This window comes from Gymnodraco acuticeps, unplaced genomic scaffold (genome assembly GCF_902827175.1).
Source record: "Gymnodraco acuticeps unplaced genomic scaffold, fGymAcu1.1, whole genome shotgun sequence".
In the NCBI taxonomy this organism is placed as follows: Eukaryota; Metazoa; Chordata; class Actinopteri; order Perciformes; family Bathydraconidae; genus Gymnodraco; species Gymnodraco acuticeps.
The window spans coordinates 147,951-220,039 of NW_022990405.1; the positions used below are offsets into that span (position 1 = coordinate 147,951).

The following is a 72,089-nucleotide window of genomic DNA, read 5'->3' on the forward strand; positions in this document are numbered from 1 at the left end:
GTTTGTTGAATCACCCACTGTGTACGCCGCAGCTGTTAAAAGAGACCTGGACACTTTGGTCCTTACAGGGGGTAGCACCCTCCTTCAGTACGCTGATGACCTGTTGATAGCATCCCCTAACAAAGACGCCTGTCGCATCGACTCCATTTTGCTCATGAAAAGACTTTCTGAATGCGGACACAGAGCATCCCTGGCCAAGTTGCAATACTGCCAGACTGAGGTCACGTATTTGGGTCACATTCTGAGAGATGGACACCGCCTCCTCTCACCTGCGAGAGTCTGCCTTTTGAACAAAGTGCCACCACCGCGCACAAAGAAGGAGATGCTTTCCTTCTTGGGCATGGCAAACTACTGCAGACATTGGATATACGAGTACGCTGCTATGGACTCCGTCCTGCGTGCTGCCACTCTGCAGGCCGCCCCGAACATTGTTCACTGGTCTGAGGACATGCACACAGCTTTTCAGGACTTAAAGCAGGCCCTCACATCGGCTCCGGCCCTGGGTCTCCCTGATTACCATCAACCTTTTCATCTACACGTCCATGAAAGGGGGGGCTTTGCAACGGGCATCTTGGTACAGAAGCATGGCTCTAATTTTCGGCCTGTGGCGTATTATTCGTCTCGACTTTCCCCTGTGGTACTTGGTATGCCTTCATGCCTGCGAGCAGTGGCCGCAGTTGCAATGGTTATCAAGCAATCCTCTCCCATTGTACTGGCCAGTGACTGTGTAGTACATGTCCCACATGCAGTTTTGCATATTCTGAACACCTCTGCTACTCAGCATATGACAGCAGCAAGGCGCTCTGGTTATGAGGCGGTCATTCTTTCAAGCCCGCACATCACTCTCAGGCGCTCCCCTCCTCTGAACCCAGCCACACTGGTCCCAATACCAGACTTTGATCTAACACATGACTGCATCACAACCATTGATCTGTCTTCTTCGCCCAGAACTGATATGTTGCAAACTCCAATCCCAAATTCAGATATGATTCTGTACACAGACGGGTCTGCCTGCAGACCGTCTGACACATTACGCTTAGCTGGCTATGCTGTTGTGAACGACTGGGAAGTCTTAGAAAGCCGAGCGTTGCCCAATGGCACGTCGGCTCAGGCGGCAGAGTTGTATGCTCTACTTAGAGCGTGCATTTTGGCTAAAGATAAAGTTGCGACCATTTTCACAGACTCCAGGTATGCTTTCGGGGTATGCCACGATTTTGGAGTCCTGTGGAAAATGCGCGGTTTCTTAACATCGGCTGGTAAGCCTATTCAACATCATGCGTTAGTGGCTCAACTGTTAGACGCTATCTTGCTCCCTGCACAGCTAGCAGTAGTTAAATGTGCTGCTCACACAAATTCTGATGATCCTATTGCACGCGGAAATGCGTTAGCCGACACCGCGGCTAAACAAGCGGCCATTTCCTCTTCCTCCATGGTGCTCCAATGTCCCTCCACACAACCTGCAGAACCCATTTGTTTGCCTTCCTTTAATGATGTCGCGGACATGCAAGCCCGCGCTGATGCTAGGGAGAAAGACTTATGGCTGCGCAGAAGTTGTACACTTGACGCAGAGTCCCGCTTGTGGCTCCACCCAGATGGCAGAATGGTCTGCCCCCGCTCGTTCCTCCATGTTTTGGCACATGTTGCTCATGGCTCTACACATGTAGGAAAAGGAGGGATGAATGGGATTATACAATCACAATGGTTTGCCCCAGGCATCACACTAGCGACACAGGCCCTAGTAGATAGATGCATGACATGCCAGCAGACAAGAAAGAAAAGTGGCCCAGTCCAACACGAACACTTGGTACCCCCGTCGGGGCCCTTTGTAAATATGCAAATCGACTTCTCACACATGCCACCATGCCAAGGTTGCAAGTATCTCTTGGTAATAGTGTGCCAGTTCTCCAAATGGGTAGAGGCTTACCCAACCAGAAAAGAAGACGCTAGAACAGTTGTAAAGTGTCTTCTCAAAGATGTTATCCCTAGATTTGGTGTTCCAGCAGGGATTAACAGTGACAGAGGTCCAGCATTCGTCTCTAAGATAACCCAGAGTCTAGCTACAGTGTTAGGGTTCAGATGGCAGTTGCACGTTCCCTATCACCCACAGAGCTCAGGCCAGGTTGAGAGAATGAACTTGACCATAAAGGAGAAACTCACCAAGACAATGTTGACCACAGGATTGAAATGGGTAGATGCACTACCACTAGTCCTGTGTTCCATCAGAAACACACCGAATGCTACGACAGGGCTTAGCCCCCACGAAGTATTGATGGGAAGGGTAATGTCCACAGGGTCCAGTCCCCCAGTGACACCCCATAAGCTTACTCTGTTATGGACAGATGATTACATGACTAACTATGTAAAATATTTGACTGACATGTTGAGAAAGTTTCACAGACAGGTGGCTGACAGGCTCCCTCAACCTGGAGAGGAGCCAACCCACCCTTTTGAGATTGGTGATAATGTGCTAATCAAGTCTCTTGAAAAAGATGCTCTGTCTCCCAGGTGGAAAGGTCCTTTCCAGGTGTTAATAGTGACCAGAACAGCCCTAAAGGTTCAAGGCAGGACAGAGTGGATCCACGCTTCTCGATGCCGCCTGTCTCCTCCGCCGATCAGAGGGGAGGGTCAGGGTGCTGGCGTGTGATGAATGTCCTCATACTCCTTGGTCTGGGTCTACTATACCTGGCCAAGGAATCCCCGCCAGATGAGGCGGAACCAATCCCGATGACAGGTGGCGAGGGCTCTCGCCCCTCAGAAGGTGAATATAAGGTGCTCTTATCCAAGGGCGCAGGCAGTTTGGCTATCCAGGGCCCAGACCCTGAAGGCCAAACCACATCAACGGGCACACCATTGCCTAGCAACAAAATCAGGTTGTTTCCCACCATCACACAAACATTTAGAAAAAGAGGGAGAAAAAAGAGGAAAGTGGGCCCCGAGATAAGGCTACTCCCTCTCCCTGCTCTTGACATTCCCAAAACAGGATTACAGAATATTTCCTTTGAATGTCCGACTACACACTGTAACTCACATGACTGTGTTGTTGTGTTTCCTGTGTTTTCAAGCAAAGGCTTATGGGCGTGGAACGTCTATCCAGAGACGGGGTACCAGCGGTTCCAGGTCTCGCAGCGGATGGTAAGAATAACACTCAACACCATTGCAAATGTACCCCCAGAAATGTGGTGTTTCACTAAAGAACAGTTAAAGAATGATCCTATGTGTACCACATGGACACCCAATTACAGAGATCCCAGTACAGGGGTCACTAGATGCTCAAATATGGAACCAGGTCCAGCTGTAATTAAGTCACCAGGAAGTGATGTAGATTCTTTAAAGAGTGCCCATATCACTCCACCTAAACAAACTAAAACCCATTCTAATTCTGCAATAAATCTAATGATAGATTATGCACATGAACGCAATGTTAGCAACTGTTGGCTGTGCCAAAATATGCCAGAGTCCATGCACTCTCCCATGTTCAGCCCAATTCCTTTCACAAAACCTGACTACAGTTTAGTTAGCTGGAATGATATAGCATCCCGAATTAGCGATGAGACCGATGATTGTTACATCCCTTCTTACCCCATAGACTCCAAGCAACCTTTAAGGTACAAGGGCTTAATCTCGCTCATTGTTGACACAATAAATAAGGATTACCTACCAGACGGTTTCAAGCGAGTAATGGTCCTAAAATTTATATATGTGAAGAAGTACTTAAACCTAGTTTTTGAATACAGATTCCAATTAGCTCTAGTCCAGACTAATTGTTCAATTAACTATACGGGACCAACATGTTCACCTCAACCACACACACCATCTTTGTTGGTTGAAGCCTTAGTAACAGTGGTACCCTGGTTTGGGTCCCGAACAGTGGACTCGATTAAAGTTAAAATACATGACTGCTCGCTGCCATTACCCCTAGGTAAGTCCCCTACACGTGACTGTTCAGTTTATATTCCCCCAGTTGTGGTGCATGAGTGGAAGAATGTGTCTATCTGCTTTCAGAACGGAGGAGGGTTTCTACCCTCTCACGATGTGGGCCACAGCGACTGTAACACCGTAATAAAGGTCAAACTAACCAGTACTCCCCTCCCAGAGAGAGTTTACTTGGTCTGTGGAGACAGAGCCTACAGTTGCATGCCTTATGACACTTTTGATGGCACCTGTTATCTAGCCTATCTAATCCCTTTGATCCGTAAAGTAGAGATTGATGAGATTGCAGCAATACTCCCCTCCCTACACAGAAATCGTAGGACCATCACAACAGGTCAGCAGCTGGCTAGCGCTGTCCTGCCCTGGTACGGCATTTATGTTTCCCAGCAGGAAATCATAGCTCTCTCCAAAATAGTGGAAAACCACCTCAATGTATCCAACAGAGCCATGTTGGCTGAACACAAAGAACTGCAGGAAGTTAGAACAGTGGCATTACAGAATCGCATGGCACTGGATCTTCTGCTAGCAGCACAGGGGGGCACGTGCAAGGTGATTGGCTCTGAGTGTTGTTCTTTCATCTCTGATGCTACACCTGAGGTCATGGATATGGCTCATGATACTGCTAGGGGAATAAAAGAATTGCACGAAACTCATGGGTTTGCATTTGGGGATTTATCTGGAATATTTGGGTCATGGGGAGCGGGATTGGGTAAACTTGCCATTACCATTTCACTGTTTATCTTAGCTGTACTAATCCTGATAATGTGCCTAGTCACTGTTGTTAAACTAGTCATGCAAAAGGTTGTCAAAACCGCCCTCCAGGCCCCACAGACACTGGTGGGGTACGACACCATTGATGACACCGTGATGATGTACGACGTCGAGCTTCCCGACCCGTGGGTCTCTACCGTGGCACCCGAACCATGGGTTCCCCCTTACAACGAATGGCCAATTAATTAAAACTGATTAAAGTTGATTTTTTCCTTTTCAGGTTGTTACACTACACAATACATGTCTGACTTTTCCTTTTCAGATTTTGAATGTATTGATATTACTAAAATTAAGTGCCTGACTCTTAAGATAATCCTAAAATTGAGGACACTGCACTTTTGCAGATCACAGATTGATCAAATCACCATTGTGAATTCTATACTCTAACTGTGAATTTTTAGCTGGATCTCTTACGATCCTGAGTTTTAAAATGCTTTTGACTAGTGATTGCCTTCAAGTAAATCTTTAAAGCGGCAAGCTGGTTTTGATTTTATAGTTTGATGAATGAAATTAACTAATGGTAAATGATAAAAGATATTAGTTTAAAACAAATATTTAGCCATTGTGCACCTGTGTTTTATGTGTGTTCATTATTATGCTTTTGACAAAAGATGATCAAACACTGATGAGAGATGATTTTTCCTATTATGATTGGCTGTATCAATCATTGTGATTGAATGTTTCAATCTTATTCCACTTTGTGATATAATTGAATGTAAGGTGAGACCACACTCGAACCTGGAGACGCCTATTGAGTTAATTATTGACCAAATTATTATTAGACTAATGTTTTTAGGTTATCATAAATGATAAAAAGAGAGGACTGTTGTGGAAATAATTATCATAAGACGCCAATTAGTAACATACAGGACAAACCTCGATGTCTGTTTACCTTCTTTAAGGACACAGGCGGCTTAGCCAATAATGTTATTGTTCCCATTCTGTGACCGGTCAATACTGGGATACAGATGGTCTGTGTTGTGGGTACACTGGGACACTTCCTTCTCTGTATTTGTGGACTCCAAGGTAAAATCTTCGAGGTCATAAGTGTCCGAGGCAAGTAGCTCTGTGTTCCCACACTGTTTAGGCTATCTCCTCAAATATGTTGTTTACTCTCTGCGAAACCAGTTAGATGGGCTGGCAAGAGAGAGGCTCTCCAGAATTGACGTGGCAACTCTACCGTGGAGTCAGAACCTCTGACTCTTGGATTTGTGATGTGAATACTCTGGTACCAACTCCAAATAAATCACAGTGGTTTGACATCAAAGCTCCGACTCTTCCCGTGTCTCCTTCCTGAGTCGGTGACTCCACTGCATGCTACACAGAAGTTTCCTCTACAATGTATTATTAGATCTCAGTGCTGCGTTTGACACTGTTGACCACAACATATTACTAGACCCGACTGGAAAACTGGGTGGGGACTTTCGGAAACAGTTCTAAATTGGTTTGAATCCTATTTAAAGGACAGATACAACTTTGTTTCTATAGGTAAATACACATCTGAGTTGACAAATATGACATGTGGGGTTCCTCAAGGCTCCATCTTGGGGCCTCTTCTCTTTAACATCTACATGCTACCACTGGCTCAGATAATGAAAAACAACAAAATAAGTTACCATAGCTATGCAGATGACACACAAATGTACGTAACAATTTCACCAGGAGACTATGTTCCAATTCAAACACTGAGTAAGTGCATTGAACAAATCAATGACTGGATGTGTCAGAACTTTCTCCAATTAAACAAAGATAAAACTGAGGTAATGGTTTTTGGAGCCAAGGCAGAACGTATAAAAAGTTAGCGCTGAGCTTCAGTCTGCAATGTTCAAAACAACAGATAAAGCCAGAAATCTAGGTGTAGTCATGGACTCTGACCTGAGTTTCAACAGTCACATTAAAACAGTTACTAAATCAGCCTACGATCACCTAAAGAACATATCTAGGATTAAAAGACTAATGTCACAGCAGGATTTGGAAAAAACTTGTCCATGCTTTTATCTTCAGTAGACTCGACTACTGCAATGGTGTCTTCACAGGTCTCACTAAAAAATCTATTAGGAAGCTGCAGCTGATTCAGAACGCTGCTGCTCGAGTCCTCACTGACACTAAGAAAGTGGATCACATCACTCCAGTTCTGAAGTCTTTACACTGGCTTCCTGTGTGTCAAAGAATAGATTTCTAATACTGTGATGCTGGTTTTATAAAGCACTGAATGGTTTAGGCCCAAAATACATTTCTGACCTCCTGCTAAATTATGAACCATCCAGATCTCTCAGGTCTTCAGGGACTGGTCAGCTTTCTGTCCCCAGAGTCAGAACTAAACCTGGAGAAGCAGCGTTCAGTTATTATGCTCCAAATCTCTGGAACAAACTCCCAGAAACCTGCAGGTCCGCTGCAACTCTGACTACTACTAAATGCAGGCTGAAGACTTTTCTTTTTGTCGCTGCTTTTAATTGAACAATTAATATCTTAAACTGCACTGTAACTTTTATCCATGTATTTTTTCTTTTAATGTTTATTTTATTAGCTTTTCTTTTTAATGACTGATGTTAAATGGCATTTTCTTAATGTCTTTCTTTTTTTTTGCCTTGCCTTGCCTTGCCTCGCCTCGCCTCGCCTTGCAAAAGTCAAATAAATAAATGTTACATCATGCAGTTCAACTGTCATCCACATATTAGAGATTCAAAACAGCAATGTTTGAGATAAGGCTAGTAATTGACTATTTCAACAGAATGTGAAGAGGTTACAGTCTTGAGGCCATGTCCAATATGTCTACGTTTTGTTTGATTAAATCGACTGAAATCAGCATTCAATGACTCAATTATTCTGAATTACTGTCATTATATCATGGGTTTTCATTGCAATATTAGAACGCATTAAAATCCAACTTTATTTCTTCCAAGTTGCGGGTGTTCATTGTTTAGAAGTCCGCTGTGTTTCATCCAAGCTTCCACTGCGTGCTCCGATAAGGCTGAAAGTATCTGTTGTATGCTTTACCTGCTCCAGTAACACAAGTGTAATTGATTGGACAGAGATAAGAGATAGTGGATGGATCCAGAGGAGAACCAGAAGATAGTCCGCATAGAGCCTTCAGGTTCTGAAAATGATCAGGGATAGAGCTAGAAAAAAACTAGATGTTCTGCACTCTTATTGTGATGTATTTAATATAAAGTCAAATACCCATAAAGTTAGAAAAGAAAAGAGTCTCACTTAAGGAAAAAGGTTCTGAACCAGAGAGAGTTGTTCATTTGCACACAACATGGTCAAATATTTAAAGTTGTGACCAGATGGTGTCGCCCTAATCCGTGTATCTACGGTCCATTTGTTTTTCTTTATTACACAAGTTAGCGGAAGAGCGTCTGAGAGGCCTTTTTGTTTTTGTTGTTTTACCTTAATAAATGGTCTAATGGTCATTGGAGCGAGGGGCGGGGCGAAACTCGCGGAAGTGATTTCAAAACAAAAGCCCTCGTTTGCTTGGAACGGTGGTAATATTATAAACAAGGTGAATTTAGCGATAACAACGAAAACGGCCAAGACACATATTTAGCCCAGAAAAATGAACGTTATTAAGGGCTGTAAATATAATAGGCCTTTGTCTAAAATGGACAACATTGTTAGGAGATTTAAACTATAGGCTACAGCGATTCTGCACTGCTGTCACTCAGCCGTCTCTCCACTTTCTCTTTTCAAATCAGCTGCTCTTCACGTGACGGAGAGCACCAGAACGCGGCTCCGGCACTTCAGATAAGGAGCCTACACATGCCGCAGTTTGTGCGTGGCTGTGCCTTTAGTTGAAAGCCCAGTGGCGATCTGTTCATCTGTCACACTGATCATACAGTCAATCACTGTGCTGTTATTAGCATCTGTTAGCTAGCTATGCTAACGAATATAAGAAGCTTTTTCTCCAACCAGTGAGGTAAAAGGCACATCTTATATGATCATTAGTTGTAAAAAATAAGAGAATAAAGTTACAGGTATACAATTTATATAGGGACAGTGAAAAAAGTGTTATTAATAAACAAGAATACAGTTTAAAATAAGTTATTTGTAAAATATCCATAAATACAATAAAATCTGTTTTGCAGTTTTGTTTCCTATGGGTGTTGAGAGATGTATCCATAGATCTCCTCATGTTGCTCTCAAAGTGCACCCAGATTGATGCTTTAACTTCAACATTTAAAAAAACAAATCTTCCCCCCCCCTAGAGGAGGTTAGGTCCCCCCCCCCCCACTTAAATCATGTCCACATGGATAGGAAACTAAATACATTTGCACACATCTTGTGTCCATATCTTTCTGTTGTGGTGGTCATGCCACACCGTGCACGTGCATGCATGTGCGAGTCATGGTGAGATATCTGGATTGAGAGGTTTCTTTTTCTTTGCACAGCATGAAAGAAAGGCCAAATGAATGGGCTGTGATTTTAGTTCTTTTAAGCAGAGGTCAATCATTTGTACGGCCCTCGGAGGATGTTGAAAAAATTGAAATGGCCCTCGAGATGAAAAAGGTTCCCCACCCCTGATCTAATGGAAAGAACACTTCCAAAAAATACATATAAATGGTGTTCGTTTTATTACCATGTCTGAATGTATCTATAGATTTAAAGCTAATCTGCATTTAAACATTTCAGGGGAAAATACTGACTTGACGTAAGTAACTATCTGGGGAAGTTGTGAGGTGATATGATTTTTTGTTTTATCCTTTTAACCTGCAATGCCTTGGTAACTGCATGCAAATTAGCCCATTTTAATTAAGTTAGATAATAATTAGATAGTACTTTATAGTGTACTAGTTAACGCCTAATTTGCATAGCAATATGGTAATTGTGATGACGTTATTAGATACACATTTTACTGTATTCACCTTTAGTGTCTACCCTTAAGTAAAGTACATTAGCCTGTATGCCCATGATAAATTGCCTTAGCTAAACCTTGAGCTAACTTATCAATTAGCTAGTAGCCTATCTTAGTTAACTAGGCTATGTTTGTTTTTGTCTTTCGGCTAATTAGCTGTAAACTCGAGGCCCTGGCCGCTTAGTCATTTGTTCATCACCACTCAGCTTCAAACAAGCCAAGAAAACATGGGACAGTAAGGTGGGAGGTGCTGCTACCTGTCTGTCTGAAGGGACAGCAAGGTGGGAGGTGCTGCTACCTGTCTATCTGAAGGGACAGTAAGGTGGGAGGTGCTGCTACCTGTCTGTCTGAAGGGACAGTAAAGTGGGAGGTGCTGCTACCTGTCTGTCTGAAGGGACAGTAAAGTGGGAGGTGCTGCTACCTGTCTGTCTGAAGGGACAGTAAAGTGAGAGGTGCTGCTACCTGTCTGTCTGAAGGGACAGTAAAGTGGGAGGTGCTGCTACCTGCCTGTCTGAAGGGACAGTAAAGTGGGAGGTGCTGCTACCTGTCTATCTGAAGGGACAGTAAAGTGGGAGGTGCTGCTACCTGTCTGTCTGAAGGGACAGTAAGTGGGGAGGTGCTGCTACCTGTCTATCTGAAGGGACAGTAAAGTGGGAGGTGCTGCTACCTGTCTATCTGAAGGGACAGTAAGGTGGGAGGTGCTGCTACCTGTCTGTCTGAAGGGACAGTAAAGTGGGAGGTGCTGCTACCTGTCTATCTGAAGGGACAGTAAGGTTGGAGGTGCTGCTACCTGTCTGTCTGAAGGGACTGTAAGGTGGGAGGTGCTGCTACCTGTCTGTCTGAAGGGACTGTAAGGTGGGAGGTGCTGCTACCTGTCTGTCTGAAGTGACTGTAAAGTGGGAGGTGCTGCTACCTGTCTGTCAGAAGTGAAGTGACTGGCAAGGTGGGAGCTGCTGCTACCTGTCTGTCTGAAGGGACTGTAAGGTGGGAGGTGCTGCTACCACATGTCTGTCTGAAGGACTGTAAAGTGGGGAGGTGCTGCTACCTGTCTGTCTGAAGGGACTGTAAGGTGGGAGGTGCTGCTACCTGTCTGTCTGAAGTGACTGTAAAGTGGGAGGTGCTGCTACCTGTCTGTCAGAAGTGAAGTGACTGCAAGGTGGGAGCTGCTGCTACCTGTCTGTCTGAAGTGACTGTAAGGTGGGAGCTGCTGCTACCTGTCTGTCTGAAGGGACTGTAAGGTGGGAGGTGCTGCTACCTGTCTGTCTGAAGGGACTGCAAGGTGGGAGGTGCTTCTACCTGTCTATCAGAAGTGACTGCAAGGTGGGAGCTGCTGCTACCTGTCTGTCTGAAGGGACAGTAAAGTGGGATGTGCTGCTACCTGTCTGTCTGAAGGGGACAGTAAGGTGGGAGGTGCTGCTACCTGTCTGTCTGAAGGGACAGTAAAGTGGGATGTGCTGCTACCTGTCTGTCTGAAGTGACAGTAAAGTGGGAGGTGCTGCTACCGCTCTATCTGAAGGGACAGTAAAGTGGGAGGTGCTGCTACCTGTCTATCTGAAGGGACAGTAAGGTGGGAGGTGCTGCTACCTGTCTGTCTGAAGGGACAGTAAAGTGGGAGGTGCTGCTACCTGTCTATCTGAAGGGACAGTAAGGTGAGAGGTGCTGCTACCTGTCTGTCTGAAGGGGACTGTAAGGTGGGAGGTGCTGCTACCTGTCTGTCTGAAGTGACTGTAAAGTGGGAGGTGCTGCTACCTGTCTGTCAGAAGTGAAGTGACTGCAAGGTGGGAGCTGCTGCTACCTGTCTGTCTGAAGTGACAGTCAAGTGGGAGGTGCTGCTACCTGTCTGTCTGAAGGGACAGTAAAGTGGGAGGTGCTGCTACCTGTCTGTCTGAAGGGACAGTCAAGTGGGAGGTGCTGCTACCTGTCTGTCTGAAGGGACTGTAAGGTGGGAGGTGCTTCTTACCTGTCTGTCTGAAGGGACAGTCAAGTGGGAGGTGCTGCTACCTGTCTATCTGAAGGGACAGTAAAGTGGGAGGTGCTGCTGCCTGTCTGTCTGAAGGGACTGTAAGTGGGAGGTGCTGCTACCTGTCTGTCTGAAGGGACAGTAAAAGTGGGAGGTGCTGCTACATTGTCTGTCTGAAGGGACAGTCAAGTGGGAGGTGCTGCTACCTGTCTGTCTGAAGGGAGAGAAAGGTGGGAGGTGCTGCTACCTGTCTGTCTGAAGGGACAGTCAAGTGGGAGGTGCTGCTACCTGTCTGTCTGATGGGACAGTAAGGTGGGAGGTGCATGCTACCTGTCTGTCTGAAGGGACAGTAAAGTGGGAGGTGCTGCTACCTGTCTGTCTGAGGGACAGTAAAGTGGGAGGTGCTGCTACCTGTCTGTCTGAAGGGACAGTCAAGTGGGAGGTGCTGCTACCGTGTCTGTCTGAAGGGACAGTAAGGTGGGAGGTGCTGCTACACCTGGTCTGTCTGAAGGACCAGTCAAGTGGGAGGTGCTGCTACCTGTCTGTCTGATGGGACAGTAAGGTGGGAGGTGCTGCTACTGTCTGTCTGAAGGGACAGTCAAGTGGGAGGTGCTGCTACCTGTCTGTCTGATGGGACAGTACACTGGGAGGTGCTGCTACCTGTCTGTCTGAAGGGACTGCAAGGTGGGAGGTGCTGCTACCTGTCTGTCTGAAGGGACAGTAAAGTGGGAGGTGCTGCTACCCTGTCTGTCTGAAGGGACAGTAAAGTGGGAGGTGCTGCTACCTGTCTGTCTGAAGGGACAGTCAAGTGGGAGGTGCTGCTACCTGTCTGTCTGAAGGGACAGTAAGGTGGGAGGTGCTGCTACCTGTCTGTCTGAAGGGACAGTAAGGTGGGAGGTGCTGCTACCTGTCCTGTCTGATGGGACTGTAAGGTGGGAGGTGCTGCTACCTGTCTGTCTGAAGTGACTGTAAGGTGGGAGGTGCTGCTACCTGTCTGTCTGAAGGGACAGTAAAGTGGGAGGTGCTGCTACCTGTCTGTCTGAAGGGACAGTCAAGTGGGAGGTGCTGCTACCTGTCTGTCTGAAGGGACAGTAAGGTGGGAGGTGCTGCTACCTGTCTGTCTGATGGGACAGTAAGGTGGGAGGTGCTGCTACCTGTCTGTCTGAAGGGACAGTAAAGTGGGAGGTGCTGCTACCTGTCTGTCTGATGGGACAGTAAAGTGGGAGGTGCTGCTACCTGTCTGTCTGAAGGGACTGCAAGGTGGGAGGTGCTGCTACCTGTCTGTCTGAAGGGACAGTAAAGTGGGAGGTGCTGCTACCTGTCTGTCTGAAGGGACAGTAAAGTGGGAGGTGCTGCTACCTGTCTGTCTGATGGGACAGTAAAGTGGGAGGTGCTGCTACCTGTCTGTCTGAAGGGACTGCAAGGTGGGAGGTGCTGCTACCTGTCTGTCTGAAGTGACTGTAAAGTGGGAGGTGCTGCTACCTGTCTGTCAGAAGTGAAGTGACTGCAAGGTGGGAGCTGCTGCTACCTGTCTGTCTGAAGGGACTGTAAGGTGGGAGGTGCTGCTACCTGTCTGTCTGAAGTGACTGTAAAGTGGGAGGTGCTGCTACATGTCTGTCTGAAGGGACTGTAAGGTGGGAGGTGCTGCTACCTGTCTGTCTGAAGTGACTGTAAAGTGGGAGGTGCTGCTACCTGTCTGTCAGAAGTGAAGTGACTGCAAGGTGGGAGCTGCTGCTACCTGTCTGTCTGAAGTGACTGTAAGGTGGGAGCTGCTGCTACCTGTCTGTCTGAAGGGACTGTAAGGTGGGAGGTGCTGCTACCTGTCTGTCTGAAGGGACTGCAAGGTGGGAGGTGCTTCTACCTGTCTATCAGAAGTGACTGCAAGGTGGGAGCTGCTGCTACCTGTCTGTCTGAAGGGACAGTAAAGTGGGATGTGCTGCTACCTGTCTGTCTGAAGGGACAGTAAGGTGGGAGGTGCTGCTACCTGTCTGTCTGAAGGGACAGTAAAGTGGGATGTGCTGCTACCTGTCTGTCTGAAGTGACAGTAAAGTGGGAGGTGCTGCTACCGCCTCTATCTGAAGGGACAGTAAAGTGGGAGGTGCTGCTACCTGTCTATCTGAAGGGACAGTAAGGTGGGAGGTGCTGCTACCTGTCTGTCTGCAGGGACAGTAAAGTGGGAGGTGCTGCTACCTGTCTATCTGAAGGGACAGTAAGGTGAGAGGTGCTGCTACCTGTCTGTCTGAAGGGACTGTAAGGTGGGAGGTGCTGCTACCTGTCTGTCTGAAGTGACTGTAAAGTGGGAGGTGCTGCTACCTGTCTGTCAGAAGTGAAGTGACTGCAAGGTGGGAGCTGCTGCTACCTGTCTGTCTGAAGTGACAGTCAAGTGGGAGGTGCTGCTACCTGTCTGTCTGAAGGGACAGTAAAGTGGGAGGTGCTGCTACCTGTCTGTCTGAAGGGACAGTCAAGTGGGAGGTGCTGCTACCTGTCTGTCTGAAGGGACTGTAAGGTGGGAGGTGCTTCTACCTGTCTGTCTGAAGGGACAGTCAAGTGGGAGGTGCTGCTACCTGTCTATCTGAAGGGACAGTAAAGTGGGAGGTGCTGCTGCCTGTCTGTCTGAAGGGACTGTAAAGTGGGAGGTGCTGCTACCTGTCTGTCTGAAGGGACAGTAAAGTGGGAGGTGCTGCTACATGTCTGTCTGAAGGGACAGTCAAGTGGGAGGTGCTGCTACCTGTCTGTCTGATGGGACAGTAAGGTGGGAGGTGCTGCTACCTGTCTGTCTGAAGGGACAGTAAGTGGGAGGTGCTGCTACCTGTCTGTCTGAAGGGACAGTAAAGTGGGAGGTGCTGCTACCTGTCTGTCTGAAGGGACAGTCAAGTGGGAGGTGCTGCTACCTGTCTGTCTGAAGGGACAGTAAGGTGGGAGGTGCTGCTACCTGTCTGTCTGAAGGGACAGTCAAGTGGGAGGTGCTGCTACCTGTCTGTCTGATGGGACAGTAAGGTGGGAGGTGCTGCTACCTGTCTGTCTGAAGGGACAGTCAAGTGGGAGGTGCTGCTACCTGTCTGTCTGATGGGACAGTACACTGGGAGGTGCTGCTACCTGTCTGTCTGAAGGGACTGCAAGGTGGGAGGTGCTGCTACCTGTCTGTCTGAAGGGACAGTAAAGTGGGAGGTGCTGCTACCTGTCTGTCTGAAGGGACAGTAAAGTGGGAGGTGCTGCTACCTGTCTGTCTGAAGGGACAGTCAAGTGGGAGGTGCTGCTACCTGTCTGTCTGAAGGGACAGTAAGGTGGGAGGTGCTGCTACCTGTCTGTCTGAAGGGACAGTAAGGTGGGAGGTGCTGCTACCTGTCTGTCTGATGGGACTGTAAGGTGGGAGGTGCTGCTACCTGTCTGTCTGAAGTGACTGTAAGGTGGGAGGTGCTGCTACCTGTCTGTCTGAAGGGACAGTAAAGTGGGAGGTGCTGCTACCTGTCTGTCTGAAGGGACAGTCAAGTGGGAGGTGCTGCTACCTGTCTGTCTGAAGGGACAGTAAGGTGGGAGGTGCTGCTACCTGTCTGTCTGATGGGACAGTAAGGTGGGAGGTGCTGCTACCTGTCTGTCTGAAGGGACAGTAAAGTGGGAGGTGCTGCTACCTGTCTGTCTGATGGGACAGTAAAGTGGGAGGTGCTGCTACCTGTCTGTCTGAAGGGACTGCAAGGTGGGAGGTGCTGCTACCTGTCTGTCTGAAGGGACAGTAAAGTGGGAGGTGCTGCTACCTGTCTGTCTGAAGGGACAGTAAAGTGGGAGGTGCTGCTACCTGTCTGTCTGATGGGACAGTAAAGTGGGAGGTGCTGCTACCTGTCTGTCTGAAGGGACTGCAAGGTGGGAGGTGCTGCTACCTGTCTGTCTGAAGGGACTGTAAGGTGGGAGGTGCTGCTACCTGTCTGTCTGAAGGGACAGTAGATGGGAGGTGCTGCTATCTGTCTGTCTGAAGGGACAGTAAGGTGGGAGGTGCTGCTGCACGTGCCTGGTGGGGACATTGTTTTTGTTATCATGTTTCATTTCCAGTTTGTTTTTTCCAGCTGTTATTAAAAGATCTTTGTGCTCATTATTGTCTCTGTGTGTTTGTGTCCCCGGCTTTCTCTCGTTTTAATCTGCACAAACAAACTGGTTCCTCCCCGGAGGGAAGATTTGTTTTACAATGTTGAAGTTAAAAGCATCAATCTGTGCACTTTGAGCAACATGAAGAGATCTATGGATAAATCTCTCAACACGATATGAAACAAAACTGCAAACAGATTTTATTTTTCTTTATGGATATTTTACAAATAACTCCCCTTTTAAACTGTATTCTTGTTTATTAATAAAAACAATTGTTACTGTCATATATAATGTTATACCTGTTAACTTTATTCACTTATTTTTTTTACAGCTAATGATCATATAAAAATGTGCCTTTACCTCACTGGTTGGAGAAAAAGCTTCTTATATTCATTAGCATAGCTAGCTAACCAGATGCTAATAACAGCAAAGTGATTGACTGTATGATCAGTATGACAGATGAACAGATCGCCACTGAGCTTACAACTAAAGACACAGCCAGGCACAAACTGCGGCATGTGTACGGCTCCTTATCTGAAGTGCCGGAGACATGTTCTGGTGCTCTCAGTCATGTGAAGAGCAGCTGATTTGAAAGGCTGAGTGACAGCAGTGCAGAATCGCTGTATAGTTTAAATCTCCTAACAATGTTGTCCATTTTAGACACAGGCCTATTATATTTACAGCCCTTAATAACATTCATTTTCTGGGCTCAATATGTGTCTTGGCCGTTTTCGTTGTGATCGCTAAATTCACCTTGTTTATAATAATATCACCGTTCCAAGCAAACGAGGGCTTTTGTTTTGAAATCACTTCCGTGAGTTTCGCCCCGCCCCTCGCTCCAATGACCATTAGACCATTTAGTAAGGTAAAACAACAAAAACAAAAAGGCCTCTCAGACGCTCTTCCGCTAACTTTTGTAATAAAGAAAAATAAATGGACCGTAGATACACGGATTAGGGCGACACCATCTGGTCACAACTTTAAATATTTGACAATGTGTATGTGCAAATGAAGAACTCTCATTGGTTCAGAACCTTTTTCCTTAAGTGAGACTATTTTCTTTTCTGACTTTATGGGTATTTCACTTTATATTAAATACATAACAATAAGAGTTCAGAAAATATAATACACTTCACTATGAATCTAGAACAATACAACAGCAGGAGTTTGGATACAGCGAGATGTTTGCATTAATTTTGAGCCGATTTGGGCAGAATCCAGCAGAGTCTAAAGATTTAAGATAAAGCTGTGAAACAATCTCAATAATTGGCACCAACAATGTAAGGTTTTTTTAATGCATAAAAGGATACATGTTGAGACAAGAAGTTCTAATATCATAAGAGAAGAGCTTGAATATTAAAAAATACAAACTCTTTTGGCTCCTTCCTGTCTGGGTCTTTCTTGGCTTTGCTATCTTCTAGCTCTATCAGGTTTTTGGAGTTTTTTTCTAGCTCTATCCCTGATCATTTTCAGAACCTGAAGGCTCTATGCGGACTATATTCTGGTTCTCCTCTGGATCCATCCACTATCTCTTGTCTCTGTCCAGTGAATTACACTTGTGTTACTGGAGCAGGTAAAGCATACAATAGATACTTTCAGCATTATCGGAGCACGAAGTGGAAGCTTGGATGAAACACAGCTGACTTCTAAACAATGAACACCCGCAACTTGGAAGAAATATAGTTTTATGCGTTCTAATATTGCAATGCAAACCCATGATGTAATGACAGTAATTAAGAATAATTGAGTCATTGAATGCTCATTTCAGTAAATTTAATCAAACAAAACATAGACATATTGGACATGGCCTCAAGACTGTAACCTCTTCACATTCTGTTGAAATAGTCAATTGCTATCCTTATCTCACACATTGCTGTTTTGAATCTCTAATATGTGGATGACAGTTGAACTGCATGATGTAACATTTATGCCATCTGCTGGAAAGAAGACGTATCGCTCTGTTGGCGTTGTTTAGACAACAAAAACAGAGTGAAGCTCTCATTCCATTAACAATCTTTGAATACAGACACCGTCCTGCAGAGAGCACACAACCCAACAGCACGTTGTTGGTCTAGCATCACTTTACAAAACGTTAGCATTAAGACACTCAGACTAGCTGGTCCCTTGTAAAGGTGAGTCCACCTTAAATGAGCAGTGGGTGATCAGCAGGTGAAAGGCAGGACACGGGAACTTGGTCCTGAGGAGATGTAACGATTATTAAACAAGAAATAGTCAAATCAAGGGGTCGAAGAAATGAACATTTGTGATTATTAGCGAATCGGTTGCAGGTGGGTGAAAACAGAATTAGGGAGTAACGTATTACATGTAGGGATGCACGATAATTATCGGTCCGATATTAGGAATTATGACGTCATCCCGATAAACCCGATACCAGTATTAATAGCCCCGATAATATACAATATATTTTTTGGGTAAAAAAAAAATACTGCAGTGTGGGTGGATTGGGATGAGGGGCGCTTGTTTTTCACTCGGCTTCTCCCGTTTAGCCAGTACTGTGGTATTAGTGGTTTAGGAAGAGTGGAGTTCTTCACAAATCCAGCGCTCCCTAACTCATGCCAGGCTGTGACGTAAATGGTGTGCGGCCGTGAAGCCAGGACAGTAAACAAACATGTCGTTGGTGATATGGGAGTTGGAGCTATGTGCAACTCAAGGCATATGCTCGAACCGGAGCTGCCTGGACGCTGCAATCATGTTGCGCACTGTAAAGGAATATTTTGGTCTTGTTAAAGTATATAGAGTTTAGTGATTTGTCCTCGGGAATCTGTTTAATGGTTAAAGTGTATTCCTGCCTGTAATGTGATCCATAGCTTCTCAGGAAGACACAGGTCAAGAGGTCATCTGATGTCTTGTGGGGGAGAAGCTTGGCCCATGTGGGTTTACAATGCAACAAGTCTTTGTCTCGACATCTGGCATGCATTAAAGGAAAACTCGCGTGTTTTAGGGCCCTCCTCTTCTTGTCTGTATAGTTGGGTGCTTGGCGCTTTTAGAGTTCAGAGTTTGCTGGGATCTTACAGGAGAACTGTGATATGCTGTGAACTCTCCGGCCGTTCAGGCTCTCAATAAATATCAGTGTATTGACAGGCGAATCCAGTTTCACTCATTTCATGATTGGCTCAACATTGCTGCAAAGAAGTTTTTACTTCACACGCACTATCCGTGCTGAGTGTGCTGACTTTTCGTACAATGTCCCACTGTCTAGCTTCCTGCATAAAGTCAAGTGATCGGCGCAGTTGTGGCGAAATGTCGCTCCTCTGTTTTCATTTAAACAGCTCCTTATATCCGTTAGCGCAGCTAGCTAGCACCAGATGCTAACAACAACAATGCACGTAAGGTCTCTCTCTCGCTCGCTCGGGCCACACATACACACACCCTCCAGGTCCTCCAGATGGCCAGTCGGTGCCTGCCGGTGAGCGTGGAAGTGTGGTCTGCCACAAGCGGGCGGCAGGAGCGGGGCTGTCAGCATCAGCTTGTAGATGGTATTTTAAACTCGTTGCGCTCTGAAACTACGGGGCGGCCAAGGAAAAAAAAATACACATGCGTTAATCGCCTTAAAATAATTAGTGGCGTAAACATTTTTGTATTATCTGTTATCGGTATCGGTCTTGAGAAGCAGGAAGTTATCGGTATCGGTTTAAAAAAAAAAACAATATCGTGCATCCCTAATTACATGTAACAGCATCAGGATACAAAATAGATAAATGTATTCCCTTACCAACACACTTGGTCTTTTTAAACGATTACGCCATTTAAATCTTTTGTCACAAACTTTGCAGATCTATTTTTCCTCTCCTGGGTGGATTCTCATGTGTCTCTTTAAATGTTCACTCCGTGAAAAAGCTTTCTTACAGACTGTACAGCTGAATGGTTTCTCTCCTGTGTGGACTATCATGTGTCTCTTTAAATGTCCACTCTGTGAAAAAGCTTTCTTACAGACTGAGCAGCTGTGTGGTTTCTCTCCTGTGTGGACTATCATGTGTTCGTTTAAACTTCCACTATGTGAAAAAGCTTTCTTACAGACTGTACAGCTGAATGGTTTCTCTCCTGTGTGGACTCTCATGTGTATCTTTAAATATCCACTCTGTGGAAAAGCTTTCTTACAGACTGAGCAGCTGAATGGTTTCTCTCCTGTGTGGATTCTCATGTGTCTCTTTAAATTTCCATCATGTGAAAAAGTTTTCTTACAGACTGTACATATGAATGGTTTCTCTCCTGTGTGGATTATCATGTGTTTCTTTAAATTTCCATCATGTGAAAAAGCTTTCTTACAGACTGAGCAGCTGAATGGTTTCTCTCCTGTGTGGACTCTCATGTGTCTCTTTAAATGTCCACTCTGTGGAAAAGCTTTCTTACAGACTGAGCAGCTGAATGGTTTCTTTTCAGCACTACGTTGTGGATCACTGACAGATTCATGTCTATTTTTCAGTGAGTTTGAGCCTGAGGCAGGTTCTCTGGTCTCTTTCCAATCAGCACTGTCTTCAGTGTCAGGTTCAGAAGAGTCTTCAGTGTCAGGTTCAGAAGAGTCTCCAGTGTCAGGTCCAGAAGAGTCTCCAGTGTCAGGTTCAGAAGAGTCTCCAGTGTCAGGTTCAGAAGAGTCTTCAGTGTCAGGTTCAGAAGAGTCTTCAGTGTCAGGTTCAGAAGAGTCTTCAGTGTGGTCCTCAGTCTTTGGTTGTAAACTGCTCTCTGGATCTGAGTTTCTGGCTGGTCCTGGTCCTCGACAGTCATCTCCATCAGCTTCTGTTTCCATGTGTTCAGCTTGTCTTTGATGAGGCTGAGAGGACTGAGGTTTCTCCTCATCATCTTCACTCTTCACAGGGTCAGGAGTGAAAGTGGACTTGGTGATATCAGCCTCCTCCAGCTCATGAAGCTGCTCTCCATCCTGTTCCTGCTTAATGTGTGGGGGGGGCTCTGGGTCCTCCTGGTCCAGATTGGTGCTCCACTCCTGCTGGTCAGGGAGAAGCTCTTCTTTAACCATCACCAGCTGCTGGACGTCTGCAGGAAACAGGAAACACACAGTCAGAACAAACTGTTAAGTGTTAGCATTTAAAAATCTCATCACAATGGGGGACATTCTGCAGCCCTAATTAATGTCTTTGTTTTTATATTTTCACATTATCTTTCTTAGTCCCACCTATTGTGTATTTTTGTTGGCTCAAGTCTAGGGCTGCAACAAACGACTAATTTGAGAGTCGATTAATGAAACGATTAATCGACTATTCGGACTATTACTGTATGCCTTGCACAATTTCTCAAACGCTCTTATTTAGCCATCAACTTTTAGATTTAGCTTGAGGTTGTTTTAGGCATGTGGAAACTAACAACGAAGACAATAAAGATGAATACTTGATTCAAAAATGCATATATTATTAAATTAACCAAACCCATTTTGAACAAAATTAACATTGCTTTTTATTTAAAGTAAATAAATAATATTTCACATCAAAAGAAACGGTGTTTTAACAAATCGTATTAAATAATCTGATGACAGAACTGTAAACAGAATAGCTGAAACTTTAACAAAATAAATAACTCAGTTACCTCTAATCATTAACCCATAATTGTATAATGTAGTTAACTCCGTGTGTTGCTGCTAGCATACATAACACCTGACGTGGAAACGTTACTCGTGGATGGGCTACAGAGCTACTAGAAAGACAGTCGAACCCGGTGCATTTCTCCGTCTGGATGTGGAGCACTTTTGCTAAATGTTTAGACAAATTGCTCGTGCGCCCTTACATGCTAAACTCTTATTGCACTTTTGGCAACGAGCATTCTCCACATCGAGACGGGTAAAGTTTAACCACACCTCGGAGCGCGTTCTCTCCGCCATCTCCGCAGTGTGTTGCTGCATGTAGCAGCTTAGCAGCTGCGTGTGTGTAAACTGCCCCGCCCCCTCGCACACAGACGGGGGAGAGAGATCTCGTCTGATCGAAATTACATCATAGACGCATTTGTTTGTCTTTTTGCATATTAGAAACGAGTTGGCGACACTAAGACTGCGATATAATGTTTTTTTAGCAATAATACATGACATATATTTTTTAAATGTCTCCAGTAGGCTACCGATAAAAAGACCAATAACGTTGGAGCTTAACGGCGCGTAAAACACATGTGATGAGGTCACCAACGAATCGACGACTGAATTAGTTGTCAACTAATTTGGTAATCGATGTTAATCGATAATAAGAACTGGATACAGCGTAGGAGGCGGGGCCTCATTCATTCCTATGAGAGTTGCTCTTTAGCGCATGATGACAAAATGGCCCAACTTTTGAGAGAGCGAAACGTCACAGATTACCCGGCATGCCTGAGAAGTACCCGTATGTGCGCTCATAGCGCATGCGCAACTTTAACCACGCCGCCCAAAAGGCTCGTTCACATTAAGAAGGTGAATTTGCGTACACGTAACAGCACCGCGCGTTCATGACAGCATGGTACTGGATTTATATTAACGAGGCGGCAGTTAGCAGCTAGCTAGTAAATGATGCTAACTTACACATCAATCATTATGTACGTTTATATTACGCTGACAGGATCTAGTGATATCCAAGCAACAGAGCTTCATTTAGCATGATACCTGTGTGGGTTGTACATGAAACCACTTGGTAATATATACAAATGTATATGTTGAAGCCTGTTATGATCAATTGTGAGTTAAAACTTTATCTAAAAAGTAAAGCTGATGATGGATCACTGTGGTGGAGTTAAAATAACAATATCCTATTTCTTTTTTAAATGTGATGGAGTAAAAGGATAGTAACTGTGATTATTCATGTTAAGTAGCCCACAAGTAACTAAAACGTATAATACTTGAAAGAAAGGTGTAAAATGTTCCCATAAATACCAATATCACAGTACAACACCCCTTGTTGTTAAATACCAACCATGTGTATATATATATATATATATATATATATATATATAAATATTCTGCTAAAACTGTGTAATATACCAGGCTGCTAAATCCTCCAAACTGTTGTTGCTGGATGTGTATTTTGTGAAATGTGTATTTTTTTTAAAAATTATAATTTCTTGTTTTTAATCTTTAATACTTTTGTATGCATACTTTAAGTAACATTAGGCTGTCTTTGGCTCTTCTCTGCTGTAACAATGTAAATGTATTCTGATCTAATTGATGTTTTTGTCAGTTTGTTTCCCTATATTGCGACACTTATTTGGTTTAAGATTATTTCTCCTTGTTTTACAGACATCCCGAACCATAGTGGAATGCTGTTTGGATTGCATTGATCCGTGCATCAATACCTTCACCCAGCTTTGAGGCCTCCAATGAATGAAATCATCTTGTGGCTGGGAAAAATGTGAACAAATACATCTCACAAAGAGTGACTTTCTGGTGTAATCATTATAATATCAAAGACAAGCACTTTAGGTAACAATATATAAAATCATTCAGCAGCAGAGGATGGGGTGGAAACAGCATTTCTAACTAAGATGATTACAATATTACAAGTTAAACATCAAGATGAACATACTATTATTAATTTAAAAAGTACATGGGAGACTAAATATCCTGCAATATACCATTAGCAGAATTGGAACAAATGTGCCAAAACCATTTCTAAAATAAACATAAACATAAACTGAGGGCTTTCTTCCTGAGCCGCAGTTTTCACCACCCTTTGGAAAGCCTTACGATTGAGGGCGGTGCAGCTGCCGTAACAGGCCGTGATTTAGCCGTGTCCGTGATGGACACTGAGGAACCTGAAGCTGCTGACTCTCTCTCTACCGTAGTCCCATTGATGGCGATGGGGGGCGTGTCCCTCTCTTTACTGCTTCCTGCAATCCACAATCAGCTCCTTGGTTTTGCTGACGTTGAGATGGAGGTTGTTATCCTGGCACCAAGATGTCAGGTTTTCGACCTCCTCTCTGTACGCCGTCTCGTCGTCTGGGTGAGGCTGGTGAGGCTGGGGAAGATGAGTGAGGGAAAGAGAGAAACAAAACAGGGGGACTAAAATGAGTGAGGGAAAGAGAGAAAAAGACAATGGGACTAAGATGAGTGAGGGAAAGAGAGAAAAAGACAAGGTGACTAAGATGAGAGGGAAAGAGAGAAAAAGACAAGGGGACTAAGATGAGTGAGGGAAAGAGAGAAAAAGACAAGGGGACTAAGATGAGTGAGGGAAAGAGAGAAAAAGACAAGGGGACTAAGATGAGTGAGGGAAAGAGAGAAAAAGACAAGGGGACTAAAGTTTAAGAGAGAGGAACAACACAGAATGTGAGTGAACAACACAGAATGTGAGTGAACAATTTAATTAAATTACACATTTAAAAAAAATAGTGTGAGTAAGTGAAGACATCCTTACAAGGAGGACTGCCCTGTCAAATTTAAAAGTTATTCTTGTTAAATATACATATCCTGTTGAGGCTAGAATCCAAAATGCAGAACCACTTTAGATTGTAGCCTCAAGGGACTGTTTAAGGTTACTTAAAAACATATAATTTCCCAAATTGGTGAAATTAACTCCAGCTCTTAGAAATATGTCAGGGCAGTCAAACTTAATGCAAGGATGCCTTACACCCAAACCACTAACACATTTACCCATCTCTCTGTTCACCCACATTCTGGCCTTGTTCAGCTTTCCCGGATTGGCTTTCCTCCAGTGACATCTCTCATTGATAGAAGATAGAATTATCTTCATCTCTGAGAAGTTGTCACTGAGGGAAAGCAGGTCCTGCTTCATCGCTGTGACAAGCTCCACACCTTTGATGTTGCCAAGGTCGTTGCCGCCACAGTGGATGAGCAGGGCATCCGGGACTGTTCTTCCTCTCAAGGACTGATAGAAAAAGGGAAGAAGGTTCCTCCACCTCAGACCACCCTTGCCAAACCACCACACACGGCAATTGAGACCCAGGTTGCTTCCCATGGTGTGTCTGGCTCTTTCTTCCCCACGTCTAACGTAGCTGCCCCCTATTATCCACACATTGGGACCTAGATAGAATAAAAATATATTGAAAAAGGAAGAAGTGGTTACTGGTGATCATCTTTTAGAAAAAGGCGGTACATGTAGCCTGAGTTGTCATCTAATTTTCATCATATTTTTAAGACTACACAAGTTTAATTTGTATATTATATTACATATAACTCTATACTTGTATATAGAATCATGATGAAACTTTATAAGGATTAAGATTATATATTAATATTACATTAAATAATGCATGACGATTTCATACATTATTACGAAGCAGGATGTATCAAGTCACTGACTTTTTGTGATAAGGTCACAATCAACTGATTTCACACATCAGATGTAAAAATAAGGTACAATATATTTGTTTTTGCCATATGAAAGTAAAGGGTATGCAATCAAAAAATTACTGAAACAAAATGAATAAAAATTCTTACAGCAAAACTATACAGCACCTTGTCCAAGTATGGCGGGAGGCCCACTTTCCTTCAGGATTTCCTCTCTGGATGTCGATCCGGCTATTTCTGCCATCTATAAATAAAGTACAAATGATTAGCTCTTCACGCCTCTTTAAAATAATATGTGTTCTTGAAGATTCTGTATGCATCGTCGTTTACAATGGTAGGGACATTGCATTGGAAATTAGTTGTGAAAAAGATATGTCATTTTTAGTTTTTTCATCTCACATTTATAGATTTTAAATAGAAATATATATATATATATATAAAACGAATTATAAATTCAAAGGCTGGTTTCTAGAAAGTTAGCTAATGCATACAGAGTTAACATTGCAGAACTGCTGACATGCATACATTTCTAGCATTTTGGTTAACTATGAAAAGTATGGAAAATTACTGTGCAAACACCCAACATTAGCTTAGCCACAGTAGCGGTTGCTGATGAGTGGTTTGGCTTATTTTACTCTTTTATATGAGAACATGTTACATTACATACAGACATTAAGGAGGCAGGTTAGAAAATAAATATGTTTTCGTATCTTACCTTTTGGAGCAAACTGTGTATATATAAAGCGTTGTCTCTTTAGCCTCAGTGACGTGACAGTGAACACTGAACGTGACCGCGTATGAAGGGGGAGGTGCTGAACACGTCACATCACATGAACGTGCCGGGCAGCGCGGTCCCGTGGATTAGATGCACGTTCATAATGCAGAGGGAAATAACTCTCAGAATAACGTTATTAGCACATTTTTACAACTTGAGGAACGAATGTTTTTAATAAGGGCTATACAAGTCTTCATACTGGGTTGTTTATTTAGTTTAAAAAAAATTATCCAACGAGTTACACGACCACTCTTTCCCCATGTAAGTCAATGGGGATAAGTGTTTCCGGGCACAGCAACCAAACGGAAGTGTAGTACCGCCGTTTGGCCACTACGAATATTCTCATCAGACTCCGGCACACTTCCTGGGGGCTTGGTCTACACGCGCATTTCTGGCACTTTGGGGCGGAGCCACTGGACTTTGATTGACAGCCGCCAGGAAACCCGGAGTTGCCAGGTTTGATAAATGCCTGAACTACCAAGAGCCGAGGAGTGACAGCTGCAAGATCAGTTGGACGAGATTTAATGGTAATGTTGTCCATAAAAAACTATTATATTCGTAAAGTGTACAGCTTATATATATTGTTACGTTCCCTTGTAGAGCTAGGGGTACCAAGGGAAGTAGCGACACACAAGATAGCCGGACGAGAGAAAAAGGAGAGGAAACTGAATGCTGAAGGAGTTTAAGTGAGGTTTTAATTAGTTAATAAGTAAGGCGGCTCACCAGCCCAATTACAAAACAAACTTAAAGTAAACAACACACAACTATGCTGGGTCTCCCACAGAGACATGCTGCACACATGCAGCCAGATGAGAAGGAGAGAGAGAAAAACACCCACACGACCACACAAACACTACGGCACGTAACATATATATATATATTTTTTTTTTTGAGTGGGCTGTATCTGCTAAAGACTTGGTCAAAAGTTGCCAATACATGGATTCTAAAAAGGGCTTTTTGGAAGCCAAAAGACTGCTCCAAGAGAACTATGGACATCAAGTCTTAATCGCAGCAGCTTGTTTGGACACAATGTTGAACTGGAATGCCATCAAGAGTGAAGATAGAAAAGCACTGCATTCTTATGCTATCTTTCTTCGGGGATGTTGCAACACAATGGAAGATGTTGAGTTTTTGGATGAAATGAATAGCACATCAAACATGAGAAATGTGATTATGAAACTCCCATTTAAACTTAGGGAAAAGTGGAGAACAACTGCATATGCATATTATGAACACAATAAGACAAGAGCAAAGTTTCCAATATTGGTCGACTTCATTGAAAGGCATGCACGCATTGTTTCAGACCCCATGTTTAGAGACATACAGGATGTCATGCCAAAAAGGGATATTAAAGTGTACAAGTCACCCAGCAATAAGCCTGCTCATGGTTATAAGGGAAGTAGTTTTGTTACTGTGACAAGCCCAGGAGTCAATGAAGAGCAACAACCTTTCCAAAACATCAAATCAGACCATAAAGGCATTACTGTTCAGAGTCGCTGTGTATTTTGTTCAGGAGAACACACCTCTGAAACATGTAAGATGAACAAAACATCTCACGATGAAAAGATTGACTGCTTAAAAGCACAAGGAATTTGCTTTGGCTGTCTAACGAAAGGACATATAAGCAAAGACTGTCAGAAAATAATGAAATGTGGAGTTTGTTCAATGAAACATCCAACAATATTGCACATCTACAAGAAAAGGATTGAACAAAAAGACAGCTCTGATAAATACACCCAAGCAGCTTCTGTAAGCAGCGCATTAGTCTCGTTAAATGGCAGAAACCACACTGGGGCCGGTGGTCAACAAACCCTACCAATTATCCCAGTTCAAATAAAGTTGTCAAACTCGAACCAGACTGTGCAGACTTACGCATTTATGGATCAGGGAAGCACTGCAAGTTTCTGTACTGAAGCCCTTCAACAAAATGTGCATGCCAAAGCCAAGAGAACAACAATCCTCTTAAAAACAATGGGTCAGGAGAAAGTGATTGACACTTCCTTTGTCAAAGGTCTTGAAGTGAGTTGCATCGAAGGCAATGATTTTTATCAGCTGCCTAAAGTCTACACACAAGAGGAAATTCCTGATGGAAAAGAGCACATTCCCACTCAAGAGACCATAAATAAATGGAAATATCTGAGAGATTAAGTTGCCTGAATTGGATCGTGAAATCGGGTCGCTTATAGGAACAAATGCACCAAAGCTAATGGAGCCGTGGAAAATAATAAACAGTCAAAATGGAGGACCCTTTGCTGTTAAGATAGTCCTAGGTTGTGTTGTGAATGGACTGAATCAGGAAACCACTGAATCTGAGAATACTTCATGTGCTGTTGTTAATGGTATATCAGTGACAGATTTAGGTGAGCTGCTGGAGCAGCAATACAATCATGACTTTCCAGAGAAAGGTTGTGATGAGAAGAAAGAGATGTCAGTTGAAGACAAACCATTTTTAAAGATTATGTCAGATTCAGCTCAAATCAAAGTTGGACATTATCAGCTTGAACTTCCATTCAAACAGAAGAATATCATGATGCCAAACAATCGCAAACTTGCAGAGCAGAGAATCATTAAAAAGGAACAAAGTTTTCCATGATGAATATAAAACATTCTTGGAGGCTGTGATAGTAAAAGGTCACGCTCAGCCACTGCCCCAAGAGCAGCTCAAACCTGAGAGTGGAAAGGTATGGTACATACCACATCATGGGGTTCATCACCCAAAGAAGGGCAATATTTGTGTAGTGTTTCGATTGTTCTGCATCTTATCAAGGATATTCATTAAATGACGAGCTTATTCAGGGTCCCAATCTTACCAACACGCTACTTGGTGTGCTCATTCGATTCAGACAAGAACAGATAGCTTTCATGGCTGATGTCGAGGGGATGTACCATCAGGTCAAGGTGGCTCCTGCCCATCAAGATTATCTTCGCTTTCTTTGGTGGCCAGGACGAGATGTCAGACCCAAGACAATCTTCCAATAGAAAGAGCCCTATGGATACAGTGGCATGTGGAGGAAGATGTTTTCAAGTTTCAAGTCTGCTAAAAATCTCAACCAGCCACAAGGAGAGGCATCCTTTCAACAGTCTGCTCTGTGTATGACCCACTTGGATTTCTCTCACCATTTATCTTCACTGCAAAGCATGTCCTACAAGAGTTGTGCAAACTCAATTGTGGGTGGGAAGAAGAAATCCCAGAGGCTCTCAAGAAACAGTGGCAAAGATGGCTCATGGGATTAAAGCAGATAGAAAGCTTCAAGATTGATCGATGTATCAAACCAAAGAATTATGGACAAATTAAATCTGCACAATTGCACCATTTCAGTAAGGCAAGCAAGATTGGATACGGTGTTGTCACCTACCTTAAGATGAAAAATGAAGATGAAGACATTCACATATCCTTCATGTCAGGAAAGTCACGTGTCGTGCCTCTGAAAAAAGTCACTGTCCCAAGATTGGAGCTCACAGCAGCAGTACTGGCAGTACGCATGGACAAGATGATCAGAACCGAGCTGCAAATCCCATTATGCAAATCTGTCTTCTGGACTGACAGTACATCTGTTCTGAGATAAATCATGAATGAAACGCTAAGGTTTCAGACATTTGTAGCCAACAGAATAAGTCTGATCAGAGAAGCAACAGCAACATCACAGTGGAAATACATCAACACTAAACTGAATCCAGCAGATTATGCATCTCGGGGATTGGCAGCAGAATCGTTCTTGAAATGTGAGACTTGGATAAATGGTCCATTGTTTCTGAAAAAACCTGAGGACAAATGGCCTGAGTTTCCAGACGCACTTAAAATGGTCAATGACAGCTATCCTGATGATCCAGAGGTGAAGAAGGACAAATTGAACGTGAACCCACCCATTGCAACGGACCTAAATGCAAGCTAATGCATCACTACTCTGACTGGAGGAAACTGAAAAGAGCAGTTACATGGTTCCTTCAAGTAAAACATCTCTTGCTGCTTTCAAGTAAGAAGAGGAAGGAAGTTACTTCTACTCAAGCAAAAGAACCAACTCGAATACAGCTGATTGAGAAGGAGATGAGTGTTTAAAGACTCTATGAGAGGTCTCACACTCTCTAAGGATAACTTGGATAAGGCTGAAGCAGCAGTGTTGTGTTTCTGTCAAAAACAGTTTTTTCCAGAGAAAGTGGAAACTTTGAAAAGGGGAAAACCTATCAAAGGAAGTAGCACACTGTATAAATTGGATCCAGTGTACGAGAATGATGATACTATATACCTAAATAATCTGTGGAACCTCAGCTTTAATCGGATATCTTGTATGTGCAGCTACGATAAGTAATAAGGGTATCTTTATCTTGAGTTCTGTGCCAAAGTCCGTTAGCATTTTTCGCTCAGGGGTCATTTAGATGCTTCTTATGAGACTTGTGTTTTGTTTTGGTAAAAATGGTTTGTATCGTCAGTTAGCTGAGATTATTTCCATTAATCTGATATAACACATTAATAGGTTCTTAAATATTAAGATCCCCTGAGACACAGTGTCGTAAAAAAAAAAGTAAAGTACCCGCCGGGACCTTGGGGCTTAACAGGTTAAAAACACCGCAATATATATCGCAGGGGAACAAAAAAACGCAATGTCAGTTTTTTTCAATATCGTGCAGCCCTACTACTCAACTGGCTTTAGATAAGCCAGTCCTTTATTAGTATATAAGTGCTCTGTTAGCAGTTATTTGTTAGTAGTTCTATCGCTCGAAGTGGAGTCGAAAGAGATACGTTTTCAGTCTGCGCCGGAAGGTGTGTAACTTTTCTGCTGTCCTGATGTCAATGGGGAGCTCATTCCACCATTTTGGAGCCAGGATAGCAAACCCACGTGTTTTTGCTGATGGGAACTTGGTTCCCCCTCGCAGCGAGGGCGCAGCGAGCAGCATGGTACGCAAGTACCAGTGTCTTGAAGTGGATTCTAGCAGTTACCGGAAGCCAGTGATGGGAGCGGAGGAGCGGCGTGGTGTGGGGACATTTAGGAAGGTTGAAGACCAGACGAGCCGCTGCATTCTGGGTGAGCTGCAGAGATCGGATGGCACATGCAGGTAGACCAGCCAGGAGGGAGTTGCAGTAGTCTAGGCGTGAGATGACGAGAGCCTGGACCAGAACCTGCGTCGCTTTCTGACCCGACAGTGAAGAACTATATAACTAGTTTAGCTTGTTCCAGAGGTAGATCAAATAGCTAAGTGTGTTAGGTCTACTCTTAGTGTGTGTTTTGCTCCGCTCACCGGTCCGTCACAGCGGGTCGAGCTGCAGGATTTCTGCTTCAAACACGTTGCATACCTCTATTTTATTGTCCTTTTCGGACACCTTAAAATACTGCCAGACTGGTGAAGCCATTTTGGCGAGCTTGTTTTGCCGCGCAGAGAAAAGTGTCATGTATTTTACATCATTATATTACGTCATGCGATCGGCATTTTTAGAGAGCACGATCGATCGGTAGAGAGTGAGTATCGGCCGATATCGATCGGTGGCCGATCGTTCGGAGCATCCCTAATATTTATTCATTGATTTCTTTATGAATTATTCTCCCGCAATTTGAATTAATCCAAAGTATTTGTTTTTACACATTTACAAAGAAAAGGTGAATAAAGAAGCACATTAAAACTAAAGTATCAATGTATGTCACATTTAACCAACTAGTGCCCACATGCATGGGTCATATTTAAATCAGTACATTAAATGGCATATTATTCAATGTTGTAGTGCCGGGAGATAGGAGTCGGAGGCGGTGCATCGAAGGTATGTAGCTGGCTTTAATGAGCAGCAGAAACGGACATGTTGTCGGGTCGCAGCCCGGGAAGACAAGAGAAAGAAACCAGGAGGGCACACAATATATAAATAGGTAACCACATATATGTCCGTGCGGAAACAATACCCCCAACCTGTAGTTCCATGAGTGAATTATGTGTCAGTGTGTTAATAAGTGATCACTACACAATGTATTTTTATAAATATATTTATTTTGGTAGGTTTGCTCTTCCGTAATACATTTTAATTATTATAATAAAGTACATGTGTATAATAATACTTACATACTTTTACTTAAATAAGATATGAATGCAGTACTTTAACTTGTAATGGAGTATTTTCACAGTGTGGTGTTTGTACTTTTACTTCAGGATCTGCTACCTGCAGCAAGTGCTGATAAAGGGTCTAAAGTGTTATTAATGTGATAATAAAGTGTTACTGAAGAGTGTAAAGTGTTAATTAAGGGTAAAGGGAACAGACCTGCTCTGTGTATCCGAAGCTGAGGCTGTAAAACAGCGTCCAGTAGCTTCTGGAGTCTCTTGTTCTCCTCTTTGGAAAGAAACAGCTCCTCCTCGAGCTCTGCTATTGTTTGTTCAAACAGAGCAAATATCTCTTCATTAGCAGCAGTGAGTCGCTGCTTCTTCAACGACAGCAGCATTTGGACTTTACTCATGTTTCCTAGATCACCTTTTCCTGCAGACTCCGTTAAACACACCGTTTCTCTCTGCATCAAACTCTCAATCTGACTAGTGTTGCTAACGTGTTTCCAGCTAGCATGCTAAGCTAGCTCCTATAGTCCGAGGTAAACGCTAAAGAAAAAGAGCACACAGTCCATTCGGAGGTTTATCCAGACACACAGATGATGGATCAGTAGAGCTGGAGCTCACACACACACTTTCTCAGGAACACAGAGAGAGAGAGAGAGAACCGTAGCGACGAGACACTGCATGGATCCTGCTTCTTCTTCTTCTACTTCTTCTTCTTCTTCTCTCGATTTTTGGCGGATTGCAAACAGCTTTAAGGTGCATACCGCCACCTACTGTACAAGAGAGTGTATCACCATATAATCCTATCACCACTTGTGGAATTATACCATTGTGTTGTTTACGTTGTTTTAAATGCTTCCAATAATCCTGTTTCACTCAAATACTTAAGAATGGCCTTCCTGCCTCTCTCAGCTCTTACCCCCTCACCTTCTGTTCCCAGTGTCCCCATCAGGCTCCACTCCCTTCCTGGTAGCTCTTACCCCCTCACCTTCTGTTCCCAGTGTCCCCATCAGGCTCCACTCCCTTCCTGGTAGCTCTTACCCCCCCCCCCCCCCCCCACCTTCTGTTCCCAGTGTCCCCATCAGCAGGCGCGCCGGATTCATTTTAGAAGTGGGGGGGGGGCAAAAAAAGTGCGTGTGTATGGCCCAATCCCAAACCATGCGCTACACCTACACACTCCCCCTCCGTGACGGAGTGAACTCCGTGGAGTGGCACATGAGGCTCCCTCCTGTCAGATGGAGGGAGTAAATACAGCAGCAAGCTTTGAGACGGCCTCCCCTCTCTCCGGCAGAAACAGGAAATGCCGTAACTGTATGTAACAACGGGTTCAAATCAGCATCTCTTTTACAAAAAATGTAAATGAATAACTCAAATAAAACTCCAAACATCTTTAATTGTGTTACTTTTTGTAAAGCTCTTTTAGTTTTAAACCTGATGTTTATAAGCTTCTTAGTTTTTGCAATAGTCTGTAAATATACAAAACTTTATAATAAAATGCACACATTTACCTTTTTCTAGACTAAACACAGGTATGATCCTAAGTTAAAAAAATATGAGGTTATCATGAGGTTGTTAACATCGCAGTTTATCACTATCGTTTAGTGGTTTTGCAAATAATTAACCACTCTCTGTTTTTGTACCATTCTGCGTTGAAGTACCTTCTCTTTGCTCAAATAATCTACTAGCGGTCTCCTTTTTTCCGACAGTTAGCTGTACAGCTTTACCCGCCTCAATGTCCCAACAACAAACCTCCATGCAGTCGGAATCAGCCTGTTTCGGTTCAACGGCGGCGGCGGTTTTGACAGTTTCTGCGGCCGCAGAGGTGCTGCTTTTGGGTTCATCTGGCTTCGCTGATTGATGAAGGTCCAGGCTCCGGAGATGTGGATGTCAGGGATGTGACCTTCCAGTTGTTCAATTTAAGTTTAGATGGACTGTATTTAGTTTTCTTCTGCGCTGGTTCTTCTGACATGTTTGCAAGTGTATATATTATTTCTAGGTTAACGGCTGACACACACACACAGAACAACGTAACAAATAAAGTAAACAACGTAACAAATAAACAAATCTAAGCTTTGTTATTGGTTGTAATTTACATGGATACATTTGAATGGTGTGACAATGTCCTATTTGATTGGGTTAAAATGTACATATTATTCCTGTTATGTCTGCCTGCTTTATTTTACCTTATGCAAAGTGACCAGCTCCATCGAAATCAATCACATTGACCCGAAGACACATTTTGATTACATTACACGTCACTTGTTAGACGCTTTTATTCAAAGCGACTTACATACTCAATACTGTGGGCAATCCCCACGGGAGCAATTTGGGGTGAAGTGTCTTGCCCAGGGACACAACGACATGCTGACTGCAGTGGGGTTTGAACCTGTGACCTCCTGATCCGAATACAAACTCACAACCCACTGCACCACACACCTCCCCTAGATTCCTAGCTTTCTAATGATATCAGAATTGTTTTTGTAGGCTACTCCAAATATTAAGCACAATATGTCACATTATATAATGACTGTTACAGAGTCATCATTTTGAGAAAAAGGCCTTTAAAGTGTTCTCTTCTCTGGAATCCATCGATCTGATTGATTATTAGCGGAGGAAATGATCAAAATACTACGGAGGGAAGATATTTTCATTTGGATTACTGCACTCACGAGAAACACCGGCTGTTGTTATGCCTGTTGTGACGTTAAGTTACTCCGTTCTCCGCTTGTAATTATGCCGAAGCTTCAAAGTTGTATTTATCATCTGAATTTGCCGAAACAAGTTTAATAATAATACTGTGACGTCGTCAGAGTATTCACAGATTGACCTTGGAGTAGGAACAGGCAGTTGAAATACTGCAATATAGAAGAAGTTAGGAAGGGTGTATTTACAGTATTTCCTTAATCCCTTAGATCAGGGTTCTCCAACACGTGGATCGCGAGCTACCGGTAGCTCGCGGGCAGCTTTTCAGTAGCTCGCCGCTCGCGGTTCACAGACTGTGTAGAAAAAATCCGACTACAATAAATGCACCTGAATCAGTCCGTGTCGCTGCGGCTCAGACACACATGGATTTATGTTTTTTTTAAATACTCGCGTTAGCACCATGTCAGGTTTTTGGTGGATTTAATCAAGTCTTGGATTGCAGAGTATGAATGTCCTCTTGCTATTTTCAGTTGATAAATACTAAAGTTTGTGAAGGCAGGCAGGCTTCCGCGATCACCGTCTCCTCTGTTCCTCCAAACCCCGCCCCCCTCCCTAAAATAATGAGTGACAGGCTGATAGTAACCTGATAGAAACTTTATTATTCACTTAGTCACTGATTGAGATATGATGAAGCTAACTTAAACTCATACATTCATGGGATTTATGTAACAGTGAGACAGAGAATGTAAGTGTGCACCCACATGCAGTATTTTAGTTTTTATATGCTGTTGTAAATACTTCTGTTGTCTGTTGTGTTCAGACTCAAGTCATGTTTGTGATGCCACATTCAGTGTCCTTTTTTTAACAGAAGACCGTTGCTAGAAGCTTTAGCTAGACTGCAGAAGTATTAGTTTTAGTTTTTTACAATTGATTTATTATGGTTAATAATTTCATGTCAAGACGAAGGAAAAGAAGAAGATGGCTGAACTGTTCAGTGTCAATCCTGTGGAGATGGAGGTTATACATCTCCAAAATCATGTTCAGCTTAACGGCCCGTCCACACAGCGGCGTCCGTTGACGCTTCACCATTCACTTTGAATGGGGTGACGTCACTTTGCAACTTAGCGTTGCTGGCGTGGCTCGCTGCAAAAGTTGAGCAATGTTCAACTTTTGACGCCTCGGCAGAAGCGTCAGCCAATCGAATCATATGCCAGTACAAGCTCTAGCCAATCAAACCGCTGCTTGTGTGTCAGGGGCGGGAGATTCATGTGATTGGTTGTTGGTCGAGTTTCAGACACGCCCGCCGGCAAGCGTCAACGCACGCCGCTGTGTGGACGGGCCGTAACGGTACGTCCACACTGCAGCTTTAACAAATCTTCAACCGCTTCCAACGCTTCTCTGCCCATTGACTTTGAATGGGGATGACGTCACTTTGCCTCGCTTGTCACCGAACTGCATTGTCGGGGAGCGAAGCGAAGATTTCCAGGATTTCCAGGATTTTCAGGATTAAAAAGTTGAGCAATGTTCTACTTTTGAAGCTGAACTGGAAGCGTCAGCCAATCAAATCCCGTTTATGCAAATCTGACAGTAGAAGCGCTAGCCAATCAAACCGCGTGGAAGCAGGGAGAGCCAGACCGCAGTTCATTTCCTCATATTTCAAACGAGAAATTACGGTAGCAAATCACCCGGTTCTTTACGACCAGAACTATTAATGGGATACATACAAACCGGAGGAACCAGGCATGGAGGGAGGTGGCAGAGACAGTGGGTGAAACTGGTAGGTTTTCGCCTGTTTGGGGAGTTTATATATATATATATATATTGCTCGCATAAAATCCCCGGGGTTTTTTGCTTTGTATGTCGGGGCGGGAGATTCATGTCATTGGTTGTTGGTCTCGTTGCTCGCAAAAAATCCCCAAGCTTTCAGACACGCCCAGCTCCAAGATTTTCAAGATTTTTGAAAAGCTGCAGTGTGGACGTACCGTAAGTCTCAGCAAAACTCACAACATTTCTGGAGCCTTGTAGACCCAGAAAACTATAAGAGCATTCACCAAGCAGCACTGAAAATGTCTGCTTTATTTGGCTCTACACACCTTTGTGAAGCAGCTTTTTCTGACATGAATGTCATGAAATCTAAATACAGAACAAGACTGATTGATGAACATTTAAGTGACTCTATAGTGAGTGAACCTAAGTGGGTACACTCCAGCATACACCTCTATGGTGCAGTGCCAGTCATCTCACAAACTGTGAAAATTATTATTATTTTGCACATGTGCCATAAGATGCTTGTAAGGTGGTGATTAAGGTTATGTATTTACTATGAGGGCCATAATAAGAAGTGAAAAAATTGTCTTTTTTTCTTGGACATTTTTGTGAATTGTCAGTGATGTTTACTATGTGGGCCATAATAGTATGTGAGCAATTGTCGTTGTAGTGGCAATAACTCCCTATGAGTTAGCTGCTGAGAGGCTAAAAAATGCTCTTTGCTGTGACGCGTTCCATGTAAGAGTCCATAGTCATTTGTAGTCCATGGTGTTTAATAAAGACGAAAACAAACAATATACAACTCCAGACCTGACGGTCAACAGAAAGTATCGGAGCAAATTCACCCTCTTCCTACATCATATCCTCCCAACCGGCATCCAACAGGTGACTAAATACCAATAAACCACATCCACGTAACCATTGCCGGAAGTGATAAACAATAAGAATTAAACGCGATGCAAACAGACATACAAGATAATAATACAAATAATAAGTAAGGCAAAAACAAGCATTTTGGCTCCTACAGTCGTTTTATTGGACCTTGATGTGAAGTTAAGATTTTTGATAAGCTTTAGGTATTGCAATTTCACATGTGTACAAAAGTAGCTTAATTCAACTGATGAGTGCAATGTGAATAAATGTAAGCGATGTGATGGAAGTAGCTCTTGGCCACTTTCATTTTTTCAAAGTAGCTCTCAGATGAAGAAAGGTTGGAGACCCCTGCCTGAGATGAATTTCCCAAAACACTAACCTCATTCTCTAGATTATCGAGATATTGAATAACATTTTGCATCATTTCCACAAATCTTGCAGCCCTAGTCAAAACCAATCATACTTTTTTCAATCATCTATGTACACTTCCCCACTTGCACTTAATTTTGGGAACTACACTATAATGGGACATTGTAATGTATTGTTAATCTTTATATACTGTGTTCACGAAACTGAGGCTGGCCATTTTCATCCACCGCCACAGCAGTTGTAGGTGGAATGGGCTCCAGAAATCCATTGAACACAGCCTCTCTGTCATGGAAGATATTCTCATAATTCAGCAGGAGGTCAGAAATGTATTTTGGGCCTAAACCATTCAAAGCTTTATAAACCAGCAGCAGTATTTTTGAAATATATTCTTTGACACACAGGAAGCCAGTGCAAAGACTTCAGAACCGGAGTGATGTGATCCACTTTCTTAGTGTCAGTGAGGACTCGAGCAGCAGCGTTCTGAATCAGCTGCAGCTTTCTAATAGATTGTTTAGTGAGACCTGCAAAGACACCATTACATGCATTATATGCATCCAAAGCAATATTAGTAAGTGATACTTATACCAAATATACATTCACTCGTTAGCCACATTTACTGCTGCAAATACGTTCAAACATGCTGTCGACGTAAAGCAGTGGCAACTATGCCACCATTTCAGCTGACTCTTTCTCAGAAATACTGTCACAAAACATCCATATATTTCATTGCTAGGTTGATGCTTAGCTAAGCTAACTATGAAACACTTTAACTGACAGGACTCAGGATCAACTGGGTAGCAGTAAGGTAGCTTCTAGCTTCATGTCGAACACTGACAGTAAGTCAACATTTCCCAGAGAGCTTTCTTTGAAATCACCAGGTAACGCTAAAAAACACAACATTTAGATTGTATGACAAAGTAGCTATAGCTACTTGCTAACGGTTTAGCTTACCCGCGCGATTCAAAGTAACGTCAACGTAGCTATAATTTATGCTTTGCTTACATGTTGACATAACTTGTACGTTTACTGACATTTACATAGCTTGTTCACCTGGCTCAGGTGGTGGCTCTGGAGTTGTTGTGTGAGCCACTAAAATCACAGCCCATTCATTTGGCCTTTCTTTCATGCTGTGCAAAGAAAAAGCAACCTCTTAATCCAGATATCTTACCATGACTCGCGCATGCATGCATGCACGTGCACGGTGTGGCATGACCACCAAAACAGAAAGATATGGACACAAGATTTGTGCAAATGTATTTAGTTTCCTATCCATGAGGACATGATTTAAGTGGGTGGGGACCTAACCTCTTCTCCGGGGGGGAATATTTGTTTTTAAAATTGAAGTAAAAAACATCAATCTGGTGCACTTTGAGAGCAACATTAGGAGATCTATGGATACATCTCTCAACACCCATATGAAACAGAACTATTTTATTTTTATTTATGGATATTTTACAAATCACTCCCCTTTCAAACTGTATTCTTGTTTATTAACAACTTTTTTTTACTGTCATATATAATGTTATACCTGTTAAATGTATTCTCTTATTTTTTTACAACTAATGATCATATAAAGATGTGCCTTTACCTCACTGGTTGGAGAAAAAGCTTCTTATATTCGATAGCATAGCTAGCTAACCAGATGCTAATAACAACAAAGTTATTGACTGTATGATCAGTATGACAGATGAACAGATCGCCACTGAGCTTACAACTAAAGGCACAGCCACGCACAAACTGCGGCATGTGTACCGCTCCTTATCTGAAGTGCCGGAGCCGCGTTCTGGGGCTCTCCGTCACGTGAAGAGCAGCTGATTTGAAAAGAGAAAGTGGAGAGACGGCTGAGTAACAGCAGTGCAGAATCGCTGTATAGTTTAAATCTCCTAACAATGTTGTCCATTTTAGACAAAGTCTTATTATATTTACAGCCCTTAATAACGTTCATTTTCTGGGCTCAATATGTGTCTTGGCCGTTTTCGTTGTGATCGCTAAATTCACCTTGTTTATAATATTATCACCGTTCCAAGCAAACGAGGGCTTTTGTTTTGAAATCACTTCCGAGAGTTTCGCCCCGCCCCTCGCTCCAATGACCATTAGACCATTTAGTAAGGTAAAACAACAAAAACAAAAAGGCCTCTCAGACGCTCTTCCGCTAACTTGTGCAATAAAGAAAAACAAATGGACCGTAGATACACGGATTAGGGCGACACCATCTGGTCACAACTTTAAATATTTGACCATGTTTATGTGCAAATTAAGAACTCTCATTGGTTCAGAACCTTTTTCCTTAAGTGAGACTCTTTTCTTTTCTGACTTCATGGGTATTTGACTTTATATTAAATACATAACAATAAGAGTTCAGAAAATCTAATACACTTCACTATGAATCCAGAACAATACAACTGCAGGAGTATGGATACAGCGAGATGTTTGCATTCATTTTGAGCCGATTAGGGCAGAATCTAGCAGAGTGGATTGTGCTGTTCATCCTATGTAATCTATATGTAAAGAAAACAGTCTAAATATTTAAGATAAAGCTGTGAAACAATATCAATAATTGTCACCAACAATGTAAGGAAGTTCTAATATCTTAAGAGAAGAGCTTGATTATTAAAAAATAAAAATACAAACTCTTTTGGCTCCTTCCTGTCTGGGTCTTTCTTGGCTTTGCTATCTTCTAGCTCTATTCAGGTTTTTGGAGTTTTTTTCTAGCTCTATCCCTGATGATTTTCAGAGCCTGAAGGCTCTATGCGGACTATCTTCTGGTTCTCCTCTGGATGCATCCACTATCTCTTGTCTCTGTCCAGTCAATTACACTTGTGTTACTGGAACAGGTAAAGCATTCAACAGATACTTTCAGCATTATCGGAGCACGAAGTGGAAGCTTGGATGAAACACAGCAGACTTCTAAACAATGAACACCCGCAACTTGGAATAACTAAAGTTGGGTTTTATGCGTTCTAATATTGCAATGCAAACCCATGATGTAATGACAGTAATTAAGAATAATTGAGTCATTGAATGCTCATTTCAGCAGATTTAATCAAACAAAACACAAACATATTGGACATGGCCTTAAGACTGTAACCTCTTCACATTCTGTTGAAATAGTCAATTACTAGCCTTATCTCACACATTGCTGTTTTGAATCTCTAATATGTGGATGACAGTTGAACTGCATGATGTAACATTTATGCCATCTGCTGGAAAGAAGACGTATTGCTCTGTTGGCGTTGTTTAGACAACAAAAACAGAATGAAGCTCTCATTTCATCAACAATCTTTGAGTACAGACACCGTCCTGCAGAGAGCACACAACCCAATGTATTCCCTTACCAACACACTTGGTCTTTTTAAACGATTACCCCATTTAAATATTTTGTCACAAACTTTGCAGATCTATCTTTCCTCTCCTGTGTGGATTCTCATGTGTGACTTTAAATGTCCACTCCGTGAAAAAACGTTCTTACAGACTGTACAGCTGAATGGTTTCTCTCCTGTGTGGATTATCGCGTGGTCCTTTAAACTTCCACTATGTGAAAAAGCTTTCTTACAGACTGAGCAGCTGAATGGTTTCTCTCCTGTGTGGACTCTCATGTGTGACTTTAAATGTCCACTCCGTGAAAAAGCTTTCTTACAGACTGAGCAGCTGTGTGGTATCTCTCCTGTGTGGATTATCATGTGGTCCTTTAAACTTCCACTATGTGAAAAAGCTTTCTTACAGACTGTACAGGTGAATGGTTTCTCTCCTGTGTGGACTCTCATGTGTCTCTTTAAATGTCCACTCCGTGAAAAACCTTTCTTACAGACTGAGCAGCTGTGTGGTATCTCTCCTGTGTGGATTATCATGTGTTCCTTTAAACTTACACTATGTGAAAAAGCTTTCTTACAGACTGAGCAGCTGAATGGTTTCTCTCCTGTGTGGATTCTCATGTGTGACTTTAAATTTCCACCATGTGAAAAAGATTTCTTACAGACTGAGCAGCTGTGTGGTATCTCTCCTGTGTGGATTATCATGTGTTTCTTTAAACTTACACTATGTGAAAAAGATTTCTTACAGACTGAGCAGCTGAATGGTTTCTCTCCTGTGTGGACTCTCATGTGTGTCTTTAAATTTCCTCTCTGTGGAAAAGCTTTCTTACAGACTGAGCAGCTGAATGGTTTCTTTTCAGCACTACGTTGTGGATCACTGACAGATTCATGTCTATTTTTCAGTGAGTTTGAGCCTGAGGCAGGTTCTCTGGTCTCTTTCCAATCAGCACTGTCTTCAGTGTCAGGTTCAGAAGAGTCTCCAGTGTCAGGTCCAGAAGAGTCTCCAGTGTCAGGTTCAGAAGAGTCTCCAGTGTCAGGTTCAGAAGAGTCTCCAGCCTCAGGTTCAGAAGAGTCTTCAGTGTGGTCCTCAGTCTTTGGTTGTAAACTGCTCTCTGGATCCGAGTTCCTGGCTGGTTCTGATCCTCGACAGTCCTCTCCATCAACTTCTGATTTCATGTGTTCAGTTTGTCTTTGATGAGGCTGAGAGGACTGAGGTTTCTCTTCATCATCTTCACTCTTCACAGGGTCAGGAGTGAAAGTGGACTTGGTGATATCAGCCTCCTCCAGCTCCTGAAGCTGCTCTCCCTCCTGTTCCAGCTTAATATGTGGGGGGGGCTCTGGGTCCTCCTGGTCCAGACTGGTGCTGCACTCCTGCTGGTCAGGGAGAACCTCTTCTTTAACCACCACCAGCTGCTGGACGTCTGCAGGAAACAGGAAACACAGTCAGAAGAAACAGTTAAGTGTTAGCATTTAAAACCTCATCACCATTACAATGGGAGACATTTTGCAGCCCTAATGAATGCCTTAGTTTTTATATTTTCACATTATCTTTCTTATTCCCACCTATTGTGTATTTGTGTTGGCTCAAGTCACCTCATGTAGCCCAGCCCCTTTCCACTTCCAGTTCAAAATGTAAAAGGGTTTTTTCTTCTGGCGTAGCACTAGCCGCAATGTAAACAAGGAATTGTATTTGGGATCGTTCACAGATACACTACGCCTACAGTATAGAATGAAAATACTTTGTTACAAAGTAAAATCCTGCATTCAAACCTTATTTAAGTAAAAGTATGCAAGTATTAACAGAACATTTGACGGCACCTTCCTATGTAACAGTAATGATGGTGCAGTAAAACGTTCCCTGTCAGTGTTTAATTTATGTTGTTTCTTGATTATTTTGTATGTTGCATTTTACTGCTGTACATGTTCAAATATGCGCTTTTATAAATGATTATGGATGAGGGAACCTGCTAAATGTTCAAATATGTGTTTTTTATATAGAGTACCAGTCAAAGGTTTGGACACCTTCTCATTCAATGTTTTTTGCTTATTTTAATTTGTTTCTACTTTGTAGATTAACACTGAAGACATCACAACTATGAAAGAACACATATGTAATTAACTAGTTAATAAAAAAGTGTTAACAAATCAAGAATATGATTTTTATTTTCGATTCTTCAAAGTAGCCCCTTTTGCCTTGATGACAGCTTTACACACTCTTGGCTTCTCTCAGTCAGCTTCATGAGGTCGTCACCTGGAATGGTTTTCTATTAACACTTGTGCCTTGTCAAGAGTCAATGTGTGGAATGACTTGCGTTCTGAATGTGTTTGAGACCATCAGTTGTGTTGTGCAGAGGTAGAGTTAGTGCACAGTGGAAAGCCCTATTTGACTGCTGTTGTAATCCATATTATAGCAAGAACGACTCAACTCAGTAAAGAGAAGCGACCGTCCATCATCACTTTAAGAAATGAAGGCCAGTCGATCCGGAAAATGTCAAGAACTTTAAATGTATCCTCAAGTGCAGTCGCAAAAACCATGGAACGCTATGATGAGACTCTCATGAGGACCCCCCGGGAAAGGAAGAGCAAGAGTTACTTATACTTTACTGGTGTCACTGTTGGTGATTTATTCAGAGTTCAAGTCACCCTTAACCAGCATGGCTAACACAGCATTCTGCAGTAGCCAGCAAAATATAAATCATATTCTGGATTTGTTAACACTTTTTTGTTAACTAGATAATTCCAGTTAAAGGTGGGGTAGGTAATTTTTAGAAACCGGTTGGAGATACACTTTGTTATATTTCATGGAATGCCCTTAACATCCCGATAGCAATGAATATCTGAAGTGCTTTGACAAAAGTCCATAAACAAATATCATCTGTGGAAGCCGTAGTACTCTAAAAAGCACGACCAATCATCTGCGCCGGCCGGGCTAAAATAACTGGATGGCCGACCTGCCTGTCAGCCTTCCATCTGTGCACACACTTATCTCGTGCCCTCATTGGTCATGTGCGCGTTCGTGTGTGTTGGAGGAGGGGCTCTGTAAGGAAGTGGCAGATTTTTCCAGTTGTGTATTTTCAAATTATAGCGCACTCAAGCTGGTTTCTCCAAAATTACCTACCCCACCTTTAATGTGTTATTTTATAGTTTTGATGTCTTCAGTATAAATCTAGAAAGTAGAACCAATTTAAATAAATAAAAAACTTCGAAAGAGAAGATGTGTCCAAACTTTTGACTGCGTCTAATACTAGTGTATATCTCTCTCAAAATATATATATACAGAATATATTATAAATACATGTTGGCAATAATTGATTGATTGATGAGATTTTACATTAATTTATATTAATGTTTTAATTACTTAATGACCTTTGTACTAGTTCCCCTATTCTTTATCAAGTAACATTTTAGATGTGTTTAATTTATTATTGAACATATTTATTAGAGATGCTCTGATCGCCAATTTTGGGGCCGATCGCTAATCGCCGGAATCAGTATCGGCCGATACCGATCACCGATGATCGAGTGAGCGGGGCCTATGGGGATCTTCCATTTAAAGTGATGTTTAAAACTCAGTTAATGGGGCTCATTCACTGGAGCTTCCACAAACAACAACCAACATAATTATTACATTCAAATGAAGTACATTATTCAAGTTTACATTAACTGTGGATAATAACACGGGAGAAATGAGCAGAAGTGCTCTCTCTCTCTCCCCCTCTCTCTCTCCTGACAGCCTGCACTGAAATAAACGACTTGTAGGATTTACTTGATTAAATCTTAGCAAGTATTTGCACTTAATTTTTTAAGTATATTTTACTGCTGTAATATCAAGTAGAACTTACTTTCCAGTATCAAGTAAGATGTACTTATCACCAGACGTAACATTTGTGAAAATATTAAGTAAATCTTACTTAATAATGTTTAAGTTACACGTTATATTTATTTGAACTAATTAAGTAAAGTCTAATTATTTTCTTCATGGACAGAAACATCACTGTTATCAAATTATTAAGTAAATATTATGTATCTGTAATAGTTATTGTTATGAAGTAAATAAGTAGATTTTATTACATTACATTGCATTTAGCTGACGTTTTGATCCAAAGCGACTTACAATAAGTGCGTTCGACCAACAAAATACAACTTGAAGAAAACAGAATCATATAAGTACATCAGGCTTCATAGAGCAAAAACATTTCAAGTGCTACTCAACTGGCTTTAGATAAGCCAGCCCTTTATTAGTATATAAGTGCTTTGTTAATAGTTCTATCGCTCGAAGTGGAGTCGAAAGAGATGAGTTTTCAGTCTGCGCCGGAAGTTGTGTAAGCTATCTGCTGTCCTGATGTCAATGGGGAGCTCATTCCACCATTTTGGAGCCAGGACAGCAAACCCACGTGTTTTCGCTGATGGGAACTTGGGTCCCCCTCGCAGCGAGGGCGCAACGAGTCGTTTGGCTGATGCAGAGCGTAGTGCACGCGCTGGGGTGTACGGTTTAACCATGTCCTGGATGTAGGAAGGGCCAGATCCATTCGCAGCATGGTACGCAAGTACCAGTGTCTTGAAGTGGATTCTAGCAGTTACCGGAAGCCAGTGAAGGGAGCGGAGGAGCGGAGTGGTGTGAGAGAATTTAGGAAGGTTGAAGACCAAACGAGCCGCTGCATTCTGGATGAGCTGCAGAGGTCGGATGGCACATGCAGGTAGACCAGCCAGGAGGGAGTTTTATCATATTTTTTTTCTGTTTAAAATGTTGAATTAATCATTTGTTTCAAGTTATATTACTCACTTTAAATTATGTAATTGTTACTCATTTAGTTTTGAAAAATGTTACCTAATAAATGTAATAATCTATGCATTTAATATAGATTGAGCACAAATCACACAACTAAAATACAATAAAACTTTATTTTGTCAACAATTCAATCACTATTAACCGACAACATTAACATTATAATAATATTAACTTATCAAAAAATATATAAAATAAAAATATCACTGCCACAAAACAAATCTCCTCCATCATAGATTTGGAGTGGTGCTTTCTAAACATTCAATACAAACGTTTATTTACCTAAGGAGGGGGGGGAAACATATAATAGAATATGAATAGACGGCAACAACTGTAATCCGTGTGAGAGAGAGAAAGAGGGAGAAATGTTTATACTGAGAAAGAAAAAAATGGCAGAGGGGGGAGACAGAGATTGATACAGCTCCCTGAAACTGAGCAATTGCAACATGGACAGTGGACGGTACATATGAAGAAGTCAGTTGGGATGTACGATCCAAGATTGTTTTTTGCCATGTCTTTAAGACAGCAGGTTCACCTTCAAAGCTTGTACTTTTGGGGTCAGCTTAATCCCATCCAGTCCGAGAAAAAGTTTCTGGAACACCTCAAAAGTGTAGCGCAGTGTTGGGGGGTATGCCAGGGTTAAGGCATAAATCAGCCCCATAAGCAGCGTGCATGGCTCGGCAGTACTGCCGCATCCTGGCATCATCTCTCTGCCTTCAAGCAGGAGGGCTGCATCCACTGGATCCTCTCCATTGGCACCATGGACAACCAGGATCTTCAGGACGTGTTCAGTTGCATCACTGCGGCGTCCTCCTGCATACAATTTACAAGAAAAATGAAGTGAGAAACATAGAATGCTTGAATCATTCAAAGTGACTTCATTATCAGGGCAGAATCAACACATGTGCTAAAGACCATCATTAACTCTGAGACCCTAGGGCCCTAATCCGGGCCGGACAATTGTACGGCCCGGATAGAGTAAAGAGTAAAGATCTCTAGAGTAAAGATGATATCATATGAAACTAGGATCTGAGGAATCCATTGGTGCCTTGTCCAACCCATGTCATGCTGGTCAGCAAAGAGGCTAAATAACGCTGCAAAGATAGGCAACATTTTGACGAGGGGAAAATGACATGACCATATTCAAAGGGGTAATCCTCTGACCTTTAAGCTCAAGATATCTGAATGAAAATGTGTTCTCTGGAACCTTCTTTAGGTGCATGGGAGTGTTTTTTTTAAATTATCTGGTAAATTACAGTTCATGTTAGCTAGCTAACAGCACGGTGAATGATGTGGCGAGTATTTTAGATAATAAACAGAGTTGTGCAGCTCTATTTATTGACCTTTCAAAAGCGTTTGACACCGTCGATCATCACATCTTAACATATCTAAAACATAATCTCTCAACTTTGTGAGCTAATGCACAGAAACGTTAACATGATTCAAGCAAACAAGAATCAGGCTATTATGCACAAAGACACATATATTATCATAAGTCTTAAACAGAGAGACAATAACTTACCAACACTTCTTTTTCCAGCCATGTAGCTCCTCCGACAGCCTTCAAAGTGCAAACCCAACTGAACCGTCGTCCAAAATCGCCGGTATCTTGTTTTGTCAAGACGCGCGGATTCAAACAGCTACTATGGTTTTAGATTAACATTTACTTAATATTTTAAGGTTTATGAGCAGTGACTATTGTTACGACCCGTCCCCCTACCAAGTGGTAGTGGCTCGTCGGAAGACCCGTAACATAAAAACAAACCACGCCAAACACAGAATATCGTTAACGACGGGCATTTATTGTCAGCACAGTCGTAACTTACATGTCTACCGGCAAAACGGAACCAAGTCTGGAGGACGGCAAAAAACAAACAAAAAGGAAGAAGGGGGCCTGGGCCAGCCACACCATGGGCCGTAGGACCCAGCCTCCCTCCTCTAACACAACCTACTGGGAAAAAAACAAAGCCGCGAAAAATCCTAAACTAACATCCTCCAGAGTTCACACAATATAAGACAGCAAAAGAATAATGGATCCACACGTGGGGTGAGAGGAAATCCACGGATATAATCCCTCGGTATCAGGACAGGAAAAGAGACCTCTTCTCCTCCAGCTTCTCCTTTTAAAGTCCCCAGCTGAATGTCATTAGGACACCTGGGGGAGGCGGAGCCAGGGGCGGACCAGGTGTACCTGCAGAGAGACAGAGAAAAGCAACACAAGCACATAACACTATAAATCATTTAAATAGTATATATTACTGGTGCACGATAATTATCCGCCCGATAATTATCGGTCCGATATTAGGAATTATGACGTCATCCCGATAAACCCGATACAAGTATTAATAGCCCCGATAATATACAATATATTTTTTGGGTAAAAAAAAGAAAAAATACTGCGGTGTGGGTGGATTGGGATGAGGGGCGCTTGTTTTTCACTCGGCTCCTCCCGTTTTGCCAGTACTGTGGTATTAGTGGTTTAGGAAGAGGGGAGTTTTTCACAAATCCAGCGCTCCCTAACTCATGCCTGGCTGTGACGTAAATGGTGTGCGGCCGTGAAGCCAGGACAGTAAACAAACATGTCGTCGGTAGTATGGGACTATTTCAAAGTTTCAGAGTTAGATAGTTCGCTTGCTATTTGTATTAACAAATGCAGAAGTTCCACGAGGAGGGAAAAAGGCAACGAGCTATAATACTTCCAACCTGATTAGTCACCTGAAACATCGCTACGATGGTGTGTTAAAAGCGTACGAAGACACCTGCGCTGCTAAACTAGCGGCGAATCCAAAGCCAGCTGCAAAGGCACCGGGGCTTTTACCTATCGACGAGGCTTTTGAAAAAGGCAAGAAGTTTGCCAGAGACGACCCCAGGGTTAGTTTTGTTCATAGTAGTAATGCTCATGTCCTTTGCTCACTACTAGTCTTTTTTTACCACCAGGTGTGCAAAAACTACAGGTACATTTAATATATATATATATATATATATTATATTATTATCGGTTATCAGTATCGGTCTTGAGAAGCAGGAAGTTATCGATATCGGTTTCAAAAAACCAATATCGTGCATCCCTAGTATATATATAATAAAACGTACTCCTCCCACACTGTAAATGTATTACATAAATAAAAGGTGTATAGATTTAAAATGTTCTAGTTCTTTGTGAATCTTGATATTACCATGTAAAAAGTACGACTTAATTAAATGTATTTTACTACACCAAAAAGTCAGTTTTTTGTGTGTGTCAGTATCTCATGCAGCTCACTGATCCAGTAATGAGTGACCCGACAGTGAAGAATAAACATATATTTAGCTTGTTCCAGAGGTAGATGAAATAAGTAAGTGTGTTAGGTCTAACTCTTACGGCCCGTCCACACAGCGGCGTGCGTTTAAGCTTGGCGGTGGGCATGTCTGAAGCTTGGGGAGTTCTCGCGAGCAACGCGACCAACAACCAATCACATGAATCTCCCGCACCCGACATACAGTTTACGAAGTAAACTGGATATAAACTCCGCAAACAGGCGAAAACCAACCAGTTTCACCCACTATCTCTGCCACCTCCCTCCATGCCTGGCTCCTCCGGTTTTTATCCCGGTAGGTGAACAAGACCGGGTGATTCCCTACCGCTATGATTAATTTCTCCTCCATTTTGTGGAATATGAGGAAATGACCTAAGGTGTGTCTCTCCCAGCATACACGTGGTTTGATTGGCTAGCGCTTGTATTGGCAGATTTGCATAAACGGGATTTGATTGGCTGACGCTTCCACCGAAGCTTCAGAAGCTTCAAAAGTTGAACATTTCTCAACTTTTGCAGCGAGCCACGCCAGCAAAGCTCCGCTTCCCACAATGCAGTTCGGCAAAAAGTGAAGTCACCCCATTCAAGTGAATGGTGAAGCTTTCAACGCATGCCGCCGTGTGGACGGGCCGTTAGTGTGTGTTTCGCTCCGCTCACCGGTCCGTCACAGCGGGTGGAGCTGCAGGATTTCTGCTTCACACACGTTGCAGAGGCTACCGCTATTTTGTTGTCCTTTTCGGACACCTTAAAATACTGCCAGACTGGTGAAGCCATTTTGGTGAGCTTGTTTTGAGAAAAGTGTCATGTATTTTACGTCATCATTTTACATCATGCGATCGGCTCTGGCGATCGGCATTTTTAGAGAGCCCGATCGATCGGTAGAGAGTGGCCGATCGATCGGAGCATCCCTAACAAGTATTTTTTTTTTGTTGCTTTTACACATTTAAAAAGAAAAGGTGAATAACGAAGCACATTAAAACTAAAGTATCAATGTATGTCACATTTAACCAACTAGTGCCCACATGCATGGGACATATTTAAATCAGTACATTAAATGGCATATTATTCAATGTATGTATTTTTATAAATATCAATTCAAATTCAAAACCTTTATTTATCCAGGTAAAATCCCATTGAGATCAATTATCTCTTTTTCAAGGGAGACCTACAGCAGTAGGTTCCACAAGAAGACATACAAACTAGGGCCGGGACTCGATTAAAAAAATGAATCTAATTAATTAGAGGCTTTGTAATTAATTAATTGAAATTAATCGCATTTTGAATCACATATAAATATTTGACCTGAGAACAGTGAGAAGCAATTTTGTTCACATGGATTTTAGTAAACCATTAGGCGCATTCACACCGCAGTACTTTTCCCACAAAGGTTCATGAGAACTTAATTCATGAGAACTCTTTGAACCTGGGGGTGGATTAGGCAAATGAAGCCGCTGACGTCACTTTTTCTTCTTCTGCTTTGGTTTTACTGGCAGGCCGCAAACCACTTCACGGCGTATACTGCCGCCCAAAGTCCCCGGCCGGAAGTCCCCGGAGTTGGGGACTGGCTTCAGTAGAAGCTGCTGGGAGTCCCAGCAGCCTTCCGAGTAAATCGCCAGAACACCGACACCTCCTCATCTCCACCGCTCCCATGTTTTATTTTGTGTTGCCATAAGTTAGTCTCTCTGCGTTTCTGTAATGGGCTAATGCTAATAATGCTAATGCGAGGATAATAAAATGGCAGCTTCACAAAACTTTTTGGGAGTTTTACGGGGCGTGGTTTGCAATCCGCCCAGCCAATCAGACATATAGCTCTTTTCTCACAAAAGAGCCGTACGAAAGTCCCTGCTCTCTAGCAGCTCTCTGCTCTCTAGCAGGGACTTTCGTGGGGGTAAAAAGGTTCTCATGAACTAATTTTAGTACCGGCTCTTTTTGGTGTGAACGCGATAAAAGAGGCTAACGTCCACACTAGCTTCCACGCTAGCTGCTATATGTTTTGCATTGAGGTGATACTTGAGGCTTGATGTGCTGCGGTGATATGCAAATTCCTTTTTGCATAATTTGCACACAACCGTGCTCTTATCGACGCTTCCATCCGTCCGTTTTTTAAAAACAACATTTCCCACTGTTGTTCACTGTGGTTTGTTGTTGTCTGAAGTCATGAACGTTAGTTGGTGCTCCAGTATAATCGGTACGCCTGAAACTCATCCAGTGAGAAACGTTCCGCGGTGCAAAAATAAGTGCGATTAAAATGCGTTAATTTTTTTAACGCGTTAATTTTTGTGTAATTAATTAATCTTAATTAACGCGTTAAAGTCCCGGCCCTAATAAAAACATAAACAACAGAACAACAAAAGGACATCATACAGCAAAATGTACAGGGATTACAATTTACATATCTAACCACATGTACAGGTACCAACAGCATCTGATTTTGTAGCATCCAACCGAGCTTTAAAAACATGTAGTGGTACTAGCTTGGTAATTTTCCATTCCTTTTGCAGACTGTTCCATGTTAGTGGAGCTGCACATCTAAAAGCTTTCTTCCCTAAGACAGTCCTAGCACTTGGCACATTTAATAAAACCACAGCATGCGATCTCAGGAAGTACTTTCAATTCGCAGAGAGATCAGGGAGCAGATATAAGATGGTAGTTTATCCAACATGGCTTTGTAAATGAAAAAGTACCAGTGACTGAGCCTCCGTACAGTAAGTGATGGCAAAACCTTCTTGGTATACAGGGTACAGTGATGCGTAAGTGCTTTACAATTTGTCAGAAATCTCAGTGCACTGTGATACGCAGCATCTAACTTGCTCAGGTAATTGGCAGGTGCATTCATATATAACAAATCACCATAATCCAGCACAGGTAAAAAGGTCACAGTGACTAGCCTTTTCCTGGCCTCAAGCGAGAAACAGGACTTATTTCTGTAAAAGAAACCTAGCCTAACCCTCAGCTTTTTAAGCAGGTTATTTACATGAAATTTAAAAGTGAGACAGTCATCAAGCCAGATACCCAACTATTTGTAACAGGTAACCACTTCAAGTTGTATTCCTTACGTAGTTACAATATCCAAAGCAGTCTCTGGTGTATTTTTAGCTTTAGAAAAGAGCATTACCTTGGTTTTATCCACATTTAAAAGAAGCTTAAGCTCAGAGAGCTGAGCCTGAATAATGTTAAAAACAGTCTGTAATTTAACAACAGCCTCGTTAATCGAGGGACCTGCACAGTACTTACTACATAAAAATGTAAGGTAGCTTCATTCACATTTTCACCTTTCAACTGTTGATGTAGATGGAGAAAAAAAATTGACCTAAAACTGAACCTTGTGGTACACCATTTGCAATGTTCAACCACTCAGAAGACAGCCCATCAAAGTGAACACATTGGGACCTTTCAGAGAGGTAGTTCACAAACCAACCCACTGCATGGCTGGATATGCCAATACTGACCAGCCTCTGCTTCAAAATGTGATGATCGACGGTATCAAAAGCTTTGGATAGGTCAACAAATAGAGCTGCACAACTCTGCTTATTATCTAAAATACTCGTAATATCATTTACCACTTTCATTGTGGCAGTGATGGTGCTATGTTGCTTTCTGAAGCCTGACTGATGTTTAGACAGGATGTCATTGTTACATAAAAACACCTTTACCTGCTCACTCACTAAGCGTTCAAGAACCTTGGCCAGAACTGACAATTTAGAGATTGGCCTATAGTTATTTAATAAGGTGGCCTCCCCTCCTTTTAGCAAAGGCAGGACATAAGCTGACTTCCATACTTTTGGGATTTTGTTGGTGCTGAGGGAGAGGTTAAAAAGAGTAGTAAGAGGTGGAGCAATAAAATCTGCAGCTATCTTTAAAAAGAAAGGTTCTACGTTGTCCGGGCCAGCCGGTTTCTTATGATCTAGCTTGGTTAAGACTTCCCGAACAACATCAACAGTAAAAGGAGTAAAACTGAAAGGGTTTTCCAGACCACATTGTTCTGAGTCACCGACTGTGGTGTTCACAGAAGCAGAATTAGAAACAGAATGAAACAGAGAGTCACAGGACACAAAGTGCTCATTAAAACAATTTAGTATGGTGGCCCTGTCCGATATAGAGCCAGATGCTGTGGTAAGGCACGGAGGTAGCTCATTACGGATATCACCGGTGGATATCGATTTTATGGCTTTCCAGAATTGTCTAGGGTTGTTCAGGTTCTTTGTGATAACTGACAGATAGTACTTAGATTTAGCACTTTTGACATTTGAAGTGAAGCTATTTCTTAGCTGCCTAAAACGCAGTCATTCTACCTCTGAGCCTGATTTCCTAGCCTTTGCCCAGGCCTTGTTTCTCTCATGTAGGATACTAGATAATTCAGCAGAAAACCAAGGATTGTCTCGTCCCTTCACTCTAAATTTACGCAGGGGTGCATGTCTATCTATAATTTCCATAAAACCAAGATAAAAATAAGACCATGCGGTTTCTACATCAGCACACAGATCGATGTTCCCCAATCAAACCCAAACAGATCATGCACAAAACCCTGCTCCACAAAATGTTTTGTATCTCTCTTAATGATAATGCGAGGTTTAACCTTTTGGACCTCAGTGTCCCTAATTGTTGCTACAACACAGTGATCACTCAGATCATTTGCAAATACTCCAACAGATGAATATTTATGGGGAACATTAGTTAAAATGAGATCAATTAGGGAGGATTTATTAGGGGACTTAATGTTAGGGCGAGTAGGACTGTCAACAATCTGAGTAACATTTAAAGAGATACAAAGGTTTTTAAAATCCTCTGACACTGCAGTTAACCAGTCCCAGTTAAAATCTCCAAGTAGCACTATTTCCTTGTAGTCTAGTTGTGATAAAAGATTTTCTAGTGAAGACAAGGAGTCTTTGACAGCTGAGGGGGGTCTGTAACAACTCACTACCATGACCTGTTGACCCTTTGCCTCTTCTATATTTATGGCTAAAAATTCAAATTGCTTACTGATAGATTTGGGGCTAATATATTTATTTTGGTAGGTTTGTTCTTCCGTAATTCATTTAAATTATTATAATAAAGTACATGTGTATAATAATACTTACATAATTTAACTTACGATATGAATGCAGTACTTTTACTTGTAATGGAGTATTTTCACAGTGTGGTGTTTGTACTTTTACTTCAGGATGTACTGCCTGCAGCAAGTGCTGATAAAGGATCTAAAGTGTTATTAATGTGATAATAAAGTGCTACTGAAGAGTGTAAAGTGTTAATTAAGGGTAAAGGGAACAGACCTGCTCTGTGGATCCGAAGCTGAGGCTGTAAAACAGCGTCCAGTAGTTTCTGGAGTCTCTTGTTCTCCTCTTTGGAAAGAAACAGCTCCTCCTCGAGCTCTGCTATTGTTTGTTCAAACAGAGCAAATATCTCTTCATTAGCAGCAGTGAGTCGCTGCTTCTTCAACGACAGCAGCATTTGGACTTTACTCATGTTTCCTAGATCACCTTTTCCTGCAGACTCCGTTAAACACACCGTTTCTCTCTCCGTCAAACTCTCAATCTGACTAGTGTTGCTAACGTGTTTCCAGCTAGCATGCTAAGCTAGCTCCTGTAGGCGAAGGTAAACGCTCCAGAAAAAAGAGCACACAGTCCATTCGGAGGTTTATCCAGACACACAGATGATGGATCAGTAGAGCTGGAGCTCACACACACTTTCTCAGGAACACACAGAGAGAACCGTAGCGACGAGACGCGGCATGGATCCAGGTTCTTCTTCTTCTTCTTTTTCTTCTTCTTCTTTTTCTTCTTCTTCTCTCGGTTTTTGGCAGATTGCAAACAGCTTTAAGGTGCATACCGCCACCTACTGTACAAGAGAGTATATCACCATATCATCCTATCACCACTTGTGGAATTATACCATTGTGTTGTTTACGTTGTTTTAAATTCTTCCAATCAATCCTGTTCCACTCAAATACTTAAGAATGGCCTTCCTGGTAGCTCTTACCCCCTCACCTTCTGTTCCCAGTGTCTCCATCAGGCTCCACTCCCTTCCTGGTAGCTCTTACCCCCTCACCTTCTGTTCCCAGTGTCTCCATCAGGCTCCACTCCCTTCCTGGTAGCTCTTACCCCCTCACCTTCTGTTCCCAGTGTCCCCATCAGGCTCCACTCCCTTCCTGGTAGCTCTTACCCCCTCACCTTCTGTTCCCAGTGTCCCCATCAGGCTCCACTCCCTTCCTGCCTCTCTGACCCTGTCTCTTAGTTGTTCCCTCTCTGTTTTGTACATGTTACAGTGTAATATGAAGTGTTCCACATTTTCTTTCACTCCACACGCCCTGCATTCTTCAACTTTTCGCATTATAAACATTGTTCCGTTTAATTCTGTATGATCCAATTTGCGTCTAGTGATGATCTCCTCCCGTCTGTTCCTTTCTGTATAGATCTTAATTATGACTGATTTCTGTAACTTGTGGTATCTCCTCCCTTTCTGATCTTCCTCCCACCTTGTCTGCCATATTTCCATACCCTTCTTCTTAATGATTGCTTTTCCTTCTCCTTTCCCAAGTGAAACTGGTATTGCTATTTCCTTTTCTAACGCCTCTTTTGCTAACTTATCAGCATGCTCATTCCCTTGAACTCACTCATGTGTCTGGCGTTATATTTGTGCCTCTATCCTGAGCGCGCAATGAAACATCTTGAGCATAGAAAATGCTATTGAGCGCGCACTTGAACATTTTTGAGCACAGAGAAATATATTTTCTCTCATAAAACTCCTGCTCCGTGCGCAAGCAGACCGCTGCACGCGCTCTCTCTCCCTCGCTCGACCTCTCCACCCTGTGCGCGCTCAGCTTTCTCTGCCTGCTAGCTTAAGTTGTCACAGCGTTACAAATGTGCCACAAAACCAACCAATCGGAGAACTCGAGAAGGTCAATTCTGATTGGCTGGTCGTCTCCAATCATATCTGAGATACAAGAAGAGAGGGATTTTCCGTTGCCATCAGGCTGTTGGCGTTCTTATTACACATCCATCGTTGACATTTACAGGACATGACATACAGTACTCGAATGAAGAGAATAGTACGCCACAGTGTCAGGTGAGTTATACATTTCTCATTTTCTGATATCACGTTATTGTTTGCAATGCCTTTGACGAAACCTTTTGTCCGATCGTTTCAGATAAGGGTGAGTTTGCTAGCCGGCAACATAGCTATAGGGGCATGGGCGGCAACCAGTGGCGTAGCCAGGAATTATTGTGTGGGTGGGCCTGGAGAAATGTAGGTGGGCCAGGGGTAGATATATTAAGCGTGGGGTCTGAGCTGAAACTTCATTAATGATTTTAATGATTTTTTAATGCACTAAAAGAACATAAGCATAAATTAGCAGTGAAAACAAAAAATAGGCACGGCGGCCTCAGAATGTGTGTAAAACTGACATCCACATAGGGATGGGTATCGTTAAGGTTTTAACGGTACTACTACTTTTATCGATTGCGCTTATCAATCCGGTCCTTTAACAGTACTCTTATCGGTTCTTTTGGAGAAAAAAATAAGGTAAACTAACTAAACAAATTGTGAACAAAACTAACATTGCTTTTTATTTAAATTAAATACATAATATTTCACATCACAAGAAACAAATTGCTCGTGTTACCGCCCTTACATGCTAAACTCTTATTCCACTTTTGGTAACGAGTATTGTCCACATCGACACGGCTATAGTTTTTTCTCTCCGCCATCTCCTCCGTGTGTGTGTTGCTGCATGTAGCAGCTGCGTGTGTGTAAACTGCCCACAGATGGGGGAGAGAGATCTCTCGTCTGGATTGGAAAGATCTAAAATACTAAAAATAATCAGACGCATTTTGCTATCTTTTTGCATATTAGAAACGGAGTTGGCGACACTTAAACTGCAATGTAATGTTTGTGTAGCAATAATACATACGACATATATCGGGGGCACAGGTTGTTTATCCTTGACAGTCGCACAGTGGGCACACACTGAGTGTTTTCATATTCAGCAAATGTGTACACGCTAAACTGCAGACCTCAAGAAGAAATAATACTTTCATTCACTCATGGCAAAAGTTACTTTACTTACTATAACAACTCACGGTAAAAAAAATGCACTCCCTATTCCATTGTCATTAAGGTGGAATCTAACTATATCCAGAATAAGTTTTATTGGATCCAGGCTAGAAACATGTTTATTTCTGCTGTAAAGTTGGGCATTTTAACATGGGGGTCTATGGGAATTGCTCCTTTTTGCATCCATCCCCTGTTGGCCACTAGATGAACTGCAGTTTGTGGCACTTCCTTCTGGGCTTCCCGGCTATGCGCTATGAAGCACTGATTGGCTGTGGGTGGCCCACCCACCTCCTGTGTGACGCGCCGGAGGAGAGCTGTCCGAGCTGCTTAAAAACCAACAGGTTTTAAAGACAGCCGGTTATGCAGTGAGCCATGTTGCCTATAACCCACAGGTTAGGGGCAGCCGGCTTACCCGGTGGGCCTTGCTGCTTATTATTATCCATCTGTCCATCGAATACACGCGTCGCCACTCTGAGTAATACTCTGAGAGCGCACGCATGTTTTGGATGTGCTGTGGTTTGTCATGGTGACGAGCCAGGTCAGAGCCCTCGCCGCCGTTGCCCGTGAAGCAGCCCAAGAGGGACTCGGACCGAAAAGGCTGCGAGGGGCCCTCCACACGCTGCATCTCACACCGGCTCTCATCCTGTCTCTGTTTCGGAGAAGGCTCGTAAACTGGACATTGAGGCGCGTTCACGCTCAAACCCGCTGAGGGAGTGAGCGGAGGTGTGTGCAGTGCTATTCACACAGTGCGTAATAACAGCCCTAGGCTCATTACGACCGTGTGTAGTATAGGCACATCTGGGACAGAGGAAAAACCGTGCTGCTTATATAACCGACAGGTTAGGAGCATCAGGTTTAACCGTCAAGCCCTGCTGTCTAATAACCGACTGGTTGATTACAGCTGGCTTGTGCCGCAAGCCTCGCTGCCGCGCTAACCAACAGGTTACAGCCGGCTCAAACGGCGAGCCCCGCTGTCTGTTAACCGACAGGTAACAAACAGCTGGCTTATGCACCTCCACACGCTGTATTACACAGCGGCTCCCCTCATGTCGCCGTTTAGGAGAAAACTCGTAAACCGGACATTGAGGTTCACGCTCAAACCTGCTTGAGGAATGAGCGGAGGCAGGGGCGGATCTACCGGGGTGGCATGGGGTGGCAACTGCCACCCTAAACAATAGCCTTGCCACCCCAGCTGCCACCCCAGTTGGCATCTTTGTTTTGAAAGAAAAGTTGTGGCTCATCGGACACTTATGAGAGAAAGTCTCTAATGTCCGAGTGCAAGTGAATGCAGCACAAGATACACGTCATGTAACCCCTCCCCCGGTCCTGGCGCGAGAGTGGAAATATGATTGGTGGCGAATTCACTTGAACGGGGGGACGGCGCAAAACGAGAAGCCTTTCGGACCCAAGCACTGAAGGAATGAGGTAGTTGCGGTCTACAATGAGAGAGAAGAGACTGTCAGTTTGGCTGTACTCAGCATTGAATCAAAACGCACTACAGCTGTTGATCTTAATACGTTTGTGAGGCGTTTTGCTTAACAAAATAGTAATCGCCGCATTCAGCTGTAATAGACATGCCAACTTGTTGCTCTGCTCACGGATGACTTGATGAGAATAACAAACTGTTAAGATGATGACCTTGTATGCGTGTATATATTTTTTTCTTTGAGGGGGTCTGCCCCCAAAAAACAGTTTTAAGTCCTGAGAAAGTAAAATAAGACGGTGTGTAAAACTACACTGCCCAGCCAACAGAAAGTAACCACTTTGATTGAACTAGGCCAGTAGGTAAGGACCTTCCACTGGATAATAACTGCAGCGATGTTTTATCTGAATACACGTTTTTTAACCCTAACTGACCCTAACCCTAACTGATGCAGTTAGTCAGTCTCTTTAATGTTTGTTCTTTCTGATGTAAAGTCAAGGTTGTAACTGTATATCAATAATGATATAATTACTTGTTTTTGAAAAGGAGGGTGAGCAAGCATCTTGATGAACATTCATCATTAACTCCTCCAAAAAATATAGTTTATTCAATAATAAATGAATATGTGAATCATAACAGTTCTTCACTATATCTGTAAAGCGTCTTTGAGCACCTGTAAAAACGCTAACAAATTAAATATATTATTATTATTATTATTTATTAACAGTGATTGACAGCTGATAGGAATAATATGATTGTTAATAGTATCATAATCATTCAGACAAACATCGATGAGACAGTTAATTAATGTACTTATTGCAGCAGTCTGCATAGATTTGGTTCCCCTGCTGGTCTAAGAGTGAGACAAACTCATTCAGTTATTGTTCAGTTAAAATTCATTACATTACGTCTGCCACCTTATATGTAAGGCTTTACTGATGTGCCACAATAATATCACCTATGTGATTGAGTTAAAATATTAATATTGTGGCTTTCCAAGTTAACATTGATTGTAGGGGTGTAACGGTTCACAAACATTTCGGTTCGGTACGTACCTCGGTTTTAGGTCACGGTTCGGTTCGGTACGTTTTCGGTACAGCAGAAAAAATTATCACAAAACATTAAATATTTTTTTTTAATTATTATTAAACTGTGACTAATGTATTCAAATAAATACAAAACATAGTAAAATAAACATTAAGGTGCAGCATTTCGATGAACTGAAATCATCTGTATTTGAACTGTACTAGCACCTAAGCAGCCAGCTTGACATTAGGACTTGCTTGTCATTGTATTTTCATGTTGTTTAAAGAAAGATGAACTTGTCCACATTGCTTGCTGAAATGGCAGATCTGCTGGCACTAACAATGTCTCCTGCTGTGGAGAACACCCTCTCTAGGGACAGTGGCAGCAGATACAGCCAGGTAGCGCTTTGCTAACATGGCAACATAAGGATACTTGGCATTTGTAATAGCTTTGGCTCGGTCTGAACTTTTTGCGAGTGGTGGAGGCTTAAATGCTAGTGGGAGTTGGGTTTGCACTTCAGTCTTTTTACTTTTGGTACCGGTGATATTCACATTCGGGTGATGCCTTTTCAAATGAGTGTGATGTATTGCCAGCCGCGTAACCAATGTTAGTTGAACAATGCCGACAAACAGCTTTGGTTCGGTCCACCTGTCTTTGTCCTTCATCCTTGTACGTAACTGCGAAAACAAAATGTTCCCAAACCGGAGACTTCAATGATGCTGGAGGATTTTCAGCTCAACTTTATCTGCGTTCGCCATTTCGACAGTTCCTCAAATTACTGACTAGATTTGAACGCATCCCTCTGACCAGCTCTCATAGTATGCCTCTCGTCCAATGAAATGACTTGGTCGCTCTATGATATATACCTGAGATTACTTCCAGAAAGTTGTTCATGTTCTCAATTTTTTACTTTTAACGCTATATTCGTTTGGTACACACGTGTACCGAACCGAAGGGCCCGTACTGAATAATTTCAGTACGGGTACGTGTACCGTTACACCCCTAATTGATTGATATGATTGCGATTTAAATCAGCATATACTTCTGTCAGGGGATGCCACCCCTCAAAATCTCCTGCCACCCTCTTGCCACCCCATGAATATTTGTCTAGATCCGCCCCTGAGCGGAGGTATGTGTAGGAGGCACATCTGTGACATATGAAACAAACCCGGGCTGTCTAATTAACCGACAGGTTTTAACGACAGCTGGTTTGAGCCGTGAGCTCGACAGGCTGTGAGGCAGCTTTTATTTTTTATGCAGCTTTTTTTTTTTTTTATGTCATCCGGAGGAGAGCTCTCCTGAACCGGGGGAACTGGGAGATCTCATTAGGAGGCTGCCTTTCCGATGATCTCCGGGAGTTCCTGGAGAATACCGCCTATCGACGGCAGAGCCGTGATGGCGGATAGAGGGACCCGTTGACCCGTCGTCAGCCCGGCAGCCGAACCTAGGCTCGGCGACCGGGCTGACCCCGGGCTGACCCCGGGCTGACCCCGGGCCCCCGCCCCGTCTCCCCCGCCGGTAGGAGAGGGAGACAGGGCGGGGGAACCACATGGTGATCCGTGAATGGAGGGGGAAGGAGTCGCCTGACTGCTGCCCGCCACTCGGATCCAATAAATAAAGGCCTTGGTCCACAGAGTAAGACTCCTGGACTAGCCAATCATCCTCGTCCGCTCTCCACTGTCTGTGGGCCAGAGGGAGACGGACACAATGAGTGCACGACACCTGGGGAGTGAGAGCCGCGTTTGCGTGCTCTAATCCCCGGCAAGACTCACACCGTGAGCTCCGGTCGTAACTCATATGTCGGGTTGACACCGGTCCCCCACCCTGTTTCTCCCGTCTGGAGGAGAGGGAGGATGGGCCCAGGGGAACTAGGAATGTTTGCTTTTTAGTTCTAGAGGGGGGGAGGCAGGGGGGGGGGGGGGCAGTGTCCCCCTAACACTGGCCTCTGACCCCCCTGTGGCCCCCCTAAAAATGAAAAGTGAAAAAAATGAAAAGATCATGATTTATTACTTGGGCAAGTTACTTTTAAAAAGTAACTAGTAATAGTTATAGTTACTGCTCTCAAAAAAGTAACTAGTAACAAGTTACTTTACTTTAAAAATAATAACAATAAAAATACAAGTGTTTGTGTTGTTCTGTGGCACAGTAAGAGAAAAGACAACTCCTCATCATTGTAGCATAATGGAAACATTAACATTATGGATAGATTACCGGCCCTCAAGCGAGTACTGCAAGACATAGCCCAAGAACGCAATGGTGAGAGATCTATTGAGGCACGTGGTCTGCTGGCACAGTTGGATCTATAATTCATTGTGCATCTTGTAACACTCCGTAAAGTGTTTGCAGAAACAACATTTCTCTCTGACATGTTACAGTCTTCATCCCTTGACCTTTCAAAGGCTGTGGATTTAGTTGGATCTTTAGTTCAGACATTGAATGACTTCAGGCAGGAGTCATCTTTTGATAACTTGTGGGATGAAGTGTTGAACAATTCTGAGCAATGTGATGCGATAGAACTATTAACAAAGCACTTATATACTAATAAAGGACTGGCTTATCTAAAGCCAGTTGAGTAGCACTTGAAATGTTTTGGCTCTATGAAACCTGATGTACTTATATGATTCTGTTTTCTTCAAGGTTGTGTCTTCCTGGTCGAATGTACTTATTGTAAGTCGCTTTGGATAAAAGCGTCAGCTAAATGCAATGTAATGTAATAATACTGCAATACAGCCAGCAGCAAAACGACAAAAACGACTGAGCTCTAAACTTGCTGAAAGCTTCGTACTGACTACTGTTGGACAGAGAGAGACAGAACAAGATAAACACGGGTTTCGTACAGCCTTTTTCTACCCTGTCATTGATCAGATGCTCAATGAGCTTAATAGACGGTTTTCAAACACAAACTGTGACATGATGAATAGCATCCAAGCTCTTAACCCCAAAAGTGATGCATTTCTGAAGGAAACAACTCTGTTTTCATTTGCTCAGTTGTATGATGCAAATATTGAGGACTTAGGGCATGAGCTACATCAGTTCAGCAGAATTTTAGATAGGAAAATAAAGACTGGGATGCAGAGACCTGAGAGTACAGTGGAGCTTGTTCAGTTCATTGAGCCTTATAAATAAGTGGTTTTTTTTAGCTCTTCAGACTCTGCAAAATAGCAGTCGCAATCCCAGTCAGTTCTGCTTCCTGTGAGCGTAGAACATTGAAGCTGGTCAAAACTTTTCTCAGATCCACCATAACTGATGAGAGACTGAGCAATCTGGGTCTGCTTAGTATTGAGTCAAGGAGGTCAAAGGCTTTGAATCTTGACTTATTTGTTGATCGGTTTGCCAAAAATCACAAAGACCGCAGGATTTTGTTGCTGTAATGTGACATTTTGGGAAGGAAACTACAGCCTGGGATGCAGACACCCTTATGTAAAGTAGAGATGTAACTGTTCATTGCCTTTATTTTTATATGTAAATCTGTGTGTTTTCCAGATATCACTGTTTTATGTTTATTAGAAATGTGACGGAATAGACGAAACTGATTAGTGCGCGTGCAGAACAGGTGTGCATTTTGTATTCAGTCTTCATGTTTGTTAAATAGCCTACGTATCTGTGCTTATGGGAAATAATACATCTGAAATCTATGTTTTCTATCTATATCCATGTATTTTATTTCATTTAAAGTCAACATTTAAGATTTGTAGACTTTTACATTAAATCCTTTTCTGTGGATTTAAAAATGTATATTTTCTGGTACTCTTGTTGCGTAAACTTGTTGATCGGTTTGCCAAAAACCACAGGATTTTGTTGCTGTAATGTGAGATTTTGGGAAGGAAACAACAGCCTGGGATGCAGACACCCTTATTTAAAGTAGAGATGTAACTGTTCATTGCCTTTATTTTTATATAAATATGATATGGTGTTAGTGCAAAAATGGTACTATAACTTAACAGTAATAACTATAAGATCTATCTGAAATAAATAAGTGTACTGAAAGAAATACTGTATTGCATTGTTTTCTTATGCCCAATTACTTCATACTGTCTAGTTCTCTTTTTCGTCCTGCATTTATTGTACCCCCTCAGAAAATAACTGGCCCCCCAGTGGCCCCCCCAGTGAAATTGGTCTAGAACCGCCACTGCTTTTTAGTAAGTAGCTCTTAAAATAACTTGTTTTGCCTGTCAATGCTTCTGCAACGGAGTGCTGAAGAAAAGTAGGAGTGGATTGTAGGGCCTACTTCCTATTTATACGGAAGTGAGCCCGGAGGTGGGGCCCACGTCATAGGTGGGTGTGGAATAAGTCTGTCAGTGCTGCACACGTGCAGTGGGGATTACCCAATAGCGATAGCCTTAGGGGGCGAAGCCTTATATGAAATAGAAGCTGTCAAGTTTACAGTGTTAACAAAATAAAATATACTGCTGTTTCTGGTTTAATTTACGACGGATATATTTAGTTATTGTTTTGATATTTGTAACACAAAAGCGATGGAAAAAACCCACAGCAACACATAAAAGATGGTCTTAACATGACCCAGCGGTCTAGCAGTTAATAAAAAACAATAATATCAAAACAAAATATTACTACTAACTTTATTGTGAAATTCAAACTGAACGGTAAAAGAACAGTTTCCGGTCTATTCTGAGCATGATCTCTGTAGATAAATCAAAATAAAGAACTACGACAGATGTGTAATATATTTAATGCAGCCGAACCATGTATTACAATGCATTCATGTGATGACTTTCAAAGAGTAAAGCAAGCACTGCTGAATAAAGTATGATTTCATCTTTTACGAAACGTTTTTTTTTGGAATGCAGTTGGAGGTCAACCAATCACAAAGCTTGAGAACTAATCATGGGGTTTGTCAAACAGAGCACATGGTGTAGTCCTAAACGATAGCTGGGGATTCTGGGTAGTGTAGTGTTTTCTGCCATCCTTTACTCCGAAAAAATATTTGTTTCTCCGAATCGAAGGGGAAAAATACAAAAGCATTTGTTAGAAATTAAAATCAATGTTTTGATGGTATAATATAGTTTAAACATACCGTCAGTTTAAATGCTGCTTTATACTGAAAAACCAGACATTCTTGTGCACAACCAGTTGTTAAGCTTTTATTCTGAAAATCCTTCATCTCCGGTTAGCATTTAGCATGTGGCTAATATACCATTTCCTATAGAGGTGAATTTAGTAGCGAAATGACATGGAGTGATGCACACCGAAACCTACTGATTTTAACACTACAACTATAGACGTTGAGATATTATTATTGTTGAATATTAAATGAAGGTACAGTTTATTTGAATACGTTATTGTTTAAAGACGGGTAGCATGTGACAACTCCTGAACGACCGGAAACCAAACTGCCGTGAAGTATTTCCTGTATTTTTTGGAGTATTGATTACAGCATTTAGAATGTGTTAAATGAAAAGTAATGAAAGAGATAAGGAGGAGAAAAGGCGTGTTTAGTTATATATGTAATGTACAATGTCTGAATACTCTGTTATGCGCAACAACGAACATTGGAGACGTGGAGGGCCGGCTCCCAGCAGTGCCAACTGGCCCACAGGGAGGAGCCAGCAGAAGATATTTAACAGCTGGAAAGGTGGAGCTCGCTCTCTTTCCTTCGCTCACGAGAGCCCGAACCCTATGGAATGCCATTTAAGCCAATATTAAATAAATAAATATATACATAAATAATTAAATAAATACATATATATATAAATATGCCTATGAAATAAATTATAAAATAAATAAATTAGGCAATAAATATGTATACATGTACATTTAAATACACATTTATTTATTTCATGGGGCTTTTATTTCATAATGACACATTTATTTATTTCAAGAGACTCGTATTTCATAATGACACATTTATTTATTTCAAGAGACTTGTATTTCATAATGACACATTTATTTATTTCAAGAGACTCGTATTTCATAATGACACATTTATTTATTTCAAGAGACTTGTATTTCATAATGACACATTTATTTATTTAAAGAGACTCGTATTTCATAATGACATATTTATTTATTTCAGATGACTTGTATTTCATAATGACGCGTTTCTTTATTTCAAGAGACTCGTATTTCATAATGGCTTATTTCATGTGACTTGTATTTCATGATGAGACATTTCCATTCCTTATATGCAAATGAACGGGGCGTGGTTAGCTCACAGGTCCAGAGACCCAGACCAAAGCAACAGCACCACACTGACTACTCGAGAAGAGGAAGAAAATGGAGGAGAAGGACTATAAGGCAAACTACTAAATTCTCAGAGTCAGACATCGCATGTAATCTGATACTCTAAATTTCACCCGCCAGAAATGTTCGCTTCTTCTTCTTCGGTGTAAATTGTCCGTTGGCAAACCAGTTGACTTCTTCTTCTCTCGGTTTTTTGGCGGATTGCAAACAACTTTAAGGTGCATACCGCCACCTACTGTACATGAGTGTGAATCATCATATCATTCCATCTCTTAACTCATGGACGTATATATGATCTAATCCAAAAATAAATAAATTAGGGCTGTCAAACGACTACAATTTTTAATCAGATTAATCACAGCTTAAAAATTAATTAATCATGATTAATCACCATTCGAACTATGTCCAAAATATGTCATTTCTTTATGTATATTGTTGTGGGAATGGAAAGATAAATGAAAGAAGGCGGATATATCCATTTAACATGTTTATTGTAAAACAATTCTGTGTGTCAAAATGAAAGAGAGCACCTATCAATCATCAAACCGTGGGGTCTTAATTCATTACATATTGATTTCTATCTTACTTAGAAACTTCAGGAAAGTCGACGGAGGGGGGGGGGGGGGGGGGGGCGCTAGTGGAGTGGAGTACTTTGTGACCACAGAGTGTGAACGTTGTGATCAGCTGTTTTAGCGCAGTTCTCCAGTGAAGGGGGGGAAGTCTTCCTCCGCAGCCGGTTGGCGTAATTTTGGCACAATTCCGTTGTACAGACCGACGTTAACAGCAGCCCCGTCTGTGCACACGGAGACCGACTCTGTCGTCCGGTGATCTAACCGCCTTCTGGAAAAGCTTCACAAGTACGTCGGTACGCACATGTGCTTTGTGACACAAGTGACGGTACGCATTTCAGATTACGCACATAACCTGCGTACCAGTTATGTGCACCCCTGTACTACAGCAAAAGTATTCTCCGTCGGGACTTCCTGCAACAACACCACGCCGTTATCTTGATTCTGATTGGCCAGAAGACATTATCAATGATGTTCTATTGGGAAGACGATCACTACGTGACAAAAGTTTTCAAAACCGTTTCTGGTCTTCCGTATTTCCAGACAAGTGGCTGCTGAAATCAATCTTACTAACTGCTGTCTGTGCAATTTACTCCGCGCGAGTTGGCGGACTTTATTTTGCTTACTTTAACATCATTTTTCATGGTGGGGCTAAGCCATTTCTTGGTATGGGTGTAGCCTACCCCAGCCATACCCTGTCGTTATAAATATTTGTCTGCTGGCATAGATGAGAGTAACACCTACGTCACTTCCGCGCAAAAATTACGGCCCCGCCCACTTTTGGGGAAAACAACGCTGTCATTTGAATGGCGGTCAATACAAATTCTGAAGTTTTTGCCAATCCGATCAAATTTTTGGGAAAACCGTGGATTTTTGGATCTTCAAAGAGCCCGATTACGATGGCCAGTCAGGCAAACAATTACATTCGATCATTGGTATTCGACAATCGGTCTTGATATATGGTTAAATTAAAATCAGTAGGCGAGGCTGTAATTTCTCCAGCTGTTACTCTCATGAGCGAGGCGGAACATAATAGTTTTAACATGCCAAAAAGCTGCTGTGTCGTTTATTGCACCTCAAACATTACAAATAATCAAGAGTTCAGTGTTTCTGTACTTCCTCTAAGAAGAAAGGACAGTAAAGGAAGAGCTCTGTGGCTTCAGGCTCGATCGCCATTCAAATGACAGCGTTGTTTCCCCCAAAAGTGGGCGGGGGCCGTACAACTCATGTACAGTATGTTTTGCATCTCCTCAACAATGGTCTGTATAGTTGAGTAGAAACAAACTGTCCCTACAGTTGCAGGTAGATTAACAAAGAAAAGTTTGCAATGATGCACAAAACCCCTCTTTGTATTAAGCTAGCTGCCACAAAAAGTACAGCTTAACATGCTAACCTGGTGGAGTTAGCTAACGTTAGCTAACTTCATGTCCAACACAAAACCTCTAACGTGCATTACATTGACGATTTTAAACACAACTTAACTCTCTCAACTTGTAAAATAACGTTAATTTAACATACCCTTAAATAACTACATCACGTTTTTCAGGGGCAACACAAACTGCAGAAAACGTTAGCTGCTAACTGTTGTTAGCTAAGACAGCTAGCTCGTAACGATAGCCTCCTAGCAAATGTAAGGTTACGTTAACATTAACTTAACGTTGTAAGAAAGCAAAACGAACCTTCGAGACATATTTTACTCTCAGACTGGGTGTAATTGTGTAGCGTTGCTACACCAGAAGGACTTTTAGCTGTTTCCCAGTAGAGACTAGAGAGAGCTGTCAGAGCGGTTGCTCTCAGAAGAGCAGCATTGGGCGGACCAGAGAAGAACCAGATAAGAACCAGTTAAGTCTTGGAGCCCACCGACGTCTTCCATGTTGTTATTTTCATTTAGTAGTTTGCCTTATAGTCCTTCTCCTCCATTTTCTTCCTCTTCTCGAGTAGTCAGTGTGGTGCTGTTGCTTTGGTCTGGGTCTCTGGACCTGTGAGCTAACCACGCCCCGTTCATTTGCATATAAGGAATGGAAATGTCTCATCATGAAATACAAGTCACATGAAATAAGCCATTATGAAATACGAGTCTCTTGAAATAAAGAAACGCGTCATTATGAAATACAAGTCATCTGAAATAAATAAATATGTCATTATGAAATACAAGTCTCTTGAAATAAATAAATGTGTCATTATGAAATACAAGTCTCTTGAAATAAATAAATATGTCATTATGAAATAAAAGTCCCATGAAATAAATAAATGTGTATTTAAATGTACATGTATACATATTTATTGCCTAATTTATTTATTTTATAATTTATTTCATAGGCATATTTATATATATATGTATTTATTTAATTATTTATGTATATATTTATTTATTTAATATTGGCTTAAATGGCATTCCATAGCACACAGCTGTTTTTCTGACTGAACCATCTTCTGCTTGTAACATTACTGCACCTTTTTTAATTAAAGTACCATTTGAACCTTCTCAGAGACTCCATTTAGTCTCCTTTTAAAGCTTCTCTCCTGGACGCAAGAATAACAAACACAGTTAACACATTGCACACAATTTAAACCAATCCAATAATTAACAAGGATAATCTGGTGTTTTTTAGTCGATGAGTAGTGGAGATATCACTGTAAAATCAATCGACAGTAAGGAGAATACTTACTTCCAGGTGTACAATTCTCCGTTATCCAATGGGAATGGACGCTCACATTGCCTTTAAGAGCAGCCGACACAAACGAATGCCGTGCTTCCATGAGCGTCAAATCCCGCCGCAGATGGGAATACATCAGTTGAAAGCTATTTGCGTCCCTTTATGAAGCTGAAGGAGCCTAGGAGCGTCACAACTGCACGCCACGGGACCCTGACCAAACGTCGCTCCTGGACGTTTATGGAGTGAGAGTGTGTTGACACAGGGGACTTGACATAACGTCAACATAGGCCGACCCGGGAGTGAGGATGTGTTGTTTTTTTACATATTTTCAACATATTTCTTGGACATATATGTTGTTTTTTCATATTTCTGACAGACTAACGTATTGTAACGATCACAAAGGGAGTCGGAAACAGGCTGCTAGTTATTAGGCTTTAATAACTCTTCTTCTTTACAGATGATCACAGGTTCAGGAACAGCTTGTGGGTTCAACCTCACACGAACACTAACTTCTACACATACCCATATATATAACAGTGTCTACGTCACAACTTCCCGCCCTCCCCCGTCTGCTCCCCCAACCACGGGCCGCACCTCAACCAGCATCACTGTGCAGCTCTATGATTGGCAGAGAGACGGGGGATGCCTAAGTGACACCCTCAGCATCCTATACAGGGTCGCTACACTACCCCCCCACTACAAAGTTCCTCGCCCACGAGGAACAAATAAAACTCAGCACAAACACTATAACTACACCTGTACTTTGACTAGGAAGGTCTGGGTGGACTACCATCCCTTCCAGTGAGACCAGGGCGCATTCTTGCCCTCTACAGGAACCGAGGGGTCTCACTATAACTTTACTACCAAACAAAGTCTCTGAAACGACCCGGGGGTCGTGACTGCCTTCTCGGCAGGGGGACTGGGATCAGGAGGACAGGGGTTGCCGGTTCTGGCCCAGGCGGCGAAAAAATGGGGGGACACTCAGTCCCTGATGGGGGACTGCTGCTCTGTTCGCCGGGGAAACTGAGTGGGGGTGTCGAGGGGACAGCTGCGGGCCCCGATGTTCCTTGTGCCTGTGGAGAAGCGACTCCTCTGTACGGAGCCAACCTGTCTCTGTGAAGCACCACTTTTCTCCCCTTTGGTGGCAGCTGCACCCTGTAGACCACTTCCCCCACCCTCTCCAGTGCTCTGCAGGGACCAACCCACTGACTGTCCAGTTTTGGGCACCGGCCTTTCTTCCGTTGTGGGCTGTAGACCCAAACCAGCTCCCCGGCCCGGAAATGCTGCCCTCTTGTCCTGGTGTCATAGTTCCGCTTCTGTCTCACCCCAGCACTTTTCTGCTGATCGCGGGCAAAGGCGTGAGCGGAATCAAGGCGGTCCAGAAGTCTCCTGGCGTACTCAGGCCCTGGAGGCGTGTCCAGGGAATCTGGTGGCTGACCAAACGCCAAAACAGCAGGGGTTCGAAGCTCTCTCCCCAACATGAGGAGGGCAGGAGAACCGGCTGAGGACTCCTGGACTGCAGAACAACATGCCATGAGCACAAGGGCAGATGCTCGTCCCAGTCGCGCTGATGCTGAGCCGTGAGGATGGCCAGCTGCTGTCCCATGGTGCGATGGAATCTCTCGACTAGTCCGTCGCTCTGAGGTCGCAAGGGGGAGGTGCGTGTTTTGTGCATGCCCAGTTGTGAGCACATGGAGGCGAACACCCGGGACTCGAAATGTCTCCCCTGGTCACTGTGCAGGGTCTCCGGCACTCCAAAACGGCTGAACATGCCGGCCACCAAGGCATCTGCGACTGTCTCTGCTTCTTGATCAGGGAGAGCATACGCCTCTGGCCACTTTGTGAAATAGTCTATGTCCGTGAGAACGTAGCGGTTACCCCTGTTTGACAAGGGTAGAGGCCCCACCACATCAACCGCTACTCTCTCTATCGGGGCCCCCACGGGAAACTGTTGCAGCGGAGCATGGGAACGACCAGGGGGGCCCTTCTGCGCCATACACGGATCACAGCGGCGACAGAAGTCTTCGACATCCCTCTGCCACTGCCCCCAGTAGCAGCCCTGACGAAGGCACCGGAGAGTCTTAGTGATGCCAAAGTGCCCAGAGCCTGCCGTTCCATGCATGGCCTTGAGTACGACCTCTTGCAGACCGCTCGGGACCACCACTTGCCACCTCTTCTCCCCCGTTGCTGGCTCCTTCCATGCCCGCTGTAGTACGCCCTGACACAGACGTAGAGTCTCAAACTGAAACCACAGCCCCTTTGTTGCTTTGGAGAGCACTGCCACTTCCTCCCACCGTGGCCGCTGCTGAGACTCAACCCACTGCAGTACAGGCTGTAGAATGGCGTCCAGCTCTTGCTGTTGCTTCCACTCTGCCACGTCCACTGTCTGGAGCTCCCGGCAGATAACCTCTTCCACTTTCCGCGCTGCCGCACAGACGATGTCCTCCTCCAGCAGCTCCTTTTCACGAGTCTCTCTCTTCTCGCAGTAGTGGCATCCGCCGGCGGCACACGGGCGGCGGGAGAGAGCGTCTGCATTTGTGTGGCGTACCCCAGCCCGGTGCTCCACCCTGAAGTCGAAAGCTTGGAGCTATTCTAGCCACCTGGCGACCTGCCCTTCTGGCTTTTTGAACGTCATGAGCCACTGTAATGCAGAGTGATCCGTCCTCACCGTGAACGCCTGCCCACACAGGTAGTACTTAAAGTGCCTGATGGACAGCACCACTGCCAAAAGTTCCCTGCGGGTGACGCAGTATCGTCGCTCTGCTTTGTTGAACGCCCGGCTGAAGTATGCCACCACCCGCTCCTCCTCTGGTGTAGTCTGGGAGAGCACTCCGTCTACACCAACGTCGCTAGCGTCTGTGTCCAGGGTGAACGGCAGCCTGGGGTTGGCTGGGGCGAGAACCGGGGATTCACTCAAGGCACGCCGAAGGCTGTCAAACGCTGCTTGACATTGCTCAGACCACAGGAAATCCCTGTCCTTCTGAAGCAGCTGGAACAGGGGTGTGGCAGTGCAAGCAAAACCCCGTACAAACTTTCTGTAGAACGAGGCCAGGCCCAGGAAACTCTTCAGCTGTTTCTGGTTGCGAGGATTTGGCCAGCCTGCGACCGCCTGCACTTTCTCGTGCAGGGTGCCGATGCCCTCACCCCCCACTTTGTGGCCCAGGAAAGTGACCTCTCTCTGCAGGAAATGACACTTATCTGGATGTAGCTTCAAACCAGCGGCTCTGATCCTCTCCAGCACCACTCTTAGAGATCCCAGGGCCGCCTCAAACGAGCTGCCATGCACCAGGATGTCGTCCAGGTAAACCAAACACTGCTGGCGGGGAATCCCAGACAGCACCCTGTCCATCAACCGCACAAAGGTGGCCGGGGCATTACACAGCCCAAAACTGAGGACTTTGAACTGCCATAGTCCCCGGCCGGTGCAGAAAGCCGTTTTTGGTCTGGCCTCTGGGGCAAGAGGAATTTGGTAATACCCGCTGCGGAGGTCCACCTCCTCCT

General features: G+C 43.1%; 2 protein-coding genes and 1 long non-coding RNA gene across 5 annotated transcripts in view; 1 reads left to right on the top strand and 2 right to left on the bottom strand.

Moving 5' to 3' along the window:
* The window catches only part of LOC117551833, a 6,509-nt gene extending 1,420 nt beyond the window's left edge, over window positions 1-5,089 (top strand). Inside the window, exons 1-3 of one of the 2 annotated variants that reach the window (XR_004569856.1) lie at window positions 1-2,758; window positions 3,063-3,132; window positions 4,003-5,089. The exon at window positions 1-2,758 is cut by the window's left edge and continues 1,420 nt beyond it. Coding sequence is in view for 1 of the 2 variants with exons in the window: in XM_034224889.1 (XP_034080780.1) it covers window positions 2,590-3,132; window positions 4,003-4,890 (1,431 nt within the window). In the remaining variant the exon portion in view is untranslated. Of the gene's footprint in view, window positions 3,133-4,002 lie in introns of both variants that reach the window. The other variant, XM_034224889.1, reaches the window with a different exon arrangement.
* Window positions 5,090-23,215: 18,126 nt separating this feature from the next.
* LOC117551834 lies at window positions 23,216-25,701 on the bottom strand. Of its 2 annotated transcripts, XM_034224892.1 has the most exons (3): window positions 24,991-25,701; window positions 24,328-24,555; window positions 23,216-23,533 (listed from the first exon to the last, which is right to left on the bottom strand). In XM_034224892.1, the coding sequence occupies exons 1-3, from the start codon at window positions 25,064-25,066 to the stop codon at window positions 23,457-23,459; spliced, it is 381 nt and encodes a 126-aa protein (XP_034080783.1). In that variant the 5' UTR covers window positions 25,067-25,701; the 3' UTR covers window positions 23,216-23,456. The 2 variants fall into 2 exon arrangements, with proteins under 2 accessions (XP_034080783.1, XP_034080782.1); XM_034224891.1 differs by lacking the exon at window positions 23,216-23,533 and having other exon boundaries at window positions 23,708-24,555.
* Window positions 25,702-45,467: 19,766 nt separating this feature from the next.
* LOC117551835 lies at window positions 45,468-54,035 on the bottom strand. Its single transcript, XR_004569857.1, has 2 exons — window positions 53,934-54,035; window positions 45,468-47,561 (listed from the first exon to the last, which is right to left on the bottom strand). It is a non-coding gene; the product is annotated as an uncharacterized LOC117551835 (long non-coding RNA).
* Window positions 54,036-72,089: the final 18,054 nt, after the last annotated feature.

What these genes read in the sequence shown, in the direction of transcription:
- LOC117551834 (XM_034224891.1), bottom strand. Translation starts at nt 25,066, where the DNA reads ATGGCAGAAATAGCCGGATCGACATCCAGAGAGGAAATCCTGAAGGAA. An exon ending in TCCCGCCATACTTGGACAAG is followed by an intron (nt 24,556 to 24,990) that starts GTGCTGTATAGT and finishes TATTCTATCTAG; the next exon opens with GTCCCAATGTGTGGATAATA.